The sequence below is a fragment of the Limanda limanda genome, chromosome 7 (genome assembly GCF_963576545.1).
Source record: "Limanda limanda chromosome 7, fLimLim1.1, whole genome shotgun sequence".
NCBI lineage: Eukaryota > Metazoa > Chordata > Actinopteri > Pleuronectiformes > Pleuronectidae > Limanda > Limanda limanda.
Genome location: NC_083642.1, coordinates 16,969,873 through 17,041,961, shown reverse-complemented (window position 1 = coordinate 17,041,961; position 72,089 = coordinate 16,969,873). Strand labels below are relative to the sequence as shown.

General features: G+C 40.4%; 3 protein-coding genes across 4 annotated transcripts; 2 read left to right on the top strand and 1 right to left on the bottom strand.

Moving 5' to 3' along the window:
- Nucleotides 1-9,861: 9,861 nt before the first annotated feature.
- On the top strand, nucleotides 9,862-13,647 carry masp2 (MBL associated serine protease 2). Its single transcript, XM_061074235.1, has 6 exons — nucleotides 9,862-9,945; nucleotides 10,019-10,241; nucleotides 10,318-10,495; nucleotides 11,297-11,428; nucleotides 12,470-12,666; nucleotides 12,902-13,647. Exons 1-6 carry the CDS (start codon nucleotides 9,938-9,940, stop codon nucleotides 13,058-13,060), a joined length of 897 nt encoding a protein of 298 aa, XP_060930218.1. The 5' UTR covers nucleotides 9,862-9,937; the 3' UTR covers nucleotides 13,061-13,647.
- Nucleotides 13,648-15,787: 2,140 nt separating this feature from the next.
- On the bottom strand, nucleotides 15,788-23,202 carry dffa (DNA fragmentation factor, alpha polypeptide). The gene is made up of 6 exons (XM_061074234.1): nucleotides 23,025-23,202; nucleotides 21,587-21,742; nucleotides 21,317-21,471; nucleotides 20,537-20,741; nucleotides 19,079-19,206; nucleotides 15,788-18,304 (listed from the first exon to the last, which is right to left on the bottom strand). Exons 1-6 carry the CDS (start codon nucleotides 23,116-23,118, stop codon nucleotides 18,095-18,097), a joined length of 948 nt encoding a protein of 315 aa, XP_060930217.1. The 5' UTR covers nucleotides 23,119-23,202; the 3' UTR covers nucleotides 15,788-18,094.
- A 3,063-nt stretch (nucleotides 23,203-26,265) lies between these two features.
- pex14 (peroxisomal biogenesis factor 14) lies at nucleotides 26,266-70,663 on the top strand. 2 transcript variants are annotated; one of them, XM_061074269.1, is made up of 10 exons: nucleotides 26,266-26,327; nucleotides 27,476-27,526; nucleotides 44,575-44,659; nucleotides 51,607-51,732; nucleotides 53,977-54,062; nucleotides 56,059-56,161; nucleotides 60,266-60,363; nucleotides 65,741-65,832; nucleotides 67,737-68,196; nucleotides 69,530-70,663. In XM_061074269.1, exons 1-10 carry the CDS (start codon nucleotides 26,292-26,294, stop codon nucleotides 69,551-69,553), a joined length of 1,161 nt encoding a protein of 386 aa, XP_060930252.1. In that variant the 5' UTR covers nucleotides 26,266-26,291; the 3' UTR covers nucleotides 69,554-70,663. The 2 variants fall into 2 exon arrangements, with proteins under 2 accessions (XP_060930252.1, XP_060930253.1); XM_061074270.1 differs by lacking the exon at nucleotides 69,530-70,663 and having other exon boundaries at nucleotides 67,737-69,486.
- Nucleotides 70,664-72,089: the final 1,426 nt, after the last annotated feature.

Sequence of the window (72,089 nt, the reverse complement as noted above, 5' to 3'; positions counted from 1 at the left end):
CGGTTCCCTAACCTGGCCTGGATCAGTCAAGACAGGCCAAATTAACACCCGGCGCTCGGCTGATGCTTCTAAAGAAAGGTGTTAACAGGCGGGTTGTGTGGCGATTCGCTGCTGAAGGAAAGGCTGTGTCCTCCCTTGTGTACAAAAGATGCTATAAACAAATAACATCAAATATAATTTTATATGAAATCAAAGGTCTTAAAGATTCAAGCTCCTGCAAATGAAGAGTGTTTTATAAGATGTGTAATGTACTAATTCAGCATGTACCAGAATAAATTAAAATAATCCTGTAAATTGGAAATTTACATTTTATAGACATACACATTTTTATTTGATAGGTTACGATACAGTGGGTGAACATGTTTGTTTCAGCAACAAAGATGAAGGTTGTGTTTAGTACACATGTACTTGTACTTTATTAACCCAGCGACTCTGGATGCAGCGCCTGCAGCGGCCTTATTCATCTCTGTCAGCTGGCCTCAGTTTGTTTAGTTTTAACATTTCAGATAGGTTGTACACAGAGCACTGAGCACAAGCATTATGGTCGACTAGCTGAGACATTTTGAAGAAAAATAAATATATATACAAACTAACCACCAGAGAACGGACACACCAGTAGGAGTAATAGACCTGTGTGTGTGTGTTTAGATCAAGATTCCAGCCTAAGGAAGAATTTGTAGATTTTTCCATAGAAACTGATGTTTCAGATTAAAGAGATTATGCTTTTCAAAGGCATCGTAAATAGCTTCATCATCTGTGCTGTGGAGACACTCGCTGCCATGTGATGCTGAGCTTTGACAGAGTGCAGCAATCTGGCACACCCACGACACACAGGCTTAAGTGTCTCTGATGTATCTGTCCCAAAGAGTTCCCTTGTTTGGGAGCACCGTTGGGAATGGAGAGATTTTTCTCCCCCAGCAGGACCTAATGATGTCTGATGGCTTATTCAGTCTACCGGTGGCAACGCTAAAAGCTGATCATTATAGGGCCCTTTGCTCTTTCAGCGCTAAAGCCGTGGCTCGGAAAATGAGCTGTCACCGCAGCACGAGGAGAGGATGCAACCCACTGGTCATAGTGACCCTTGTCCAGTCTGGGTGCCACTATTTTGGCAAGCTTGGCGGGTCTGCAGCGTAAAGTCAAACAAAGGTTTTCAAGGGTTTAGTTAATGGTGACATTTAAGTGCTAAAACCACAGTTTATATTCCTTGTTGCAAAACGCAACAGTCTTATCAGTTTAATTGGAGTATTTAATATGACTAAAATAAATATTCCAAAATAAAGACTTTCTCTTCATGTCCAACTGCAGCACTTTTGCTTGGAAAGCTGTTGATGCAAATCATAGAAATCTTCTGTCGGACCAGAACATTTTATTTTGGTCTGCCTTTGCTGTCTACCCGGCCCACGAAGGCCAGCATCCTCCTGAGGAAGCAGCCCATGAATTGGGACACAGCTGAAGTAAATAAGCAAATTAATATAATAAAAAATCTGATATCATGGAATATGTTCCGGCTTTATTTAAAAATTACAGCTTTATTTAAAAAAGCATATGCCACTCTTTGTTAATGTTGATGCTCTTGACACAACAATGTACTCTATCATGTATCTGACCAATATTAGCTTGACTTTAGCACAATTTGTGTTGCTGTTTTTACTCAGCAGAAGACGTAAAGTTATTATGCTTTGGTCTGTCGATATGCAAATATCCATTTTAATGGAAAGTTAATCCTAAATTGCGAAGCAGATGATATATATATTTCCCTTACGAAGCAGCAAAGCACAGAAGTCATGTGTAGGAGGAGCAGAGGCTTTGCAGATATTTGGATGTACCAACAATACAAGTATGTAAAGATGAAATGGTTTGTGCTTCGTTGACCATCTGAACAGTTCATCTGCCTTTACTCCTGTGTAAACGTATCGTCCAAGTAAATGATTGTGTCTGCCCATTGGCCTGTGAGTCTCGAGGCCAATTTCAACTGGAGTTAAGTTGTTTAAAAAACCATCAAGTTGGAAAAAGATTTTGGTTATTCAGCAGTAATACAACATTGATCGAATTGTTGAAAAACAACTCAAGCACTGATGTTATTTATACAATAATATAGTCTCTATCTATGGTTTTCAATTGCTGAGTGCTGCCGTATTATAGTCACTAAACTTCTATCAGAGTAAATGCAATCCATCACGATAAAGCGGCGTTCCCATCACAGTTCATTAGGCGGCTTTTACACTGGATGTCAAACTCATGACCAGCAGCCACTCATGTTGATGGTGTCATTAGAAGAACAGGACTGCAAGTAGGTAGGCAAGCACCACAAGACGATAGGGACTGCCTTGTATAAGCACCGCAGTGTCCTCTACGAGGTGTACAATATAGGTCTCTAATCACAGGGACACACTCCTGTGATTAGCCAGCAGTGCTGTCATTGTTTGCCTCAGCCTTTTGTACCCTGAACAGTCTTGTTGCCACAGCACCAGATGAGGATCTAGAGTAATTTGGTTTTCTCGCGGTATGTAGTGCTACTTACGCCTATTCTTAGGACAATTGGGCCCTTGTAGGATAGCAATACACCTGATTGCTGTTCCTCTAACAACACAAAATCACTTTTATGTCAAATGATCTGGTGGCAATACACACACACACACACACACACACACACACACAGCGTGGGCTACCGAGATCCTAAATGTCACCACACCATTACGTGTGACAGTGATGGTTTTCGTTTATTAATGGAATGTGAAGACCTCGCCGCCGACGACTAGAGTCGGGCCATTACTCATATTGGAAATCCATGTTTAATGTTCAGGCTGACCACCATTTTTCTCAGGCCTAACAGACCCGAAAATGTTTAATCAATTATACAAGAAATAACCCCCATTAATATCCCTACTGGAGTTATTGAGTCATGGCCCGTCAGCACTGTTATATAATTTCATATCGGTGATCTGAGTGGATGCGTTTCTGACGAGGGCCCCGATGACCGGGTCGACGTGTCTCAGAAACGGAAGGACGGGCGCTCCTGGTGGGACGAACCAAGAACGGGCGACAGGGTGACAAGGGGATGTCCCTGATCTGCAGAGGCATGGGCCCTACCACCTTCAGACTCCCTGTAGGGTCCAGGCCTTTGTTGATTGGGGCTCGTCTCGGGCACACAGAGAACCTATATATTAGGAAGAGGTTATCATGATGCGTTGGCTCCTAATTTTATTATGTCACTAAAATTATACAATTGCAAGCTTATCAAGAACTTAAAGAGGCGAGACATCCTGTGTAAGACTCAAAACACTTCACCCAACCCCTCATCTGCATAGTGGTGAGGAGATAACGAGTGCATTTTTCGGTGAACTATTCCTTTAAATCGTCACTCAGTCGTTTTGTTGCAAAAGAACGAATGAAGGGGAAAAAAGCGTGGTGACGCTGAACGCATTAATGAAGGAGAGGATTCTGGGGCGAGAGCAGCACCTGTGTGTCATTTCTCATCATTGCTTCCTTGACTGCTTTACTGCCTGATGGCAGTCCACTGAATTGCGAGAGCCGAGGCCTGTTTAAATTAGCAACGAAATGACCGTATTTGTTATCCGCAAAAAAGAGCCATGCCAGGCCAAAGTGAAAGAGTAATGGGCCTGACGTCAGGAACGAAATCTGGCACAAAAAGACTCAACATCAATTCATCAGGAGCCATTCTTGATGATTAGCATCGCGGCATATTGGGAGCCGGGGTAAACAAGTAATTACACATTGAACATCTGGGTTTAGCATTTGAGACACTTTGAGGTAAATGCACCAAGGCCCTGCTACTTTGCAGTTATTACATTGCTCCTTACATGAAACGGTACAACCCTTGTTAATGTATTCCCGGAGATGATTGAAAAATACATAAAAATTGACGTGTCTAAAAATTGCAAAGCCATAACCAGCAGCAATCATCAATCCAAATTATATTAATGCAATTCTCAGAACCACAAAAGAACATGTACAACATGTGAGAAAAAAATAACTCACCAATTGGACAAGAACAATGAATTCAGCTTATTTACCTGCCAAATATGATAATCACTCTTTGATTTTTGATTTGAAAGAAGTCGAAACTCCTCATCCAGGAAATGTATCCAGCAGAAGAAGCCGTGGTCAGTCATGTTGTGTTATTTAATAATACAAGCACAGACCAACATCTAACTAACTTAACTAACATCGAGATAATATTTGTACAATAAACATGGTATTTTTTATATTTTTAAACCCTCGTGTTTTTCGAATTCAGTACCACATTGTCATTCTGCCTGATTATTCCACTTTGACTGGTTATGTCCAACAAAGTGACAGCACCAATAACATTTAGTCTTTGCGTTCATCGTCCCATGTTTACATTCTTAAAGTGTCATTTGGCAAGAAACTAAACATTTCCAATTCCCAGGTGTATTTTTGTTCTATGCCGTGCACTGTATTCTCTGCATCCACGCATGATGAGCAAGGACAATGGTGGTGTTAATGGAAAGATTAAGCCAAACCTGCCACTCTCCTCAGAACAAAGAACAATATTAATATATTTATTTGATAGCATTCGTTTAATTCCGTTTCATTTGCTCGTGAGCATCTGGCCTCGAGGCTCCAGTCAAGGCAGCTGCTCATGGTTTTCGAAACACTGAGTGAGACCCTGGAACTGTCACGACACATGAAAGCTCTTCTCTTAATTCTGTGAAATACATGTGGAAGCTCCCTCCAGCAGAATTTAACATATACACATTGAACGTTGTTGATCTAACGGCACTTGCAGTCAGACGCACTGACAAACGATTATCTGACATGTCAAAGAGACATTTCACCTGCTCGGCTTTTAAACCACCCATTCTCTGCAGCAGGTCGTGTGCCACGGACGTCTAAATTCAATATTTTTTTGGGAGTAACTGCAGTGGAGGAGCAAATTACAGTGGATTAACTCCACATTGTTCCTCTGTGTTCAGCCAGAGTGACACATCCCCACTTATTCAAGTCCCTAATTACAGTTTTCAGCATGTGGGTGGATGAGACTGCTGTGATTACAGCCACTGGAAAGGAGAGAGAATAGAGTAAGGATGAAGATGGCGGAAGGTTTTCATAGTAAGAATAAATGCTCTCAAAAGGTATACTGGCACTACCACTGGCAGGATCATTTATTTTTCTAGTACAAGATATTCAGGGAGAAACAGAATCAGGGAAGAGTTACACCTGCAGCGTGTGGTCACCACATGGGAAATCTGTATATCTACCTACAAATTCTACAAATGTTTGCAGGTATGTAGAACACATAACATGCGGCCTGTTGATTTAATCGAATCACACTCTTTGGACACGTGATTCGTTCAATATTTATAAAATCGGAATACACAGGAGACTAGTGCTCTGTAACAGTCGGTGGGGGGGGGGGGGATTGCTTGACAGTGTGCCTTCAGTCTGTGGAGTGAGTTGAACATACGCCCTTGGATAAACTACAGCAGCAGTCAAAAACTGGGCCAAAGTTGCTGCCACATAAGTTTGATGATCTGATTATTTTTAACCATATCATACTGAGATACAGACATTCCCAGGTGTCACAGGTGCTGATCGCTGTCGTGTGATCAATATTCGTAGAATCACTTCATCTTTAGCAATTTGACTGCAAGGTAAAAGCACAATATTCTTCACACTTCTTTCTGAATTGGAGAACAGTTGTGAACTTGAAGATTTGGTTGGTCTGGTTGAAGAGACCTCTGAAATGGCCAACATGCAATGTATAAGAAATACAACAGCAGTTAATAAATCATTCAAACTTTCAAACAACACACATTTGATTAAAAAAACATTGACCATAAAATCTCCATTTCAGATAAACCAGGTAGGATGAATACGTTTTCTTACTTCACTCTAAATGTGACAGTACATTGTAGAACTGTTTGAGGAGGACTCACTAATGACAAGGAATAATTCTGAAGTAGCTCCTGAGCATGAACACGGGCCAAGAGGACAGCCCATTTCAAACAGATGGGTTTAGAATGGGCAATGCAATAGTTGTACAAAATGAAGAAGAAGAAAAACAGAACCTCTCACCTTTCATCTGATGTGGCATTGATTTGAAGCTCTCTCTCCCTGAATCTTGCTTCTTGCGTTGACCCTCCAGACATCTCAGCAGCCGGTTCTGTATCTAATGACTGCCTGACTTCATATGAGGAAGCACTTCATTACAGCATGGTACAGCAAGCAGGCGGAACAATGGTGTGAGGGCAGCGTCTGACTTGGACATTCAGGATTTGATCATACTGAAATCAAAACATTTTGAGTGCATGCCCAGCTAAGTGTTTGTATGTACGTGTGCGTGTGCGTGTGCGTGCGTGCGTGTGTGTGTGTGTGTGTGTGTGTGTGTGTGTGTGTGTGTGTGTGTGTGTGTGTGTGTTCGTGTGTGAGAGAGAGCACTCTTTGCAGTAAATGCACAAACACACAAAATGCGCTTTGCTTGTGACGCGAGTGGACAACTCTTGGCACAATATATTCAAATATATCCTGAAGTAATGAATGTGTTTTCCCTGATGTAACACGAGATGCATCTACACAAAGCTTTTCATATTCGGCTCTCGGGTTATTGCAATTGTTTTAACTGATCAAGTTAAAATTGGTAAACAAATTGTGGTTTGGGTTCTTTTAATGCATTTTACCTTTGCAAAACATGCTCGTGGGCAGCAAATTCCCTCCCTCCATCTCACATTAATCTGATGATGCATATACAAATGAAGATCTCTCCTCTATTGCTGGAAACCAGAGTATTTATCTTTGACTTAATGATGTCACCAAGTACGAGTGAATCACTGACTGAGCCTGTGGTTTCATGGAAATGTCGTTTCAGGCATTGTGTTCGTTCAAGTCGAGTTTTATTTAAATAAACAGCCTTTTGCTTCAAATACAAAATGTACTCGTATACCCGCAGATCATCACGGCTGCTATAATGATGTCAGCAGTTTCTTCGCTATTCTCCGTCCATAAAGATGCTGGGTTTTGTCCCCTCTGTCAGTCTGTCAGAGAGACTCATTTGAATACAGAGACTGCACAACATTCCAGAAATATGATCATTCTTTATAAGTTTGATTCATTGTATTTTATTCTTGATATAATGTTTGTTTCCTTAGCACCTCAAACTTTTCACATTTGCAGAGCATTCAGGAATCAGATCTAATCTTGAATGTGATAACAGGCAACATGGTAAGAGGAGAGGTTGTTGTTTTTTAACACCTGAAGGTATGAGTTACGGGTGTGAAAGATATGACCTAGGGTTGTGAAAAGGTTCTAAAGCTGTGCAGCTGCAAAGTGCACGCACCAGAGAAGATGAAAAAGCTGCCGTGCCAGCAGCTGCAGGCGACTCAGGGGGATGCTGTTGGTTTTCTGATTTCACAACACGCTGCGGAGCCGACATTTAGGCAAGCTCAAAGAAATCTTTGGTGTCCTGTCAATAAAACAAATAACAAGTACATTCAGAAGAACTGACAATCTTGTAACCTATGATTGGTACAGCTGATATGGTATTACAGTGACAGACACTGCATTGACTTTTAGAGCAGAAGCACACCTTAAAACAAACCTTGTGATCAGAAAATATAGTTTATCGGTCAGTTAACAACAGTCATTCCTTTAAAATTAAAATGTTTTACAGTACTGAACAGAAAATACTATACTTTAAAAATACAGGTGCATAGTTCATATTAAAGAAAATCTACTTTATCAAAACATTCGGTTGCAGATTGGGAGTTTAATTATTAACTGACTGAGCAAAGCTAATAGTGTGTGTGTTAGAGTCATTAATACTAATGTTTTTGCTGTGGAGCTGTTGTATAAGTTCAAACAACATTAAAAAGAAAGGTCAATAATTACATAATACGTTTACGCAACCCCCCTCTTTACTCATTTACTTAAATATGTAATAATAATAATAATGTGTATTTCTTGAATTTCTGAATCTGAATACAAAGTAATATCTACCTCATGGTTTCAAGGACCCAAGTGCGATTTATTTGACGTTTGATAATTAGATCTGCATATTATATTTATATGTAACACTTAACACTTAACACTTTAGCATAAGCAATAATCATTTTTTGTATTGGTTCTTTGTGCTTCAAATGTTTGTGCGAACAAGATAAACTAGATCGCATTTCCTCTATATTTCATGTGAGAGTACATTGTCATTATGGCTTTGAAGTAACTGTGGAGCTTTAATTGCTTTTGGATACTTTAATTTAAAAAAAATGTAACCTCCTTTTCACCTCCATAGTTTTGTAAACTGATTATTTTTTGTGCATGAACTTTGCCAGTGTTCCTTTGGATTATTACATGTGTATTGGGATAAGAGGAGTTGACAGAGCATCAGACTGGGGCTTCATAATGGGAGACTTACTGTTATGAAATTCAATTATATATCAATACAAAAAAGAGCAGAGAATATTTTACAAAACATTTTGCCCTTAAAAACAAAAGAGCAGACCCAGGAGGCTGCAGATTTTCACCCAGGATAAAAACCTTGCACACTGGGTGGGATGTCTTGGGGTGAAGAGTTCAACATGCTTTTTCCTTTTTTCTTTCTTGATTGAGCTAGGTTACTGGTTTAGTGTCAGGAGGAGTAATTTCTGTGGGCGCTTCATACTTTACGATATCTGAGAGGAGACCATCTGCTCCCAGACTCCACCGGCTCTCGGGTGGAAAGGTTGTGGCACCGTTTAAAAAGAGTGCCGTCAGAGAGGTCATTAGCAAAGGGAAATCAACGTGGCTGTTTATTTGGATAATTATTGTTATTCGCTTCAGTACTAGCCATTAGCGCTTTTGCACAAGAGAACATCAGACAACAGTTGCTGGTTGAAAGGCCCCCGTTACTTCTGAATAACATCAATATCCATGCTCCATCAACACAGAGAGCGTGGAATCTCAATTTGTTATATAAGCCTGTCAAATAATGTCTGACCTTAAAGCATTTGGCACAGAGTAGACGCAAATATGAAGATAAATGAATAGAAAATAATGGGAAACTGTTGCTGATGTGCTCTGGACTGTTTTTCATCCCCAATGCTGTAATTACGTGCAAATAAAAGGACCAGGCTGGTAAATGTCGTGGTTATAGTGTATTTATGTTGTGAGGCTTTTATTTAACAGCCTCGCTGCTCAGCAATCATGAGAGCAGGGTCTGAAGTAATTAGTGCCTGGTCTGATCAGCATCACTGTCTGCGCAGGTTTCATGGAGCGGGGAAGTGTGATACCAGCACTGATGATCTTTGCTTTTTGTGTTTTTTTCATTTTACAATTAAAAAATCCTTACATTTGATTCCAATTCAAGTATTTCTGTGGCACTTTCAAGGCTTCACTGAAAGCATGTGACAGTTCAAGTTACATTTACCCACAACCTCACACACATCTGTACAACGCACACCTATATCCAGGGCTTGAGTCTATCACACTTCTATCAGAGGGACTTAAGGGTTCAGTGTCTTGCCCCAGGATATATCATTATATAATATGGATTAGCCGGAGATCAAACCACCGGCCTTCCGGTAAGAGGACAACACGCTCTACCTCCTGAGCAGCAGCCACACACCACTGACAAAAAAATAATTGTTAAAAACTTTCCTTTTTCTTAGTCTGATGATTTTCGATAAGCCACGTCATCGGTCCGCCTTCATGTCCTCTGATGAGTGGAGGGAGTTTTGGGGAAGAGGTATTTCGAGGTGACAAAAGAGTTTAAGCGGAAGAATGAATATGAATTATTCTGACATTTCATCCGTCTCATAGATTTCTGTGTGACTGGGAGAGGTGGAGAATGATGACAAACTGATCATGTGCCTGTCTCACTTTGTTTACCTAAATGTCAGCCAGCCAGGACAGCTGGGTTCATTTACCTTCAGACCTGAGCCAGTGAGCTTGTTCCAAAATATCTGGAGCCCGTAAAGCCAACATGACCAGGTGAGTGTCACTGAGCATTTCTTTGTGTGAAATAATATTGTGAACTACTGGCAACACACCTAATTTTGCCCAGTGGGCGTTGTGTATTTGTCGTGTTCTCCCTCCTGCGTGTGTCGCTGAGTGTGGAACTGACAGGGCTGTATGGCAGCTTCACCTCCCCCAACTTCCCCCAGCCATACCCTGACAACCAGCACATAGCGTGGAACATCAGCGTCCCAGACGGTCACAGGGTCAAAGTCTACTTCACCCACTTCAGCGTGGAACCCTCCCACCGGTGTGAATACGACTACATCCAGGTACATGCTAGAGAAACCCACTCTCACTGTCTGCTCAGGAGTCTGTACTTAAAGGCCTCTGACCCTGTCACACCAGGTTTTGGCGGCGGGAAATGAAACCTTGCGGTTCTGTGGCGAGGAGGAGAAGAACTACGAAAGCGCTCCGAGGAACACCGTCATCCTGTCAGCAGGAAAGCTCATGTCAGTGGTCTTTAGGAGCGACTACTCTAACGAGGGCCGATTCACCGGCTTCCGAGCGTTTTACACTGCAGAAGGTGATACACAATAGTGACATCTGAGGCCAGAGGGCAGATACGGTTTTGTTGGCTGTAATTACACCAAGAATAATGGGCTTTGCAGATAAATAATACCAGGATTAGATAGTATACTGTGAACTTTGTGATTAAAGTTTTAAAATACTTATTTATTTATACTACCAAAATACTATAGCAGCATACACAAGTAAAATAATGACACAACAATAGCACACAGCTCCAATAAAGTGCAAAATAAGTTATTAGAAGAAGGAACTGCATTTACATTCAGCTATCTGACTAATAAGGCAATACCTTAAACATAGTTTTGCTGTTTAAAGAGTAATTTGGCGACTACTTCTCCTTCGTCCTATTATTCATTTTGCTAGCATTCTTACATAAAAAAAAAACACGTGACTCGCCTCAATATTCATGACAAAGTCTCTCTTTTATCTTCCATTACTTATAGTATTCAACCAAGAAGTGAAAAAGTGAAAATAAGCTTTTAGAGCAAGGAATACTTTTCCTATTGAAACTCCTGTTTTAATTGAATGTACTGGTCTCACCTCGGCAGCAGCTGCAGCAGCTTTATTAAATTGTTCTTTCATCATCTGGTCGTTGGTTAGTTTCAGACAATTTATGACACATTTTTATGAGAGACCAGATTTACTAGATTTGAAAGATGGTGGAAAGTTGCAAACCTCAAATCATTATTACAACAAGAGATAATTCACCCTTTCCCTGTGTAAAGTACGTTAATGAATGAAAATAAGTCCATATTTATGGTCCAGTGTTTGTCTCTTTAACCTCTCGACCTCACAGATATCAATGAATGTCTGTCCAAGATTGAAGAGGAGAAAGCTTGTGACCATTTCTGCCACAATTACATCGGTGGGTATTACTGCACCTGCAGACCAGGATACCTTCTACACGACAACAAAAGAACCTGCACGGGTAAGAGCCTGAGCTTAATCAGAGTCAGACACTTTGTCGTGAGGCTGAAGTGTCACTGTATATTGATCTGTGTAAATGGGGTTCCTCACGACCCCACAGCAGATGTCGATGCCCATTAGAGTGCATTGACGTGTTTGAGGCATCGGCTACAACATATTTCAATTCCAGAATATTTGTTGAAGCGTAACTGTATTAATGACATAGCTCGCACATTTGTAAACGTGGTGTGAAGGTGTTGATAAAAACAAGTAGCTGCTAATTTCAGACTTTACAGGGCGGCATGGAGGAAAATGACATCCCACTGCTTTGTGGTGAACTACGTAATTTGTCTTTTCTTCAATAGAATATTTTCTGACATTTCACACAGGGCCCACTGCTCATAGAGTCCTGCAGTGGGCTTTATTCGGTGCTGGCTGTTCTGTGCTGACTCATTTCAGAGTGAAAAGGCAAACTGATGCACAAAGTAGTTGATCTCTGCCAGCTGGTGCAAAGCAAGGTTAATTACTGTCGATTCCCGAGGGAAAAGCGACATCAAAATGGTGTTAAAAATTGATACCTGTGTGCGATGCTAATAGTGTACTGACACCAGGTGATCTATCACAATTACCAGCTGATGTGCTTTAAATTATTATTCTTTGCCGCAGGAACAAGGGTGACAAAACAAATCATGCAATGAATGGGCAAAAAAATGATTATCTGCCTCGAGTTTGTACTAATTATATGAATTACAGCAACTCAGCCTCTTTGCAATGCTCGTTTGTTTCTGTCTGCCACGGCATCTGCACACACTGGCCGGGGCAGTAATGCAAACCTAAATGAATTAATGGTGCCAGGAAATATCTCAATTCTCATAAAAAAAGTGTTTTCATCTAATCAAGCAAACGTTTTCATACTCTGAGGCACTTGCAAGTAGAACCCTCATTCATCAGTTTAACAAATTGCCGTGCAGGAGTTGCAAAGATGTGAAAACTGAAAACACAAATGGTTGGTTTTAAAAGTTACCACATTTAAAAGGGGTTTTAATGAGACTCCTCCTCACAGTGCCATGCCACAGCCAGGTGTTGACCTCACCATCGGGGGTCCTGACCAGTCCGGGCTACCCGAACCCTTACCCCCCCATGATTCAATGTGACCACACCATCCGCCTGCCAGAGGGCTTCAGGATAATCCTGGACTTCCTGGAACCCTTTGACGTAGAGGGACACCCAGATGTCCTCTGTCCGTATGATATGTTGAAGGTTGGTCATGTGACTATAGGACCTAACAAACACACCCACACACGCACGAGGTGATGATTAGCAATGTATTCCTACTCATGCTTGCGGAGGCAGTCTGTCATTGACTTGTCCTCCTCGGGTGATATACCGTGCGGCCATTCGTTTTGCTGCATATTTAGGTTTGGCCGGTAGTCAGTCAGGCAAACATTTAATGACTCAACATGCCCGTCTCTTCTTTGTCATTCCTCTTGTTCAGATTTCGACAGCTGGACAGGAGTACGGACCCTTCTGTGGATCAACCGCACCAGCCCGCATTGACACAGGAAGTTACCAAGTGCATGTTAGGTTCAGATCCGATACTGGTGGCAAAAACAAGGGGTGGAAGATCATGTACACGAGCAGGTCGAATGCCTGACTTTAACTTAAGACTGAAGGCTGACACACGTTATACACAACCTGCTTCGGTGGAGCAACTTCACACAAATATAATTTTGGTGATGAAGTTTGGATATTGTGTTGAGGCTAGCAGACGTATTCTCTTAAAAGAGAAATATTAGCTCATATTTCAGTTCAAAATTTTAATTTGTTCATATTTAAAAACGGTTTACATACTCGTTTTTCTTGGTGCCCTTTGTCTGAAACGCTTGGTTTTGGGCATGGTCACACATACATGAAAACAGGTGAAACATAATCACATGCTCAGCAAAGTTGATCTCAGTGGATTTGCTTCACCCCAGGAAGCCAATGTTTTATTCACCCCCCCGTTGCTCGCACAGAATGGAAGTGCATGTGACCGTGCCCTTAAGCTCCTGTCTATCTTTAAGGCTTGTGTGGGAAATGTCTGTCTCTTGCAAAGGGGCATGTCGGACTAACCTCTTGATGTAGGTATATTATGCAAAATCTCACAAGCACAATCCTTTGCAAATCGGCATAATACACAAAATAAAATATATAACACACTAGAGGAAAGAGGAGGAACTGAATAAAGAATAATAAACTGTATCTCCTTTAATGCTTCTTTAATATCACATTGTGAACTAGGCACTATAAAGACCTGCCAAATTTCAAGCTATTTCATTGTGTGAATCAAATTTAATTGTTTTGATCAACAATCATTTTTAACCCCTTTTTTTCATGTTTTTTTTTTGTAATTATTTTAAATTATTCTACTGCCAATAAACCAAGGCTAAGAACAAACGTTTGTTTTTACCTACTTTTACTTAGACATATCTTGGCATTATTGTATAAAACCTGTGGTTCTATGTGACCAAACAACAATTAGGATTCAAAAAATGATTCCACAAAATACCGTCGCTGAGTGTAAACAATTCTCCAGCTGTTTTCTCTCTTGAGACTGGGGCACATTTTAACACCCTGGCAGAAACAATAAATTAACTCCTTTTAAAATATACTGGAAGTCCGTGAGTCTCGTCTGAGGAGCTGGTCGTTTAACCTTCATACATTATGCAGCTTGTTCTCAGCAACCCCAGCTCTGCTCCTCTATCAAAACACTCATTACAGGCTTCTTTAGTCCCATGAAATTGCCTCTCATTGGACACTTTTGCATTGACTGACTAACATTTCCTCCATCTGTGGCCCACAAGTGGTGCAAAGGAGCGTGCCTGATGTGAGGAGGAATTCTAGTGTCAGATTCTTCCCTTCGTGTTTCTTGGAATATCAGCAGGTTGACTTCCTGTGATTTCTTGTATTTTTTTTAAACCATCACCATATTAACATGGATGAGTTATTATGCTGCTACACACTGAGTAAGGCAGAGTAGTGACCCATAAAGTGCATCACCTTGGCATTTGCAACCCAACAGAATTGTAAGCTCCTCGGTGGACATGTGTCGTCTGAGAGTTATCTGACCACATTGGCATAAAGTTCATTTCCAGCACGAAAGGCCCAGATAGTCCTCAGGGCAACTGGGTGCTTACAGATCAAACCTGCAGGTTTTTACCTGGGTAAAGCTAACTGACAATCATATCCACCAAGACAGTGTCACACATGACAGCACAATCGACTGATCTGGTACCACATACACTCACAGTTCTGCCTAGTTGGAGCCAATTCCACAGGAATTACGCACACCATGAAACCCATTAGCCATCTGTTGGAAAATATGTAGCAGCAGCATGCAGCCAACAGGGTTACAGCTAGTAAACACATCATATTTGTAGACAACCCGGTATATCATGCATGAACTTACTGTATCTGAGGAAAGATGTAGAGATGTAGATGACAGAATGACAGAATGACAGAAATGTTTTTTTCTTATGCCTCCACCATTGAGGTTATGTTTTTGCCTCCGTCTGCTGGTTTGTAGCTTGATTCATTTTTTTGTCAGCCGGATTACACAAAAACTTAGAAGGTTGGGACATGAGTAAAAAAAAAAGAACACACATTTTGGACAAAATTCAGACAAAGGTAGAGATCAAGGAATTTCCCAGGAAAAATTCATGGATCTTGATGAAATAAATCTGGCATATTTAGGGAACTGATATGAGTGTGTGCAATTTGGTGCAGATACAAATCAAAATCAAGATGTATTGGATTTTGACTTCGTGGACATTGAAAACAGTATAGAAAAAGCCATATTTACTGTTGTAGGTTCCTAAAGAGGCAGTAATATTAAAATAAGACTGTTTCATAACCAGTTAAAAAACTCCTTGTAGGTGCTTTAAAGCTACTAGGAGTATGATTTCTGGCATTAGTGAGCATTAATTATATAATAACCTTTCAGAAGAATGTAAATCAAGCAATCTGAGACCAAACTAGACTCCTCTAAACTCTGTTAATCTGGCCCATGATGGGAGACCTTGACCAGAGCAGTTCACTAACCCTATTGGTTGTTCCTAAGCATGTCAGGCATGCTCATCTCTTTAGTGAAAAGCGTGCAATGAATCAATGGCTAACACTATGGGTGCCATTCTAGTTGTTAATGGTTCTGATCCTTTACTATTGAGCATTTGGGATGTTTAACCAGAGCTTATAGCTTTGTGGCCAAAATCAATGTTGTGTATCACAGCTCAATGCTCAGCTTTTGAGTAAATCCTCAGAGCACAATACTGTGCACTTAAACACAGCTAATTTACATTCTTAAAAAATAAACACACATTTGAAAAAACAAAGAGGACATCAGCACTGTCAAAAGTTTGAGTTTATTTCAGAAAATCCTCCAACCACCATTCAACATGTGTATCAAAGGTACCTTATACTGTACAATCATATGCAAGGTCCCATTCTTACACCTGCCGTACGTGATTCAATTAAATACATGTGAATGTGCTGGAGAACTGACACGGGGAAGTTCTTAGAAGCTTTAAGTAGTGTGACGTGTTACTTTTGACAAAACCTCTTTACCCAATAATGCATACATAGGAGATCTTTCTAAAACACAAGCTGGTGTTGACAACTCAATGTCGCCACGACACAAAAAAGATGATCCTCCCGCAAATTCAAGTCCACCATCATTTGTGTTCTTTGTTCGAGAGACAGATGAAGAGATGACAGGCACGACAAAGGCCATCTTCTCCATGACCTATGAGTCACGCGGACCTGCACACATCGAACAAACCGATGCATATCACGTAGCCACTGGACTGATACATAACTTCCTAATATTATATAATTGATAGTGTTAAAGAGTGCTCATCCAGAAATCCAGGTTCTAATAATTCAACGATGAAGCTTTGTCATTCAAAATGTCAGCCATAATGGGCTCAGTGAGGCTTGCATGCATGTGTCATACATCTCGTCTTGTGTCACACGGTACTGATGTAATGATAAATTAGCCTGTGGGATCCATTCAAATAGATGTATTTATTGACGCAGAGTTCTCTCAGAATTATATCTACTCGATTTTAGGATTTGCATATATATCATGAAAAAGTTTTACTCTCAGAAGGAACAAGGGGTCCCCGGTTTTATCTGGACTCCATGTCATTCTAACGTAGTGCAATTTACTTTGGCATTGTGTTTTGTGTGTGTTCCCACCATACTACTGTATTTCTACTATTCAATATTCCACATACTGAATCTACTAATAGTTACAGTTCAGTAAATTATGATATTTCACACCTATCTCTTGGCTAATAATGATCCTATATGAGCCGTTTACAGACTTATTGGTATCAGCGTTTGTTTGCAAATACACACAAATCTGAAAACTTTTATCTTACAGAATAAATTATCTGGATTTATGTTTGCATTTTCAGAAAAGAAAAAAAAAAAAAAGGTGATTTTCTTAATTCAAATAATTTTTTTTTATTTATGGATATAATAAAGTTGACTAAAATATCAAGCCTATAGTTTTTTGTAATAAAGGTCTCATAACGACATCTTAGGAATCACAATTACATCAGCCAATATTGGTATCAGAAATCAATCACTCCCTAATATCTATATTGGCATTAGCCTCCAAAAATCACTATCTGTCGGACTCTAAAAAGTAGCCCACACATGAAGAGTGTGGTGAAAGGTGAAAAGGAAAAATACCAAATTCAGTTATATTTACACATCCGGGGTTTTTTCACAACAATTTATCAATTTCTTGACATTGTGAGTCTCTTTGTAAACTTTATAAGTGATTGTAATAAAAGTGAACTTTTGATACAGAGCTCTAGTGGGGTCCTAACATGTCTCTTTTTGCAGGGGCCACTGGGAAGGGAGTGTTATACGGTACAGGATCAGCCTGGTTAGCAGCTGATTGAAATAAGAGCACACTGCTACTTTCAACGTCTCCAAAGACCCCCTGAATTCCAAATGTAAATGTCCATTCTTCAATGGCACTTTTGAATTGAACCGGAGATCAACAGGGTTTCTCTGGCTAGCTGAAAGTATATTTCTTTCTTATATTCAACTTAAAAGTGTGCATAAACCAAATAAGCAGTGCATAATTTCTGTTTTAATTGGCAATTATAATGAGGAACACATTGTAAACAATAATACTGGGAAACTGATTCAACAATAACATTTTATAAAATGCTACTTTAAGTACCTCAAAATAGCAGCTCCAAAATTTGTCTGATAGTCCACTGAAATGGGAGAATGATATATTTTATATTCTCAGTCCCCAATGAAAAATCACTTACATGCTCGGACATGGATCCCAACAGAAGTGATATGTGAACTTGTGATCTGAATAGGTGCTGGCAGGCCGTACATGAACATTTTTACATCAATATGTTTATATTCATGTATGTTTATTTTTACAGCCTGGCACAAATTAAGGAGCCAATAGAAAGCTGCTACTAGTGGTTAAAACCTCTTGCGGCAAAAGCGCTCAGGTGGTTTGCAAGTTTTACAAAATGATGCAAACATCAACATTATTATCATTCATAGATTCCAGTATTATGCATATTATCAGTACCACAGGACAAATCCCATTCTACTGACCCTGAGGCAGGTAGTGTGAATTCTTATCAGTCTCTGCTCAGGTGAAGTTGGCCTAGTCGCTAGTTTGATTGCCCTCCGCATTCTTCCCACCGGCCTGCCGGCTGCTGTCCAGCTGTGTGCTGCTCCTGACGGACTGCACGGCCTGGACCAGCTGAAGACGTGTGGCCAGCTCGGCCTTGCAGGCCTGCAGCAGGTCTGCCGTCCTGGATGAGTCCCAGCCAAGCACCTGCTGCATAGCTTCAACCCCTCTGCTCGCTACCATCTGAGGACACATGGAAGAGCCTTCATTTCCAAAGTGAACATGTGAGATTTTATACTAATTTATGGTTTCTGGATTGTGATGTACAAACAAATGCAATCCAATTACACAGCCTTGTAATGAACACTATCCAAATCCTATTCTCTGTGGAGAATATAATGTTCAGCTTCTGTTGACAATTCGTCCGATAGATTTTGATTTGAGGTTTAGGTAGTTGTGTTGATATATTGGACTACAGGATAATGACAGTAGTTTCCACTCCGTGTTGTGCGTATGGAGTGTGGATACCCGGCCTTGATTCGATCACATTGGCTGAGCTATCTACTTAATTTTTTTTTACACTGCACATGAATGTAATTGTGAAAACATCGGGTTCGGGTCAGGTTACAGGACACATATAGAAGAATGGTAGAATAGTAGAATGTCTGTCCGGTTCTGGTCGGGCTCAGGTAGTGTCTCTCAGGCTTAGCTAAATTAAATACCCCCTGGATACATAAGAGAATGATGTCACTATAGTTACATGTGGATGTGTCGTGTCAGTTTTACATAATTGCATAATCATTTCTACAGATGCTACTCGAATAGGTATGTTGCAGAATAAGCCCTGAAGGAATGGTTCAGGAAGTTGTTGTTGGATGTACATGTTGGATTCTCAGGTCTGATTAAATCCACTGTAAATCCTTCACCTTTTTAAGAAACACTGGCCCTGCATTTGCAATTTCACACAGTACATTAATAAAAGTAATAATTTGGAGGCAGATTGGACTATCGGACTACCTGCAGCTCTTCAGTTGAGAGCCTGGTCTCTGGGCTGGTTTTGCCTTTCAAGACCATCAGAGTCCTGGACATGAATCCAGATGCGGAGTCCACTTCCATTCCGTCTGGCATATCCACCTCTGCAGCTCCTGAAATATCAAACAAGTTTTCTCTCAGGATAATTTGTTGTATAAAGAGTTCACAGTTACCACTTGGGAAAAAAAGCAAGCAGAGACAACGGTTCCACCTAGTGCCCAAAATGCAGAGGCACACCTTTTCCCTTATACGTAATGATAAATTCCTTTAAGCCAGCAGAGGGAATAGATTAACTACTGATTTATCAGTAAGTGTTGGTAGTGCTTCTATTTTTTACAGCTGCAAAATGATTGCTGGTTATGCATATCATGAAGATACAATGCACGACTCCGTAGAGACAGGTGGCAAGGCAAGGAGAGAGAAAGAAGAGAAAAATAAAGAGGAAGCATGAGAGAGGTCGATTTGAATAGCTAACATAAACCTAGGTAGATTTTTATTCGAGTAGCATCTGTAGAAATGATTATGCAATTATGTAATTTTTTTAATCGAAAGAATTCAAAAAGACTTCCTGTTTGATTCAGTTTGTTGTGACAATATGCTCTGCCACAAAAACTAAAATGTAGATGAACATGTATCTATTTGAATATTGACCGATTGAATACAAATAGTTTTCTTAGTTACTGAATCAAATACATGTATAGATGTTTATAAAGATAATACATAATGTTTATAGAATATCTAATGTTTATAGAGTTAATTTCACATCTCAAGACTCCTCAGAATTTCTTAGTGTGGCAGTCTAACATGCTGGTTAAGGGTTTGTCCCGATCCTTTATCAAAAGAATGACCACTTTCTGGGTCATTAACTTCCTGTGGGAGCGTTACAATCATAGACCTGTATTGATTACTTTGTTGGATGTTGTACTCATGCTTATTGATTATAATGAGGGAAGATTAATGAGCACCTCTGGCATATTAAGATTCATAGACCTATTTATTTTACGTCAAACATATATAAAATGGCTTTTATATGATTATCATAAACTAATTTGATTAGATACACAGATAAAAGCAAAGATAATATCACAAAAACAGAACTATTCTATTTAACGGAAAGTTTGACTTCTCAATGGTTGCTGTGATAGGTTTGCCGAGACAATAATGTAAATGTGATCAAATCCCTTAATATAACTGCTGGTTTTACATGAGAACTCTTTGTGACAGAATATTTCTGTGAGATACTAAATAAAGCTTCTGTGGTTGATTTGATCGAACTGAAATACAAACGCTGAAATAACTTTCTAACTTATCACATGTGTCAAAGAAGCCACAGTATAAACAATGAAACCTCTTTAGTGTGTAGGCAAGAATGAAATGTCCCAGATCTTTATTTGGGTCAAACATTTTTTAAATTGGAAAAACCACATAATGACAAAGCCGTACCTCCCTGGCTGGGCTGACTCGGCACTTCCTGCTGCTTGTCCTCTTTGTCCGCAGCTTTGAGGTAGAGCTGGAGCAACTCCTTGGACTGTCTCTCCTCCTCCCTTCTGTCCAAAACCCTCTGCAGTGTCTCCTGCAGGTCCACAGCCTTCTTCTCTCGGAAGCCCAGAGCAGAGGCTAGCTCAGGGCATGGAGCATCTACTAAAGTCTGGAACAGCAGGAGACACAAAATAATACTTATAATGGACAGCTGTTTTTTTTCTATATTGTTGACTATAGAAAAGTTTATATAATATTCCCAAACTAATCCTCGAACAGGAAAAACAATAAGGGCGTTTTCAAACCTAAAAGTTTAGATCAGGCCTGAGCCAAGGTTCATGTCTTTGTTACATTGTTTGTACTTGATCTGGTTAGATTTGGTTTCACATTGTTATTCAGGGAGTGAACTAAAGAATTCTGTGTGACGTATGTACGACCGGTTGTCATCGCTTATGTGGCCTGCATCTATCTATACTTGATATAAAGTGTCTTTGAGTTTTTTGATAGGCGCTATATAAAAAAGGTTATTACAGATTGGTTTGTCTTACATTGGCATATTGTCAATTGTCTCAACTTCTTGCAGTTGGTCCCAAAGTCTGTACCATCCAAAAAAGTGTATTCAAATAAACAAATTCAACCATGGTTTTCTGGTAGTATCATTTCGGTATGGTCTCCTTCCCAGTGCATGCTGGGATAGTCATGACAGCACCTGCTGTTTGTAAAACAGACGAATAATGTTGGTACCTGTAAGTCGTCCTCAGACATGAGGATGATGCTGGCCAGGTCCTGCTTCAGCTGCTGAGCCAGGCCCCACCAGGGGGCTACAAGGCCGAGGGCATCCACAGCATCATTGTCCAGAATCACAGACTCCCTGGCCATCCAGGCCGTGCCACCATCCACTACAATGAGAGGTTAACTGAGAACCTAATACACAAGGCTGAGCATTTCACTGTTAAAATGTTAAGAATCACTTCGGACTGTAGCCAGATCTCGGACAGAAGTAAACCTGCTTACTCTTGCGTACTGGAGACCATGATTCTTCTTCATGCAACAGCATGAACTTTGTGTTTGGGGGTAAACACAAGAAGTAGGACTGATCCTCTACTATTGTCCCATCATCCTCCAGGACCACTGTGACCTGGTCACTGGGATGCCCGAGGAACTCAGACCCTGCAGGAAGAACGAGAGATGAGAGACTGTACAGGTCTAATGTGTGAATATGCTTCATTATGAGAACCTCTTTGACACATTGATATCTTTGGCCGTGTGGCCATGATTCAGAGCCAAAATAAGTAGGACAAGCAGTCCCAAGCTTGAATATGTTAGGCAGTCAACAAACATACCAGCTGATCATCCGCTGATTCCAGCAAATACCGATGACTTCTGTACTTTAAACAAGTCCATCCAATAAAGATGTCACCTCCTCTTTCATCACAGCTGCACCTCCTTGTCATTCAGTACACTGCTGTTGGGTTCTTGAGTCCCTCTGCCTCCTTGACCTGAGGCTTGGATTTTAAAATGACGCATTCCTTATGCCAATGATAAATACATGATTTAGTTAATGTGTCTGGTGGGTTTGCTTCTCTAAGATTTGGTTTTTGGGGTTTTTAATTACCTCCACCAAGGAAGGTTTTCACTCTTGTCTGTTTGTTTGTAAACAAGATCAGGGGCCAAATAGAGTTTTTCAACAATTTAACTGATTTCCTAAGGGAATAAGTCATAGGTCTTGATGAAAAGAATTAGGCACATTTTATGCAGACAAATTACATCTACTGTAATATAGCTATACATCTATAGAAATCCGTGACACAAATTTGTAGTGAAAGTCCCAGAAGAGCATCCCTGATGTAATCGAACATATAGTTGCATCTAATGCTTTGTGATCTTCAAATTACTTTTAAATGTTTCAGTTGTTTCCTATTGTTTGCTTTACATTTTGGACTGGTTAAGCACCCTGTAACTATGTTTTGAAAGATACCACATAACAAGTTTATTATAATTATTATTATTTATTACTACATTTGTGATCCCCAGCTAGACTGAGCAGACAGCTTGAGGATTGCAGTGATGCGGGCCACGCCTGCTGACGAGCACTGAAGGAATGAGGAGGACACTGAAGCAGCTCTCTGACTTTTCATGTTACTCTCATGCAAGTTTCAACAGGACCACTGACAGATAAGTGAGTTTCACATGTGCAGCAGAATACCAGCAGACTTTAACCTGTCAGTGACCAGGATCGACATTAAAAGAGTCGTGTTACAGTTTCCCACCAGAGCCCAGCCAGAATCACAGATAAGTAAGATCCCAGTAAGACACAGATCACATCCACTCGAGGCTGTTTCACTTTGACGTCCCATGTCTCTGTGTCTTGTAGAGATGGTGTTAAATTAGAACTGTACAACTCCACTGTTATTCAGACACGTTTACAAGTCGAACCCACTCAGCAGCTCACCTTTTATCTTCAGCTCTGTCAGGGAGGGAACAACCAACCCGTAGGACTTCTGTCGTGTGAAGTTACACACCTTACACGGCCGTATGTCCGCCATTCTGGCCTTTATGTTCCCTGAATCACGTCTATTCTCCCTCTTTGGATGCTCACTGGGAATAACCAAACAGACTCCTGTCTTCGAACCAACGCGGAACTGCCGCGGTGACGCTAAGGACGCTGGGATATGTAGTTTTGTACAACCCTAAGACAGAGAGGCAAAACTGTGACAACAGAGCTGTAAATCTTCAGTGGGATAAAACATAACACAACATAATATATGTTATATTGCATTATAATATAATATTTTTTAAAGAATTGTAACAAGTAAGTAATTAAAACAGTGCACGTATGTGTTGCATGTTAAGTGTGTACTTGATGAAATTATAAAATTTGACTTAATACATTATTTATAAAATATCAATATGAACCAGAAATAATGAACTGTAATAATTATATACAACTCTGACCTTTAGCCTTTATTTTTAAATGAGCAACTTAGGAGCTTGTTTGCTGTTACAGTGTTTGGCTCAAAAGTTCAAAGGAACTAGCATTTGGGTTCCTGCCTGTAGTATAATTCATTTACAAGTGTATATTGCCCAATTGTATCGTCTCATAGACTCATAGATATTATGTATAAGGGGGAAATGACTGTTTTATGGTGAGTTGTGACTGAAGGGAGTGCCGGAAACAAAATAAACGAGGAAACCCTGTGTCATAGCTTTGCTCGTCGACGGTTCCTCATCTACATGATAAGAAAATAAAAATAAAAATAAAAAACAAAGTTTAACTCAAACTGTACATTGTCATTTGATCAGGGTTTCAATTTAAGACTTTTACATATAACATAACATAGTTTAACACCAGTTTCATACTCAAGTATGAGATGATGTGGCTGGAAACTGTTTAGTATCTTTCTGGCTGTATGTAGCCTAAAGAAGATTTCTAATGAGAATTGAAACTAGTGGTCAAAGTTACATATGTAAATAAGAAGTTGAGCATGTTAAAGCCCTCAAAAAGTAAAAATTAATTTGCCTGAATAATAATAATAATAAGAAGAATAAGAATAAAACATTTTTAGGGCTGCAAAGCAGCACTGGGTGGGCCCGAGCACATCCATTTTGAAGCTTTGCATGCTTTTTGTCTGAAAAAACAAAAATAACCAGTTCTGAGAGAGAAAGAGACGTGACCTTTGCAAGACATAAAGTTTCCTTTGATCTAGGAAGACTGAAATCAAAGGATTCATGGTTCATGTATCTCCGCGTTACAGAACATCGTGTTTTAATGGCGTGTAATCAAACTTTGACGCCACGCCAAGGTCACATTGTGTGATTAAAAAAAAATCCGTCAGTCAGTTTTTATCTCCATCTTGTTGTGATGACACTCATCTCAATTTGAAGTTGATCCGATGAAAACCCTGGTACAAGTACATCAAAGTAAAAATGTGGAATATGGCCAAAATGGCCACTAAATGCAAGATAGCAGGCTTCCTGTTGTGTTTTTCCAATTGCACCTAAAGACTTTTTTGTTTGTCTGGTCATGATACACCTGTATATCGATTTTTGTGAAAACCGGTCAATGTGAACACGTACCAGGGGTCTCGGGGGCACCGTTGAGCCATTTTGTGACGCCCATTGAAAATTCCTTCAGAATACGTAAATTTTCACCACTTATTAACTTTCTGCAAATTTTGGTAAGAAGTTGAGCATGTTAAAGCCCTCAAAGAGCCAATTCATTTGCCTGAAGAAGAAGAAAAAGAAGAAGAAGAAAAATAATAATCCTTACAATAACAATAGGGTCCTCCCTGACCTTTGATCAGTGCTCGGGCCCTAACTAGTAATGACAAAAAAATAAGTGATTAGAGCTTGACTTGTGTTTAAGTACCATTATGTTTCTATATCTGTAGTTTTAGACTTAGATTTGTCAAAAAGTTAAAGCAGATCTGTCTAATGAAGGCATTAAGAAAGAATATTAACTAGGCACATTGGCTCTGTCCCATTCAAATTTAAATTAAAACTATAAAATACAATTCCTAAAATTTCTAGGACTGCAAAGCAGCATTGGGCGGCCCGAGCACATACAAACATACATACCTCAATGTTTGCACGGTTTGAGGAAATGTCCCAATTCTGAGAGAGAAAGAGAGACGTCACCTTTGCAAGACATAAAGATTCCTTCGATCTATGACCACTGACACTGTCACTGCAGGAGTGGAGTTGTTGTTTACGGCTCAGCATCAAGGATTCATGGTCCACGTATGTCCGCGAACATCGTGTTTTAATGGCGTGTAATCAAACTTTGACGCCACGCCATGGACACACCGTGTGACAAAAAAATTGATCTTTGAGTTAGTTTGTATCTCAATCTTGTATCTGTATCTCAATTTGAAGTTGATCTGATGTAAGCCCTGGTACCTCAAAGTAAAAATGTAGTTCGCTTCTGCGCAGGAGGTGCGCAGTCCGCTTCTGCACAGGAAAAATTGAATTGAATTGAATTGAATTGAATTTTTTTTCATTTAATTTTATTTCATTTTTTTTAAGGGCCCGTGCACTGACAGGCACTCACAGATGTTTTCTATTGAAATTGTTAGGATTATTGTTATTATTATTATTATTATTATATATTATAATTTATTCTGACCGACCTTAACTAAAATCGATACACATGTTGTGTTGTGTAGTACTTTGATTGTCATCACTTTTTTGCAAAAGACTTTAGATCATCAACGTGGTTTTTAAAGTGCTGTATAAGTAAAGTTGTCTCTCTCCATATTCTTATTTTGTTCATTTTTCTCTTTTTAATGAAATGTTACCAGTTCAGTTGTGTTGTCAGTTTGTGTCCTGTGTGTACGAATGGACACTGAACTGTGTTTAGTTTGGTGCAGGGCAATTAACTAAGGTGGTTAGTGACACAGTAAACAGAGACACCAATGGTAAATATAATATATATATATATTGGTGCAGGGTAGTTAACTATGATGGTTAGTGAGAAAGTAAACAGAGACACCAGTGGTAAATATAATATATATACTGCTGCAGGGTAGTTAACTATGATGGTTAGTGAGAAAGTAAACAGAGACACCAGTGGTAAATATAATATATATACTGCTGCAGGGTAGTTAACTATGACGGTTAGTGAGAAAGTAAACAGAGACACCAGTGGTGAATATAAACCGTTGCTGTCCTCCAAGGAAAAGCAATCGAGCGTGGTTCACCACAGCGAGGAGATAGGAAGATGGCATCCACCGAGCAACCTGATCCACCAACACAGGTCCACATTCACACAACTAAAACACATCCACCGTTTGTGTCAACGCGTGACAGTGACCTCCTGCGACGTGTTTATCTTTCGCTTCTCTTATATTGCCTTCATTCCCTTAGTTACTTTTATAACGCCCCAGTTAGCTAGCTTTGGTTAGCATGCTTGCTAGTTAGCACGCTAGCTAGCCGCCGCGGCAGTGCTCCAAAAAGTTTCTCCTGAGACATGTTTGTGCACTCAGGAACACACGAAGGGCTGAGCTGGCGTCGTCGTGTTTCTGCCACATGTTGCCATATGTTGTCGTGAACAGCTCACCCAGCTTGCTAGCCCTTTACTTGGACTTAACGCTCGTCCTTCCCCCTGACTATGTAGCCTCGTCTCTGTCTCATAGTGCTGTTAATGATACGATGGTGGAAAGGAAAGGTCACAGTTAGCCCGAACTAGCCTGGTGGGGTTTGCACACCCCTCCTCGTCTCGTCCGGACACTGTTATCGGTTTAAAACGCTGACAGGCGTCGATCATTCAGAGAAAACTAATGGTAAACAAAGTTTCGACCCATGCATAACTCGTCTGGGGCAGCTGTTCTATTCTATATATTCAACCAGCTGCTGCATTTACAATGTTCATGTTCACACCACATGTTGTGCAAAGTCCTCAAGGTCAATGCCGAAGTGGGACTCCATGTTGACTAAATGACGAGCTTGTACAGGGACATGTATCCTAAAGTATCTCGACCCCTTTGTGCACATGCATCCACTTTATGTGTCACTATTTATTTTATTGCTCAGCATTATATGAGGCAGAAGAAGGGCGCACAGATGCAATGCAAATAGACGATTTTACTGGTTCCTTCCCATTTATGTTTACAACTAGATTTTATGTGCATTCAGCTCGTTATGAAGCAGCAGTCAAGTGACAGGTGTTCCTCCTGCTAGCTGCTCAGGCTAAAAGTGGTTTGAGACCATCAATTATATGTTGTGCGAAATGTACATGATTTTATAACTGGAGTTAGTTTTTAGTTTTATTTTTCTCAGCAGCATTAATTAGTGAGAAACACAGAGTGATGGATTTCATGTATTTATTCATCCGCTCCCTCACTGATACCCACTGTGCTCCAGTAGATGGCACTCTAATACCACTTGGTGTGTTTATCTTCTCAGGATGGCCTTCCACCTGGAGACAGTGGGCCAGCTCCCCCCAGAGAAGCACTGGTAAGAATTAAGTTTTTAATATAAATTACTTCATTGATGCCACATTCATAAAATAATGTAAGAATCCTGAAACCATATTTGATATAAATGTGTGTTTTCAGGATGTATCAAATGACAGGCAATTGGGATTTGGCTTTTTCTGTATGACTTTATAATTTTCTATTGTCAGTAAATATGCTCCATGCTGTTCTCATCTCATCCTTGTGCTATTAATTCACCACAATATGTAAGTTCTATATCTGTTTTTACTGATGTGCTCTCATTGTGTTCTAACCTGTGAAATCAGCCTCTTTGGTATTTGGAAAACACGCACTTGTGGAAATTGACGACACAGTGAAGGAACATTGTGCTCGTCTCTTTTCTGATCTGGTGACTTAAAGACATTTGTTTTCATCTTTTCATCAACAAACCACTTTTCCTTGGCTAATCAGATGATATTACCCACGTTCCCTAGTGAGATCGAGTATTAAAGGCGTCCAATTAGCAGCCAGTCATTTAGCACCACACTGATGTCCCCAAGCCCATAATGAGACTGTACTTTATGTTCCTCGGCTTTAGAGAGTAAAAAGCATGCAGAAAGCTCTGTTTTAACAACGACTGTGGTTCCACGGTTGCTTTAATCATGTTTCATAGAAAACTTTCACCACATGTATTTGTTTTACCTAGTTAAGCCCATTGTTTTTCTTCCTCAATACAATTTCACTCTGGATTTTTTGAATTAATTTCCTAAGAGTTTGATTGAATATTCCTTTTGTCTTCAGTGAACAGTATTTAAGAAAAATGGCAGTGAAAAAGTTGCACATACTTGTTGATATTTGCAAAGCTGGTAACATTTAACCAGAATCTCGGGTCTTTGTAAGAATAAGAACGTCAGTTGTTTTTCTATAATGTGTAATGAACAGTGTTTATAGGACAAGTGATGACAATGATTATAACCGAGAGTGTCTTATTGCAAAGTGGGCTGGAAAACATCGCAGCACTTTCCTTGTATGGACACAGCATCCAGGTTAGAGCAGTGCTGTATTGTTCAGCCTACATGTCTCAATGTCATTCACCACCATTCACTCTTCATCCCCCCCCCATCATCCCTTCATGCCAAGGCTAATTTAATCCTGGGGTTATTGATTGTGGGAGCATTCTCCCAGGCTTTCTTTCAATTTACTTCAATTTCATCATCCCAGTGCGCTTCAAGACTGCCTACTCAAAAAGGGAAGAAATTCTTGTTATGAGGGTCCTGATTCGAGGCTGGTTGACAAGCCCCCCCTCCCTGCAGACAACCACCACCAGCACCACCAGCCCCTTTTCTCCTTTCTCTTTTTGATGAGCTGCTCTTTCCCAGTTAAGTGGATTATTACAGTAGGGATAATTCTTGTCACATGGCATTATTTGGATGAGGTGAATAATTGAAATTTGTGTCCGAAAGGATTTTATCTGGTTGAGAGGAAAGGGAGTGCTGGCAGGGTTGGGAGGGCAGAAAGCGAGAGAGAGCGAGAGCATACACGTTTGTATAACATTTATGTGCACATGTGCATGTCTGACAAGCCAGCGTGTCAGGCTGGGGACACCAGTCATGTTAACAGGTTCTGACTCACCTCGCCCAGATCAGCAGGCCCTGGCACACTGCACGGCGTGGGCTCTTCTCTGTGGTGAGAGGGCCCGGCTCAGGGGCCAGTGCCACAGCCTCTGCCACTGTCCAGGCCAGAGGTGCAGGTCTAGACCTGCAGTTGCTGTAGAGAGATAGAGAGAGGGAGTGTGTGAGTATGTATTCCATGGTTGACTGGTATACCAGTCACTGCCAGCTGCTGCTGTTGCCTCTGGCGGTGTTCTCTGCTCACCCTCACCCCGGCTTGTTTCTTCTCTCTGTGTAACCCCCCCGCCTCCCTCTACCTTCCACTTATCTCTGCCAGGGCCATCCCTACCAGTCTCTAGCTGGCGTCTCCCTCGTCTGTGTTCTTTCCCTGTAGTGTTACCCTGTGCTCAGCCCTAGTCGCCTCCAATCATTCTGCACTTTGCTGTCAATTAATATATTTCCACCATAATTATATGTGAACAAAGTCACTTTGATCATATGAGAAAACAGGTGTAGATCTGCATTATAGTTTCTAGTAATTTACATTTTCTGAATTTATTTGATTTAGGAAGTTAACTTTAACTTAAAAATGAATTCCTGCTTGACTATCTTTACTGCTCTATTATAATCATTTATTTTATCTCAATTTGTAGTTAAATACATACAGTAGTGCTCAAACGAATTGTTTTTTATTATCGAATAATCTGTCAATTTTCTGCCTATTTACTGCATTAAACTGTCAAATATCCGATTTTGTTTTTCTTGTCAAACTCTAGGACCAACTCAATAGCTGAAAACCAAATCATATATGTTTGCTGATGTCAGACTAACTTGTCACTGAGTGTCCAGATTGTCCCTGATTTAGTTTGTGAATTTCCAGCACATAAGGAGACGAACCGCTGCAATTCTGTGAAATACTTTTATTTTATATTGAATCATATGGCTTTGCAGCTGATATGCAGAAGTGTTGACCCCTCACCAATAAGATTATTTTTCTTTTGGATATCCTTGGCAACATTAAGCCTCCTACTGTCCCCATATGTTGTAAAATCACAGCTCCATAAAGGGGGGAATAGAGTTTCTGTGGGGATTCAAGCAGCTGGGTTATGGGTGCAGGAGGTGCATCTGTACCATTTGCATACTTCAGCTTGTGCATGTAGGCATTGTGTAAACCGAGCGTGTGTATGTGTTTAGATTTGGGGGGGGGGGGGGGGGGGGTCAACCCAGCAAAGGGAGGATGGTAGTGGGAGGGGGAAAAATGAATTGTATGAGGAACATCCCCAGTCTCACAGCAACTTCAAAAGCTCCCCTTCCCCAGGATATTAAGCGACTGTGATGAAAAATTTAGCAAGCGTTAAATAAGCCGCTTTGAAGTGATCTGTTTTGGCTCCGCAGTCTCAGAATTTCCGTAGCCGCTCTGCTATAGCCGTCATACCACAGAAGGGGAGAGGGGTAAAAGGGAACAGTATGCTAAGTGTAGGAGTTGAGGGGGACCTGGCTGGTTGGCGGAGGACATGCCAGCAGGAATCGGTCCAGCCGGGCGACATGAAGGCACTGCCGCTGCTACTGTCACCTTTTGTCTCTCTCTGTTGCTCTTTTCCTCTGGCGTCACCTCTCCCTCCCGGATGGCTCTTCTGCTGAGCCCTGCGAGTCGCAGGCAAACAGATGTTGCTCATATGTTGTCTCTATAAAGGGATTTTTTTCTTCTTCACTTAGTGGGTGTAACACAAATGTACCACAGTGGTGATACCAGGAAGTCAGAGGTTACTCTCGGGTTTAGTTATTTTTTGTCTTTAATGACTTTCCCCATGGAACTTGTGTTTGTGAAAAGACGTGTCTTTCAAAACCAAACCTGCCCTCTGTGTGTGTGAATGTGATTTCTTTCAAAGAGCATGTCAATTCCTAAAATGTGAAAAAGAAAACCCTGAAATACCACAGATTTGAAGAGTTAAGTATATTTTTAAGTTTTCACTTCCGTAAATGATAAATATATAAAGTAATTTGATTGTATTTGATAATAAATATTTCAATTCACATTAATCACTTTAAAAACCATTACTTAAATTTTTGACTCAAGGTTTCAACACACGCTTCAAATTAATTATTGGGGCAGAATAAGAAATGGGATCCAGTAATGAGGCTGGTCGGGTAACTCCATTCTGTCAAGAAACTAGCCTTCAATTTAGTTAGTCAAGGGAACCTTCTGAGATTTTCCTTTTTTCCTCTTTGCTCATTACTTTAATTGTAATTGTAATCCTTTATTGGAGCTGTCTGCAGTAAAGGAGAGTTATGGTCCGAGTGGGGGCGCGAGCCATAGAGATATTTCATGATTATTGGAGAAGACGGTCACTAGGTGGCAGCCACTAGTTCGGCCTTGCTGTAATTACTGGGTGGGAAGTGATGGCAAGTGTGTGTATGCATGCAACGGTGTGTGAAGAGACATTTCTCAGACTCGATCACACTCCTTGAAAGAGAAAAGTGAAATAAATCTGATCGCCTTCCATCTCTCAGTCAGTAGATTCTGTATCCTGTCATGTTGACTGTAAACATGCCACATGCTCCGCAAAGGCCTATGTGGAAATCATCTTTCTCCATATTCCTGTGATTAATTCTAAATAACTTAAATTCTTCTTAAAACTTTATTTTCAATGTTACCTGAAAACAGTTTCACACAGTGGGAACCAGTACAGACTGATGTAAGATGTCAAGATGGCATTTACACTGTGTGTGTGTGTGTGTGTGTGTGTGTGTGTGTGTGTGTGTGTGTGTGTGTGTGTGTGTGTGTGTGTGTGTGTGTGTGTGTGTGTGTGTGTGTGTGTGTGTGTGTGTGTGTGTGTGTGTGTGTGTGTGTGTGTGTGTGTGTGTGTGTGTGTGTGTGTGTGTCACTGCCCACAGATTTACAAGAAAAACATTTGCACAGCAGTTTGTTTCAGTGGTCGTGGTGAGGTCGTCTCGTTTGAAAAGCATAAAAGCTCAATTCTCTGTTTCTCAGTGCAGCATTCATGGTGCATCATACGCTGTTTGTTTCAGTGGTTAATGATACAGGAAGAGCCCTCCATTTTATTGTTGCTGTGTTGCACTTTTTCCCCTCCTCGCTCAACCCGGCAGCCAGCCTCCTTAGAGGACTCTGTATGAAATCTCACTGTCATGTCCAAGGACGAGTGGCGCAGGGTCAGCTAATTGCTTTTATGATTATGATTTCACGTCAGATTTATCGTGCATGCTCGGAGCACATCTTCCAGGTCCTGCAGACGTTGCTGGCTTGGATGGGGAAAATGAGTTTACAGCTTCTGGCTGTGACTTCTTGTTTAAGTGCAGGTCACACTTTTTGACTCATTAGAGTTGAACGTGGGGGGAGGTGGGGGGGGTGAACCACACACGCTTTTCCTGTAAAAGTCTCTGTTTTCTATGTCAGTAAATGAACTTGTTTTTCTCATATTTGGCCACAGATGAGCGTCGCTTCACTTTGTCTCAAACATGTGCTAAAGTTTGGAGGTCACAAGCGAGGAATGACACAGACAAGGATTTTTGGTTTTTCTGCCGTTTGAACTTTTTACGAGCCATAAATCTCTCATCTTCATTTCTGTAAGCAGATGAAATGATTGCGCTTATTCCCCTCATAGTATGCCAGAATTATCAGTCGACTTCTTTTTGAAGTTGGTGACTTTTTTCTCTCTGATGGATCCACCCACCTCTTTGAAAATGATGAGCACAGATGAGGCCAACCCATTTTATACATTTTATTTATTTTGTGGTTTCCTCCTCATGTGCAGAGCCGGACCAGATCTGCGCTGCCAGTCGGGACAATAGCACTTTTATTTCTGTTTTTGATGAGCGTATTGAAAATCCTTTAATACGCTGTAAAGTTCATGGTAAATGAAGAAGAAGCTGTTGTCGCTGTACGTCAATAATGCACATATTTTATGCAGGGAGTTTCACGTCATGACCCGTGGCTCTTGATTTGTTGCATCAATTTGACCTCGCTGTGACCTTCCTTGCTGCGATGCTGTGTGACAGATGCAGCCTGGGAATATGGTTTTCCAATGCACGAAGGAATGTTGAAGCGAGCTTTACGCAAAGTTCATTTTGGAGACATGTAAAGTCTGTGATTAAGCTCGATTCAATCAACTTTAATGAATACTTGGGATTTTATTTGTGGGGTTTTCGTCTCAGCAAGCATATAAATGTAAACAGCATGGTAACAGAGCTGTAATTTCCTATTCTCCCGCAATTTAGTGAACTGTCATAATGTGTTTACTTAAGAAATGTTAGAAATATGACATTAGTTTAATTACAGTGCAGTCATTTTGCCTCAATATACTTGGGAAAGTGGCCTTATTGAGCTGAGCTTCCTTTATACTCTACTCTGCTTTGTAATTACTTCAGCTTGATTTATCGTCTTTTCTTTGTGTTTATGGTTGTAAACTGCTCGAGTGAGTAACTTGGTCTGAGAGTGGCTTGTCTCCTTGCAGCGAGGCTGGAAATCTCCCGATGAATCTGAGATGTCTCCGCTGTCAAGACTGCTCACATCGCTCTCAGCCTCCAATGTCACTTTCAAGGCATAATTACACAAGTTGTGTTGATTAGTATGAGAAGCAATTACGCTGGCTTTCCGCTGCAAATGGAGAATGTGATGGCTCTTGATTGACAGGAAGCATCCTGGCTTTAATAAGTAAATGACTATGGTAATTCAGGTACTGAGACCCTTTGATTTGTCAGCATCTTTCTAATTTTTGCGATGTCCTCTAATTTTAATGAACATGAATTTGATTGAATCCTCCTTCAATTCCCTCTGTCCCTGCACCCATACGTCTGCCTCTCCTCTCCGGCCAGCCGTACGGTTACACTTTCCCTGTTCCTGAACAATCCCGCTGCTGTCGTTGAATTATCTCTCTCTGAACTAGCCCAGTTTGTAGGAAAACGGAAAATAAATATATAAATGAACAACATGCAATTTTGGCTCGCGATTCCCAATGCTTTCTAGCACACCATGCTCTCACAAGTGTGGAAATCAGAGGAAAAATAATTTTTAATTGACACTTTGGGGAACATTTTTTTCCTCTTTTTATCTGGCTTCCCAGTAAGTTATTAGCTGTTAATTTGTCGGCAAGCTCCCCTACAGCGTTAGATATTTGTTCAAATGCTGGGATCCCCTCAGTGCATTTGTAACTACACTTCTGAAAACGCTGCCTTGTCTAATTATGTAATATAATACTGCCTTTTAGGCAAGTTTATTTTAATTGAATAATATTAGTTCTTGCTAAGGGTAAGCTATTGCAACCGTAATACTTGTAACAGCTCTCTTTACTCTATGCAATACCCAGACATCTACAGTAAAATTGAGCAAAGGCTCTGAGTCTGCAGAACACTCATTTAATAAAAACACAATTCTTGTAGATTTAAAGCTTTTACCCTGAGATCAATGTATTTTAGATATTTGAATCCGGGCCAAACGTTTGAGTGATGTTGAAGTCTGATTGGCCCTACCCTCAATGTCATATTTCTTTCTTTGTTAACCACAGTTGGCCTAATCAAGTAATTCCCTGTTTGTCTTAGTAACCCCCTATAGAGTCATACATGCATAAATATAATAAAATAATTTGCTCTTGCACTCCATATCCCAGCTGTAATTTATATGGATTGAATGAGTGCTGCATTGTGGAAAAGCACGAGTGGACCAAATGCTCGTTTGTCACCTCTAATAAATGTTGGAATGTAAATTATGAAGTTATGCTTCAGATGTAAATGCACTTTATTCCAGTCCTTTAATGTAAACAGCCCACTTCAATACATTAAGGGGATGGGGGGAGGGCAGAGGGGGATTTGATTTGGAATTTTGACTCTTTTCGTAATCAATAATAAACACAAAGGAGCCTGGATGGGGAGTGTTATAACATATCTGAAGTTGGTTCATAAATTATTGCATGAAAGCAGGCTTGTACACCAAAAATGTAAATACATTAATGTTATTAATAATGTAGTGACTAATAGTTCTATCAAGACGGTAATAGCAGTTTAATGGAATATGACAGCAAGAATGTATTACACTTCTAACATTAAGACGGGACCTCACATGACATTTATCAGGGATTTGTGAAACAATTTTTTTGATTATTTTGTTAAGTTAATTGCTTCTTTTCCCCCCAACGTCTTCTCCGGGAGAGGGGCAAAAAATTGGTAATGGATATTAATTAATAAGTGTCAGTTTTGTGGGTTTGATTAAAAATAATGAAAGCACAATGCTAATGGGATTTCAGAGTTTCTCTGTGTGTGGCGCCCTGAGATTGTGGCTTTATCTGGGGAATCTGAAGAGAGGAGATAGTGGGCTACTCCAGGCTAAAATGAAAGTGAAATACAGTTAAGGAGAAATTATCTTAAAACCTGGAAAAATGGAGAACTTAAGTGAGAGTATTGCAGGCTAATTAGCCTCACTATGCGTTTGATACACATGCTTATTGGCTGTAAAGTCTTCAGTGTGTCTTAATGGAAAGTTGCGATTCATCTCCTTCTCTCAGAATGACATTCACACCTGCAGCCCAAGGATTTTTTTTTTTTCTGAATGAAAGAAACACTTGAATCATTTCTGACAAGCTGCTGTCTTGGCAAGTCTTTTTTGTGGCTACTGTGATGCGTTTCTAATATATGGTTGTTTGCCAGCAACGCCACGTATCGACTTGTTTTTATAAAGGTTATAGAGATTAGATGGGGCTTTTTAAAATACGTTTCCCTCAAAATAGACGCTACTGATGCACTGTGAAAATGTAGCCGCACTTGACTTGGCACTGATTAAAGCGGGGCGTCTATGACTTCACCCGTAGTCCACGACAGTCAGCACGGAGAAACCCTTGCCAAGACTTCTTTGTGTCTATATGCAGCCTTCAGCAGAAAGAGGACTTTTAAAAGCTATCATTAAGGTGGGGCACAAGTGTAGATCAGCAGTGAAACAGAGGCTGGCACAGTAAAAAAAACAGACATAGCCACTGACACAACTGACAATTATCCAACACCTGGACTGGCTCTCCTCCCTGGCATGTGCGTCAAGACTGTCGGCTTCTTGTTAATGCAGTGATTAACAGGAAGATTGCATTTGTTTTCCTGCGCAGCGCTCCTGGCAGCACTACTTTGCTTTCTTTTTGATTAAAGTAGTAGACGGATGGCAGAATTGTAGCTCTGTCATGAACTTCAAAAGGAACGCTGAGAGGGAGACGTTAGAAATGTAGTAAACAGAGGAGAGAGTCGGAGGCCTTTTTGTTCCATCCACTTGATGTTTATTGTAGGATTTGGTATTTAAAGGGGGGTATTGGTGTCCTGCAATCCTGTAGAAAGGGTGAACAGTCTTTGGTGTTGCCCGAATATGACTATCAGATTTTTGTACGTCTCTCCTTGTATATCCCTGTTATTTACTGCCACTGTGCGACTGTCCCTCCTCACATCTACAGCACTACGTCATGGTGTTCTCCACTCCCACACTGTATGGAAAGTGATTTTAGGTATTCTGGGGATTAGAAAAAGAGGAAGTGAAGGGGCTTCGACAAACCGCCTGCGCTTTTGAAATGCAGAGAGTGGCATTGTCATGTGTTTTCCGTGTCAAGGTCGACAGAAAATGTCAGAACAGGTGCACGTCTGCTACTGAGCCGCTTGCAAACTCAGCCCCTTTGCTGTAACGCGCCACCCTGTGTGACATTACAGTGGTTCACTCTGGGTTGTCTCCTATCTTCAATCTGTTGGAGGAGCCTGGGAAAGCGTGGGTTTTCTGCTGTCGCCACACAGGTTGACGTTCAATTGAAATGGGTGTTGACGCCTTAACTTTGACCACCGCCTCAGATTGTCATTCAGTCCCAGAAAGTGTGGTGCTGCGTGACGTGCAACATTCCTGTCTGATTACTCCTCTTTCTGTTGAGTTCTGAATCTGATTAAAAGTTCTCATTTTAGGAGACTTGATGTAAAAGGAAGCCTTTGTTTTTAACGGGATCATTGCCTCTTTAGAAACACTGGCAAAGAAAAATACATTCTTTAAACTATGAGTATAATCTGAGATCTAAAGAAATACCTCAAAGTAGATTTAAGGCAGATGCATGGAGTTGTATGGGGTTAAGTGTGCTGATTTATATCTGTGTCACGTCTTTTACCGACTGCATCAGAAAAACATGTTGCAAAACCTGATATTCTGTCGGAACATCTCAGGACAGGCAGGTTATATTTAGGTGCGGCATGGAGACCAAATGTCACGCATGCTTTTGTCACTTTATGACATTTTATACACTGTGAAAACTCCGGTTTGTATCCTCCGAGAGGCTGAAATAACTATTTATTCGATCTGACGACTTGTATCCTCTCTGGCATCGGGTTAAATGAGAAGACCGAGACACTGCTGCTTCTGTGACCCCGATGACTATTGTTTTCTGACACTGTCAGCACCACATTCCTTCTGTGCTCATGCTAGTTTGGAAGTTGGATTCTTCCTGGCAGCTGGAGGCCTCCAGAAAAGGAGAATTAGCCAGCAATTTTCTCTGTCACTTAGTGTGATCAGGAACAGACTCTTGTTTGCTCTCCTTCCAAAACCAGACCAAAGGCCGACTGCTTCAAGTTTCCTTCCTCAGTTGATGACGATTTCAGACTGCCTTATCTGCCGCTGTGTATGTGTGGCCCATTGTCTTGGCAAGTGTGTCTAAATGTTTGTGACAGGTCTCAGTGAGAGACAGGCCGCAAGGGTAAACTGCCAGGTTTTCCTCCCCCCGTTTCACTCAACAGTCCCACCCCTGACCAGTAGATGGCGATGTTAATCTTCTCTGACTCCGGTCCTGCCTTGTGTGTCTCCTTTCACCATCCCTCTCCTCTCTGTCTCTCCGTGGCACTCGCTGAGCAAAGAGGGGTCTCACCCTGTGTGGAGGGTCATGCCACCAATTCCTGGCCCCCTTTGAAGACCATGAAATTACTGATCCAAGACGCACGATTAGTGCATTCAGCCTATTGACTGGAGAGGGGTTGACGTGTGATTATAATGTCACTGGAATGTCACAATCTGTCTGGTTGTCTTTGTGGACATACTCTCATTCTCTGACACAGTGTACCCAAGAAGGAAAAATTTGATCAATAAAAGGACACTACTCTCTCCGTTGTCGCTGGACTCTCTATTCTAGTTTTATTAGTTAATTTGGCAGGCTGGCAGGACTCGCACACACAACTGATGCCAACTCGTTGCATCTTCACCCCGACTCCCTGCTTTATTTGCTAATCATAATGGTTCACTTCACGTTGCTTTGCTGTGTGTATATTGTAGGATGTGTGTCTGTGGGTGGGTGCTGCCTCAGTGAGAGGAGCAGTTTGGATCAACAGAGGAGGATAGGCTTGTCACAGTAAGTTGCTTGTGACGGCGGCAGCTCTTCTCCTGACACCACAACACAACTTCTGTGGTGTGTCGCTTGGACACAAGCTTCACGTTGTTTGCTACTGGTGCCGCTCGCATTTTGCCTCAATCAACTAATTGAATGTGAAAGGCCAGCGGGCCTTGATGATATGAAGGACAACACACAGAGCGGTGGCAGTTTCAAGAAAAGCCTGTGTGCTTGTTTGTGTGACCGTGTCCGGTTGCATCTCCAGTTTAGGGTCACAAAGGACACCTCACCAAATTCATGCAGATCAGTTTATTGTGGCTAAAACGGTACATTTTACAGTTTAAATGTTTAAGCATTTTTTTTTGATCAGTGCAGTTAAAGTAAAATTGTTTGGTGTGTTTTATGTTTTTAATCAATTTGAATAAGCAACCATTAATCAGTTATATCTTTTTTTATTATTCCAACAAACTTTCGGTAACACATGCACAAAGTTGTATAACTACACATTTAGCACTTTCTACTCATTTATATTTCTACACATTTAATATACAACTTTGCAAAAACATTCACCTCTTTGTAATTTTATTGATTTTGTGTAGTAATCAGTGAAGAAACGATTGGTTCAGTATTTTGATTGTATTACAAATATATATATATATTTTTAAATTTTTCATACACGCCACATTTTTTAGAACATTCCCCTGATATGAAGTTACATTGCGAGTGCTCTTGTGTTTGTTCACGCTCGGTCTTCTCTCTGAAAAGCACATGGAGCTGCTTGTCACAGAATGTCATCATTGACTGTACCAGAAAAAAGAGAAAAGAAAAAGAAAAGCTTCAAATTACAGGAAAGAGGCACTGCATTAAAGAACAAAGGAGATCGATGGCAGTACATTAAATTTTATGCGAATGAAAAAAAAGTCAACTAATTAAAATTGATTACTCCTGCTTTGTAAATGTGTTTCTGAATTAAATTATTGTATGAAAACATTTTGACCAATCGAGGAGCTGAGGAAGTATCCATTACTGGATTGCAGCTGAGAAGGGGCTGGAATGTTTTGTGGTGGCTAAGTAGTTTGTTGTGCTCCGCTGCGACTCCCCTCTCGCACCCCCACTGCTAAAGTGCCATGGGTTAATCTCTGATGACCCTCATCTCTCAGAGCAGCTCCAGCCTCATGGTTTGGGCCTTTTACCTGAATTAAAAGGAATTTGTGGGCTATATAAGTATTTTTGTCCAAAGTAAGTGAAAGTGAGGTGTCACTGAGGGAGTCGCTGCTCTTTAGTCATCGGGGCTCTCGGGGCTCTGAGGGCCCCGCTGGGGATGTCCTTATCTAAACAGTCATCTGTCTCGCTGGTGTAGCAAGGGCAACCCCAGGCAGCACGACTGACAGTTACACATTAAGAAATGTCAGACTCTGCACTGTAGCGAATCTCTCAAGCTAGTTTTGAGTTGGCTGCTTGCCGCATGTTTTTCTTTAGTTTCAGATCTCATAAGAAAAAGGAAATGCTTCACTTTGATGCAGATCCAGCTTATTTTTCAAACACTTGGCTGTTTGCATGAGCCACTGTCAGTTCTTGCTGCACTTATGTTTTTTTTGTGTGTTTGAGTTAAACCTGAAAGAAGCTGATTTATCTTAAATTACAACCTGTAAAAACCCACACCAAATTTTTTAACCCAACATTTTTTATCACGCATACGCAGCATATTGAATCATAAAATATGTTGCTTCATTATTGCAATTTTATTTCACCCCATTGTAAAAAAAAAAGAATTCTCTGTAACTGCAGACAAGAAGAGAGGAAGGAACAGTTCAACTTTTTCTTCCGAGACAGGCATGACTCCCCAGGCTCAATTATCAGTTTTATCTGTACTCTGTTTTTACAATGTGATAGTGGCCTCGTTGGATCTAATGTACTTTAGCCCCTGTCTTACGCTGAACCGACTCAACTTTTCCATGTTTGTGATGACAGAGCTCTGAAAGGGAAATGCTACTCAATGGAAAGTTCGCTCTCTACATACAGTGGTCTTGAAAAAAAAGCTCTATTTCCGTCCACCAACCCTCCCCATTACAAAATTGCATAATGCACTTTTGATGGGATGATTGCTTTGCCCATGGCTCTAGCACTGACACCGATACAGCAGTGAATGTTATTTTTAAACCTTTGCAATGGTAATGTCAATGAAGTTTTCCATGACCCTTTTTCGTGTGTTGAATTGCCTTTTTAAATTACAAAACTTTGGATCGGTAAGACTGACCAACTCTCTATTTACTCTTATACTGACAGCTAAGTGTTATGTATGTGAAAGTTAGTCTAAAACATCTGATGCTTTGTCAGGATAAAAAAAGAAATAAGGCCACTGTTGAACAGTGTTACTTTATTAGATTTTACTAATGCTGAAAATTGGTTTTAGTTCAGGTCTGGTTATGGTTGTTTATATTTTCTGCGTCTCTGAAAATCACTGCCCAAAAGTGATCAGGGCAGTAAACAAACATCTCTTTTTGTACAGTCAGTGTCAGAATGGTTCAGCTCCAGCAGGGCCCTTTCTTCAGTGTCATGAACGATATGGAGCTCAGCTAAATGGTCCAGTCTGCACCTCACTTCCTGATGTCTCTCAGGGTCAATAATTTCCTATAGCAGCTCCCATGAGGCCTTGCTTCCTCCGCTAAAGGTCACATTAAGGCGGGAAAGATGTCACAATTAGAAGGGCTTTTAAAGCTGCTCTTTTAAAAAGATTAAAAAGCACTGTTGGCCACATCAAGCAGTCAGGCGACTAAAGGAAATACAATAATTACATTAAAACTTCATTCCTCTCTGGCAGGGCTCTGGTATCACAAAGGTATTGGGTTAAGTCATTTAAGACAGCTGCCCCTGATAGCAAATCATCCATGAAAGCACCAAATTAATATAGAGCTTCATTTTTCGCCGTCTCTCACTTTCTCTCGCTTTTGGTCCTTCAAACGTGTGTTTGGGGGGTGAAACTTGAGACTGGCCTAACACAATTTTTGTTCGTGTCTATCAGTGTGTTATTATATCAGGGGCACTTCTCCACAAATGTACAGGCCGGGGCAATTTGGAATGAATTGATTCACACTGAGACTGAATCCTATACTTGCTAATGATTTCCTTTTAGCCCCTCCATTGCACCCCAACACTCTACTTTGTGTTCCATCATGTTCTCTGACTGTCTTCATCATTGAAGACAAAATGTGGACATACACCTTCCTGTGGAACAGATGACATTGGTTTAAAAGTTGCTCAGTGCCAGGCAACGTAAAATTCTGTAGAAAAAAACAATAGATGGGAATTTATGCAGTGTTTTGTTTGAAATACACAAGGGTTTGGATAGAAATTAAGTTCAGATAAACCCTGTGTTGGTAAGACGTGTAGTATTTTTTAATTAAAGTGAACATAATTATTTTTAAAAGAGGCTCAGAGATCAACAACAATCAGCATAACTTAAAAAAAAGAAGACTTTCCATTGCAACACGGCATTTCATCATAACTGTAGAAAACCAGTAAGTTTGAGTTTGTCTGAATTAACGAAAAATCTGGAATATTTTCTTGTGAGATACATTTTTCATCTCTTGTCGTTCAAATTTTGTCCTCCAGTTTATTTCACCAGAATGCGTGGTCTGTGAAACATTCATAGGTTATAGTTAAGTGATATTACCAGTTAAGGCAAAAATATACAACTAGTTACATGGATTTCCTCAGGCGTCCAACCATGCGGTTCGAACATAATTAGATTTCATCTTCATTTCTCACAATTCAAGGTATCACGACTGTAATTTTCAGACAAGTGCAGTGCAAAGTCTTGTCCAATTCAAACTCAATAACACTGCTGTAATCTTGTCCTTTCATCAACTGCACTGTCTTTAAGTGTGTTGGTTAATGTTATCTCTTCCTATGATTGAGTTTTCGCCTCTTTTTCAGCTTTACCTGACACTTTATTGTTTATCTGGTTAGCAAAGATTATTGCTCTTAACATGGAGCACTTTGGTGCATTAGCAGTCAAAGCTTTACAAGTAGTTTTACACAAGAGCCTAATTGTTGTTTTTAAACACAATTGGTTCACCAGTTTTCAAAAAGGAAGGAAATTAACAATTATTTTGTTTTTGTTGTTTATGCCCCTAACCCAAATGGGCCTTGTACTGTTATCCATCTTACCCCCCTAAAAGCCCAGTCATAGTGTGCTACCCAACACTATAACTGGGGTGATCCATAAGTCAATAACAAGACAAGACTGAAATCTGTGCAATGTGGTTATAATTGATTGAGATGTCTGGGTGGAACTTGTGCAAAGCATCTATGTCATCTGCTAAGAAGTGCACTTTTCCTTTCCCTGAAGATCTACCACTACAGTTTTAACCAAATGGACATTTACCTCATTAGTTTGCCGCTGAGCTAGCTGCGGTCCTTACTAAGATGTCATACTTACACCTATTAACATTGACACAATTTTCTTGTCAATATTGTGCTCCTGAAATTTTAAGGGAATGTAAACAAGGTTTGCTCAATCAGCATATTCTCCCTCTATTAGGTCATTTCCCACTCACAGGGCCTACATCACAATGTTATTTACGGGAATAAATATTGGAATATTAGATTTTATTGTGTTCATTATTTCTGACTCCTGTCTTTTACCACAAGTAGTCTTGTAGGCTCACTTAGTTTAACAGCAAGGGCTTTGCCAAGAGCAGGGTTATTTTTGTCTTGTTATCAAAGGGATATTTTCTCTGTGTTTTGACTGTATCTTTTGGCCCAGAACATCAGTTGGTGGTTCACCATGCAAATGGTTTAATCTGCTTGTCACAATGAAGGTTCCGGGTGACTGACTTTAATAAGCCCTCAGCATATAGAGATCCAGGAAATTCCATACCCCTTGCATAACCCCTACGTACATCAAGCTCACGGTGGTGTCACAGTGAACTGGTAGATGAGTGTCTAAATGAATTGTGGCAGGATCTCTCGGGATGAATCTGTCCCATTTTGATAAAATTCACAATTGAAGTTTCATCACTGAGTATACTACACTACAGGAAGTCTGCCTGTGTGTACCTTATTAGAATAAAAGTGCTATTGTGTTTCTTTTAAGCATATTCATCGACTACTGTACTGTTTGTTTGTCACTGAAATCTAGCTCTTCACACATCCTCCCTGCCACCCCATAGACAAGTTTAAACTGCAATTCTTTTGGATTGAAACGGGTTCATAGTGTATGCAATGCATTACCCAAAACGAATTACCACTGGCAGGGCGCTCAATCATTTTGTATCTTTCAACACTAAGAGAAAAGAAGAGTAATCAAAACCTTTCAACCTATTAGAGGGATGACTTTTACAATTGAATCACGGGGACCACAGGTGCGATAATAAGTCATCTAAACCTCCCCTCCAGTGTGTTTCCCCTTTCTCTGTGTTCTTACATATTTATCTATTTTAGGAGGCGCCACTTCACGGCGCCCACTTCAAATTTATGTTTTAATGCCATTTGAAGAAGATTTTTTTCTCCCTCCAATTCTTGGAAATGCATACTGGGGTGGAAAATTAAGGTGCATCTCGAAGGAAAACATAATAGAATCGATGAACGCACTGCACTTAAAACTTCTGATGTTCTGATGCTATTTAACGTTCTAGTGCATTAACGTTTCAAGTCATTACAACATCCAGGCTGGGTGATTTGATCATGGCAGGTTTTTAACTGGAAGAATTACAGAAGTTTTCAGCCTAGGATTCTCAAGTTATTAGATACAAATGATCACCTCTGCATTAAGTATAGATTTTCTTCCACTGCGCACTTAAGAATGGAAGTTTGTCTTTAAGAGGGTAATAGCAAATTAAGCTCCATACTCCATTTGTCCGGCACTCGTGATGGGCTAATTTTATAACTGCTGATTTGGTCATTCCCCACATTTAGCTGGAAAGTGGTCAGGTGGTCTTTCTCCTCACTGCTGGGTGTGGGGGTTTTAGAAGCAACCCATCAAATGGAATCCATTTATGTTTTTTTTATAATGAACCTTTTTCTTAAAGAAGATCTGGACTCTAGTTCGTGCTTTTAAAAGCATCACTTCCCTGTGCACCTCGTCTCCTTCCTCTCACATTATCTTACTGAGAATTTAACTCACATTTGTCTCTTTCCAGATTATCACCGCTGTAAAATTTCTCCAGAACCCCAAAGTACGTCAGAGTCCCTTGGCCACCAGAAAAGCTTTCTTGGAAAAAAAAGGTGAGAGACATTTGAGTCACTCTTCATTTGTGTTGAATGCAGTTCTGTAAACCTTGAAAAACATAACATATACACTATATATATATATATATATATATATATGTATATATATTAACATTATAATCAATATGTCTTTGTTTACAAAATGTGATTGACCAGAGATGGACACGCAGCGTTTTTTTTATTTTTTATAAGATTAGACTGTTGGGGTCAAAGGTTGTGGTCATAGCTCTTTGCCCTGGAGGCTTTAACAGGAGTCGATTTGGCTTCAGAGTGCATGATTCAGGCCCTGTGAATAAATGACACACCAGTAGGGATGCTCCTTTGGGTTCAGGAAAATTAATATTGACAAACCCTCTCTGCATTTTCAATGGAATTATCAATATTGCCTTCCAGCATTTTAACCCTTTTACTTAATTTAACTGTTATCGTAAATTTGAGGCATGACACAGGGAGGGTTTTCTAAGCAGGGATGCTGGAAATGTTTGCTGGCTCTTCAGTTTCTTTGCAATTCATTGAAATTATTTCTGACACACGGTGGAATATTGTTTGTGCAATAAAACTTGCAAATAGCTTTATTACTCTGAACTCATTTAAGTCGGTTCAATATAAAGCGGCGGTGGGATTGTGCAGTGTTATGCCATGTTTTTCTTCCAGTCGGCCCATAGCTGTGCAATGAGAGTACGTGGCTTTACTTTAGATAAACTCTTTATGGCGAGTATTTTAACTATATATATTTACAATATGAAATCAGTTCAGTACTTTGGGGACTGTAGCTCTGCAGTGCTTGGTGACTTTGCCTCCAGCATTATTGTAGCCAAACAGTGAAAAGTGAGCCTAAAAGCTCCATGACTGGCAAAGGTAACCTGAAACTAAATCCATGGTTGTCGGCTGTTACTACACACATCTCATCTGGCTCTAATGACTCTTTGTATCTTTTGAAATAGTCTCCATCTTGATTTCTCATTATTGACAACTAAGCCATGTTCACTATCCACTGTTTGTGCAGAATCAGAATGTCTTTATTGTCCTGTAAGCTATGCAAACAACACAATGAGAAGTATTACTTCTCTTGGTGCATAAAGACACAATCACACAACATCAAACAAACAACAACCGACTTAGAATAAATATGCGTTATCTCAAATGTAATGAGGTCATCAATACAAAATGATGTTATGCTACACCTCATGTTCCTCTTACTTTCTGCTTTGTTATAAACTCCACAGAGCTCCGCTATCCAAAATGGTATGCTCTTACTGCACTTTAAGTCCATGAAATATGTATGACGCTTTGATGCAGATTTATTTTGGAAAGTCGGATCCACTGTAGATCTAAACAAGAACTCTTGATTTGCATAAGGACATTGATCTCAGGAAGAGAGAGGGTAAAGATGATAGAAAATGGAGTAATGTAACACTAAGCACAAAGTATGTTTGACTATCCCTCTGCAGAGAACTCTTTGACTTGAGTGGTATAGTCATGCATTAAGTGAACTTGAAGATCTTATACAGTCCTACCTCAGTTTGCCTGAGTTGTTTCAGGAAAGTGCTTTACTATAGCATCATACATCTTTAAATTCGTTTTTTTGTGATCTTGTAGTGTGTACTTCAACACACTAATTTAGATCTTAGAGAAATGTTTGTATGTGTGTATTCTACAGGAAACTGTCAGAAAAAACATTCTAAAACCTTGACAACTGTATAGTAAATATATATATATCCAAGTTAATAGATAGAAGTAGGTCTGGGATATATGGCCAGGTAGTTAAATCAAGATGGGTTTTATTCATAGTTGTGGACAATTGCAATTTAAATAGATTTTGTTTGTTTTTTTATGTTTTAATGAAATCAAGACAAAGAAATGTCTCAAATAGGTTTCTTAAAAAAGATACTGTTTATTTGTTATATCAGCAAACAATATCAGCAATAACCCTTTTACGTGGTGTCACTCTAATGGTATATCTGTAAAATGTACTGCTTCCTAGCTATGGTTTTGGGAGTTGGGACGGGAGCTAAAACATGACTACTTCTCTGTAGTATTATTTTTTCATCTTCATTGGCTGTGGCTACCTTTCTTCAAGCTGGTTGTTGACAAGGCTGAGACCTTTGGGTGTCTCCAAGGAAATGGCTGTAACTACAGAGAAGTGGTGTTGGAGTTTTAGTGACGGCACAGATCAATTTCAATTTCCTTTAGTAGGAGTAAAAACCTGACTCAAATTAGGAGAAATATGTGCTTATATAATTGAGCCTTTTCTTTGTCATAATGATAAATCGTTTCCTCTGTCCTTAACTATGGTGTTGCAACACAAGCTAAAATGAATTGTACTTCTTGTAATCAAAATATAAAAAGTAATAACATTTGTAATAGAATAGGATCATGATATTTGGAGATTGTTTAGATTATTTTCTAATTTCTGCCTTACCTTGGCCGTAGCAATATAGTAAACATGGTAAACTTAAGCACAGAGATAACAGTACGTCAATACTAACATTTCCCGTTTCTGTGTTGTCCTCTCTGCCTTGTGACAAAGAAACTCAATCAGCCTCCTCCTCCCGCAGTCCTCACAGCAAATGTGTCAGTCTTAATTTCTAATACAGTTTAATGCCATATTTATGTAAATACTTCTGGATTTTACTCTATATTAACAGCCAGAAATGTCAAAGCACACATAAAATGAAACAATACCATCTCCTGGTAGAGTGGAATTTAAATTGGATTCCTCTTGCAGCCAGTACTTATGCTGGACAGCTGATGAAGGGGAAAATAGGGCCCACTTTGATTACATGTTGCAGAATCTTTACACAATAATCTCGATCGTGCATATTATTTCTCCGCACATTTGTGCCCTAATCTGCGTTGAAGGATGCCTCTCTGGTAACCTTTTTTTTTCCCAAAGAGATCCTAATGGTGTGGTTTATTTCAATATTCATTGAAAAATATAATTTTCCGTTTGGCTGTCAATTTCCGAATATGAATTGGCAATTATGCAGTCCAATACTTCTAGCTGCCCTTCTTGAGTCCTTGTTGAATAAAGTGGCTGAAATATTGAAACTTTGTCACTTAGATATAATATAAATCAAGATTTAAGCCCGGAGATGTTTTCTCTTTCTTTTGCTGAGGAGCCGGGAAATGAATTGCATTTAAACGCTCTTGCAGCCATCTTGAAGCAATTTTGCTTTACTTGTTCCTTGCCAAGATCAAGTGAATTTCATTGTGTTTGAGTGAAATATAATGTGGCACTGTCTCTTCCACTGAATTGTGCCGTCTATGTCCTCTACAATTAACAGATGTAGCAACTAAGGAGTGTTGGGACCCATTTAACCAAGACAATTAGCAGTAACACACATAATTACTAAAAACTTCAGATTCTCAGGATGAAGTCAAGAACACTTTCCAGCTTTCAGCATGTCACTTTGACCGTGGCCCCAAAGTGAAATCACTCAGCCGCTCCCAGATTACCAAACTGAGAGTACACATACATTGTTGCATTACAGGTAAATTCTGCATGTGGAACAGGCACAGTACACTTTCTGTCAGTGAGACATAAATGATGGCTTGACTTATTTATTTTTTATGCCGTCCCAGTTGTTATTGACTTGAATAAATAATGCTAATAGATTTCACCCTCAGAGGGCCACTGATCCAGGGTCATGGGGAACACAGGTAGACTATTGGTCTATTACCATACCTGGTATGAAGGTAAGGGTAAGGTTCATCATTCCAGATATTAATAGGATCCTGTTTGTAAGTGGGGTTATGTGACTCACCTCTCGGACAAAAATGACAATGACCAAGGCCTGCATAGAAGGTAAAGGGATTGATGTGGTTATAAATTACTCCACGGCGCCACCTAGCCTAGGCCTTGCCTACTTTGTCATCAGTACAAGGCGATAAAGCAGGGAAATGAGAGCAGAGTCCGCTTTTTTAATACATAAATGAATACTCTATGAGAGTGGTCATTATTTAGGGCATGCCATTTTCAAGCAGTTGTAGTGAACCAAATGACATGTAGAATCTCCGTCGCCAGCACACCATGAGAAACAGGTTGAAGTTGCACTCGACTTCTTAATAACCCATTGACCTCCATCTATTTATGACCCCTGCCGTGCATTTCGTTTTTTTCTAAATACGATATTCAAAATGTAAGTAATTTCCAGTCAAGGGCAACTTCATAATTCATGCCTTGGAGGACGGCGAAAAAGGCATTCACCTTTTACCACCCAAAATATTTTAGTAAGCAATTTTTATAATTGGCTGTCCGGCCTAGGTCTTGACCCATAAAATCCAGAAGTGCCAGAATCGGAGAAGTGGATTTAATGCGGAGCCTTGCTGCCTCTTTGCCCTTAAAAAACACCCAGAGAATACGAGGCACTGAAAATAGAGCTGTAAATAACCCGACGAGCAATGGGTTTTCCTTTAAATAAATACCGATCAGGTTTATGTTGAAAGACAATAGAAAACGTTGCCCAGATATGCAGTTTACAGTATTTATAGCTGTAATATCGAGGTGCCAGCACCGTAATTTCATGCCCCAATGAGAATGGCAAGGTCAAAGCAAATGCTTTGGCTGAGCATCTGCTAATACGGTGACTCATAAACAGGCACTGCGTGTATCAGGTGCACCAAATAATACAGTATAATGAAATACAGAATAGCTTTCCATTATTGTTCTTTTTTTATGGTGTCGTCATTAGTTGTAATTTATGTCTTAAAAATTCATCTCCACACAGGTCGATCTGAAATAGAGGTCCAGGGGTCATTCCACAGGTTTTGGAACCTATAATAAATTTCACAATCCCTTTTTGGTCTTTTCCTTTTATATGTAAAACTCACTTTCACCTTGTTCCGCTTTCTTTTGGATCTAAGGGCCCTTTCATTTTGGTGCTGTCTTCCCCTCAAAAAATAAATAAAAATAGATCAGAGCCTGCGACACACAACTTAGCTAGCTGTAATTTGACTAGAATACAGCTTAAGGATTGTCCATGGATTTTATTTTAATACATGATAAAAAAAACACCTTTCAGTTGATGAATATACAACATCAAAGATGTCAACCCCCATTAAAATGTACATACATTTGCATCCTAAATGTAGATAAAAAAAACATCAACTTTACATTTCAAGGTGAAATGAAAAACTAAAAGCATGTTTTTATTTCTTCTCTTTCGGTGAAACTGAGATCCTCACAAGTTTCACTCAATAGTCTGCCACCATGTAGTCTGCTGTGGTCAGATGAATCAGGAGTCCAGGGACACATTATTGCTTATTTGACAGTGCAGTCTGACTGCACAAACTCAGCACATGGTGACACCACTTCCTGGCACTCAGGACCTGCTGTAGACTACAGGCTGGCCAATATTTGCCTTCAATTATTCAACAATTTTCATGGCCATTTGAAGTCCTTGGAGCATTTAAATAAGTGACGGCAGGGACCTCCCCTTGGCATAAGCTGCGTGGTAGAGTATCAAAAAATTCCTTTATGCTTTTAGTTCTGCTGATACAGGATTAGGTTAAAGTGGGATTTCACATTAATGTTGAACCTGCTATTGAGACCTGACCCACTGCTTAAACAGAAATTCCCACGTGAGGAAAATATTTTGATCATAATATCTCATTCATCTGAAGGAATACAATATAATACACTTTATATAGCACATTTCTTAACAATGTAACAAAGTCCTTAATAACACGACTTTAAACCAAACATTAAAAAAATAGAAAAGGCAGTTGACTAAAATGTCCACATAAGAGTTTTCAGAATTAAATGCCCTATATGTTTACACAGTACAAATCATTGGCACTCTTCACTAGAGTACGTTTCTCTCCTGTAGTCCATTCAGGAGGTCAGTATCAGATCTGGCTTTCTGCGGTTACTTTTAATGAAACTAAGAGCCTTCTCTTGAAACACTAGAAGTGAACCCTTTCCAATTTCTCTGGATGTCTCTCAAAACACAGAGGAAGCTTATTCTGAGCTTGTGTAAATTCTCTAAATCCTGAGGGAGTAGCTCAAGTAAAAGGCTCTGGTACAAAGGGGATTTTCTGTCAATAAGCACAGGAAATGGCTTTCAGAAATAATGGCAAAAGAGACAACCTGCTTAGCCACTATGAGCAATGTGCTATAACATGATGTAAACTGCTGATTTAGTTAACACTGCTTATCAATATCTAAGAAATGCAGCAGGTACTAATCAATTTTGATTTCATCAACATTTAATTGGTTAAGGTTGTATTCTATTGTATTTCATCAAAAGTTTTAATTATTTTCCTTTTGTTTAGACCAAGATGCTCATTAAATGATACCCAGAGCAATGGCAGCATATGGCGTCTGGAATAAAATCCTTTCTTGCCACAAAAGGAGATGTTCATATTAGATTTTTTTTTCCGCCGCCCCTCTGATTCTCCATCAGGGAGCCCTTTGCAATTTAATCATCACTAAAATCATTAAAAAGATCTGAAGATTAAATTATATTGGCATTTGCAAAATTATGTAATACATTTACATTACAATGAAGAAATTAAAATAATGCATTTTCACTGTCTGGGGTGTATGAAATCTCCACATGGGAAATATAACTGGAGAAGTGGACAGACTCTTATTTTCCTTGCCTTTGGTGGCAGTTAATAGGCTAGCAGAGTTTCCGATTTCATTGTGTGAACCTTTCCACACTATCTGTCTCTGATAGATGTCCCTGAAACAGAGACTCTTAATGGAGAATCCCATTGAGAATCATGAAATGAAAATATAGTTTTCAGAATAGGGTAGGTAAAATTCAATAAAAGATTTGACATACTTTTTCTAAGTTGTACTTGAAAGATTTGTGGGGAACCTGGGAAGTATTTAAGTTCATATTATGATAGGCAAGGAGCCATTTGGTTTTTCCCATTAACACACAGTTGGTGCAGTTCCTCTGAAATGTCTTTAAAGGTTTGCGTCTTGATTTCAGGGCTGACGGATGAAGAGGTGGAGTTGGCCATCCAGCGTTCCGGTAGCACAGAAGAAATCCTGGCCCTGATACCCGCGGGACCCCCACATCCACTCCACGCAACTCAGCTGGTTCCTGTAGTTCACAGTGAGTGCACAAAACCTTATTCTACCCTTTAGTATATACTGCATATACATTAATTTAATATGTATGTTCACAATCTCACCTGGGGAGAAAAGCATTTGCGGTTGAGTCAATTTAAAACTCAGACCCTTGTCCAGAGCAGGTTTGCTGTTGGAGGTCTTCCTTTTTGTTTTTATTAATTGAAACCCACTAAACAGGATTATTCCGTGCTCAATCTATTACAAGGATTACAGACTTGCAACATTTGACTTGAAATAAAACACAGGGAATACAATGTTGCACAGCACAAGCTCATGAAGTCTCCCTTGCCATTCTTTTTCAAGGGGTTCTACCCTGGCAGGACCCCACACCGCAACCTGTATCTTTATTACCTCAGGAGGTTATGAGTGCTGTCCACTGATTTACCAATGCAGAAGGAAGTCCGCGTAATGCTTAACCCATATGACAATGATTCCAGATGTATTCCACCCTCATTTATTACTACACTGTCCTTGACTCCCCGGCATCTCATGTTTTGTAATGAAAGTGATGTTGATGGGATGGCCATGTAGTTAGGGAGACTAGCGGCTCTCCGTCCATAGTGGGGGGTTTTATATCAAAACGGCTATAAGGCAGCTGCATAATGAGGTGAGAGCGGGGAGTCTTGTATGGGGGGGTCATGCCGAAAAGAGGGGGCTACTTCTCTTTGATGTCCTTGTTATGGGGACGGTGCACGGGGACCCGCATCCATCTCTGTCCAAGTAATGGATACTCTGATCTCTATTTCCACACGGTAGAAGGACAGGAAGGCCTCCACTGAACCCAATAAATTTGAGAGGAGATTGGAAAAACGGGGGATGGAGACCACAGTTCCACAGCTTAAGTGACCAAATAAAAAAAGGAAGATGGCAGAGTGGAAGTGGCAGAGGAAAAGGGAGCGACGGGAAGAATGAAAGGTCCTAAAGGGGGGGGAAAGAGCATGTGAAGACCCCTGGTGATGCAGTGAGGCTTGTTCAGGGTCAACCACCTATCCCAAGGACTCCAAGGCCTTTTAGAAGCAAGGTATTCTGGGATAGGTGACAGTATATCGCAGCTATAATGTTGATGAAGACCCAAATTTATGTGGTTACCATATGGATGTTGGAGAATAATTCAAATTTTAGATAGGAAAGGTTACGGTTTCAGCCCTGAATGCTGCCGCCATGAAACGTGCCCTTGAGTAAGTTGACTGAGGAGTAAAATAGCATTAACCTTGAAAATGTACCGTATAGTCCAATGTGACGTCGCTCATTTTATTTGCATGTCAAATCCCAGTGTTAAGGCACATGATCAATCTGGTTTACCTTTATCCTGTCAATAGGGACCACATAACCCAATAAGATATGTCAGACCTGCTGCAGAATATCATGTGTGCATTCAAGTAGCTCAGCCTCTGATCATTTCCTATTCATTTGGGCCCCACCAGAGTGAATCAAAGAAAACCTCATATATTTCCTCCAAACCTGTTTGTTGTTTAGTGACATTTTCAGTTGAATGCATCTCTTATGTGGGGAATTTCCACTTTGACAGACAGTTAGCCTACCCAGATGACAGCTTGCACAATGACACACTTTCACATTATCTGTCACTCAGCAAGACAATCAACTTCTAAACACACACACACACACACAAAACTCGCTCACTCACCTTTTTGTTCATGGCAGTTATTTAAATGCTATACACTGCATTTGGCCCAATCCCAAAATAAGTGCAGGACAATGAAGTCCTTTCTGCTCGATCAGAGAATTTCCACTGCGATTTGTAACTTTGCAAACTTATGCTTTAATTGTTATGTTTAATGTCTCTGCAATGATAATGCAGTATTTATTAAGGGTAGAATATAAAAACTATAGCCATGCACAATGTTTTTTATCTTGAGGGACCATACAAGTTGTTTTGCATGTTTTAGCCTATTTACTTCAAATTTTGCGTGTGTATGTACATACTCTGCCAACCATTGTGCAAACCATGTTGCTGGGTGAAAGAATGGAGAATGTATTTTTGATTGCTGCAAGGAAATACATCAATATGAATTAAAAACATCATCTGAAAAAATGTGTATGTGGTTTGTAGTTATGAAATTAAATTCCAAAGTAGGTATGACATGCTTTAAGTTTCATGCCAGAGTGTGTTCACAGATTAATGCACGCATTAAAACCACCATGATGTTAAAGCAAATCATTTTCCAAATCCGTATTTTACCACATGTTTTATCCTTCTCTTCTCCAGGTCCAGCAGGCTACCGATGGAGAGACTACGGTGCCCTCACCATCATTATGGTGGGCATCGCCTTTGGCTTTCATCAACTTTACAAGGCAAGTCACACCCTGCCTCTCCTGCCCTTCAGACCATGCGCCCACCGACTTTGTTTTTACAGTTAATGTTTCGCTAAAATTTGTTATACATATTATGCTTTGCATCCTAAGATTTGTCAGTACTGCCTCTCTGATATTACATTTAAATTGGTGGGCTTAGCAAGTCCATCAGTTTATGATGAATTATGGTGCTAGAAGAGAAGGCGGCTCTGCAGTACGTAACATCACTCTGGTCTTGTTATTAAAGCTACCCTGCTTTACGTCAAAGCATGATCTCATTTGAACCCCTTCTTTTTAACTTCACCTTCCCTCCTCCTCTTGGATATATATATATATTTTTTTTTCTTCTAAAAAATAAAGTTGCTAACACAGCACAAAGCCATTTTTTTGCTGTCCTACTGTCTAAAAATAATCACCTTGGTTTTTATCGGGCTTAGCAGCCCTTGAACATGAGCTCATGAGGCCCCTTGTCCCCGGTGACATTAATCCCATAGTGGTTGTTAGTAGTAGTCTGAGTGGCATGTGGAAGCCATTACTCTCGTTTTAGAGGAGGACAGGAGCTCTAGCAGTAGCTCTTGGCCTGGATGACAGGCCATTCTCCTCAGTGTCTGTAAGAGCGAGAAGAGAGCACGTATCGTGTACATGCATATGCCTACCTGACCCTGTCAGACATATTGGCTTCTCTTTAGATCCTGTTATGTCCTATTATTTCATTCTTCTATACAGACACTTTCATAAAGCTGCACATTCAGGGTCTCCTGTCTCTTCTTCCTCTATCCGTGTAGTCTTTCACTGACAAAAACACGCACTGTACCAGTCCACTGTTGATCCCACATGCAGCAGGCTTTGCCAGCCTCTGGTCGCCTGGGAGGTGGGATTCCCTGGCGGGACGGCACAGGTTGCTGTCATGTCACTGGAGCGTAGCGCCAGTCGCACCATATGTCCAGGCTTCTGCCCATACTTTATTTATGTTATAGTGCACCTTGTAAACATCACACTCACAGCAACCCACTTATTAATTACTACGTGTTGACACTCATTTAATCTATTTTTCGAAAAAGTGTTTATTACTTGCGCTGGTGTGTCTGCTTGCCACCTGAGCTGGAGAGAAAACCTGGCTTGGCTGTGAGGGATTATGAGATCCTTATTCAGCCTTAAAAACCAATGATTTTCAATGCAGTTCAGTGGGGACCATGAACTGTGGGGACACGGTTACTTGGACATTCTTATTTTGGCGAACTCGGCTCTGCACACACGCAAACACAATCATACACACGCATACTTACAAGCTGCTCATCTGGGCATCACTCACACTGGATAACAAACACCCTCATTTGGCTGTCACACGTACATATGATTTGGTAGAGCTCTGTTTATTCAGTGGAAGAGAGATGATAAACAATGTGTTTTTGGTTTTGCACTATTTTCACTGTTCACCACCATGTTTTTCTCTGTAGGCTTGTTTCTTGCTTTCACTTTGCTTTTCTGGGTGTCATTAATTTACATTGCTGATGATGTGTTTTTAGTGTCTGTTACTTTAATTATAGAGCGGTGTGATTTTTTTTTTTTCAATGATAAAAAAAGAGACAAATCAGAATCCAAAGTTGTATGTTCAAAGGACTGTTATTTCCAACCAAGAGTCTAAAACCCAAAGATATTTCATCTCCAATGGTATGCAATAGAGAAAAGCAACAAATATTTATCATTTATTATTCTTAGTAAATAACTTCAATAGCTAATGAGTTTTTAAAAGTGTTGATTCATTTTCTAGTTGACTGATGGTTTCATCACAGATGTGTACACATACCTGTTTCAGTTGTTTGGACACAATTTAAATATGTAGTTAATCATGCAGCTTAGACAATTAGGCATTAGTCTAATAAAACAATGCCTTTGACCCTCCAAGGCCAAGTATAGGTGGCCTTGTCTTTTTCTCATTTCTCTGCGCCTTCCCACTGAAGAGAAGTGTAATTTTGTGCCACGCTTTTAATTGCAGAAATACATCCTTCCCCTCATTATGGGCAGCCGAGAGGACAAGAAGCATCTGCAGAGGATGGAGAGCAACATTGCGGCAATGAGTGGCACGCTGACACAGACAGGTGAAGATTAATATCTTCATCACTTTCTCCCTCCTTAACATTTTCCCTCATTTATCTGTCGCCAAAATCGGGGGGCCCCGCACGTTTTTAACAAATGACGCTGCTGTCATTTCGCTTTAATTTGAAATTGCTTGTTTACTGTCAGGCTCGGGCTCAATTAATTACGTTTCGCTGAAAAGCTCTTAACCTCGGAATATTAATGAGGAGTTGGGAAATGACAACTTTTCTCTCCTCAACCCATCCTCCCTCACCCCCCCACCCCCACCCCTTTCTATCCGTCTCCCCCTGCACCAACTTACCCCCCCCACCCCACCCCATCCAAACCTCCACCACCATCATCATCATCATCCACCCTCCTCCCCATAGGTGGTGAGAAAGTTCAATTTAATTTTGTGTATGTGTGTTTGCGTGGGTGGGTGTGTGTGTGGCGTGCGTGCAGCATGGCACTGTGTGGCGTCTGGGCTCACCACTGGCCCTAGTGTGATTAAATGTACGGTGACAGGTGCGGCTCCCATGTTGGACAGGTGAGGAATCTCAACCTGGCTGTCAGACATGGAGAGTGGGAGAGAGAGGTAGGGAGAAAGATGCTTTCCCAGCTCTTTGTCAGTATAATTAAAAATCCAGGGAGGCGTAAATGACGGAGGCACTCCGAGAAAGTTTGCTCTTGTTAGCTGTACTGTTGAACCGGAGAGTGTTTTCACCAATCCAGCTTTGAGATGGACGGCCTGGCAGAAAAGAGAAAACGTAATGAAATAAAATTGACACATTTATTATTAAAATAATTTTAATCAAAGAACTCAGAGGCCTAAAATACATCAAGAATAACAGGTAACAAGACATTTACTTTAAAATTTTAAAGCATTTGAATCTGAGTTTAATGTAGCTTTGGTGAGATTGGAGATTTGCTAGGTATTTACCAAGTGCTCCACAACAAGATAAAAACAGCAATAAAATAAACAAAAATTAAAACAAAGATTAATTTAGATGCAGTGACTGACATCACAACATTTTTTTATTTCAGTCTCTGGAATCAAAGGCCACCACCAGATGATCTATGATGGCAGACAGGCTCATTTGGAGCTTTAGTGGCTGTATATATGTCTGTGTTTGACTTTTTCTTCTTTTAAATATGAATAGTTAAATATAAACTAAGATTTTAAGTCAATGGATTGCCTTTTAGATTTCATGAGATTACATTCATTGGTGAATCTATTGTGTCCATCAGTTTGTTTGAGATGTCAAGCAAGGTAAAAACTTTACCTCAGAAGTTTTTCCTGCCATAAATGAGTGTTAGTTATACAAATCCTCTCATTTTTCAAATTAATACATTTTTTATAATATATTTGTTCTTTTTATTGTAGACAGTAACAACTAGTATTACACCTGTGTTTATGGGAGTTTTAAACGGGAGAGAGGAAATAATGAGCCATACATGAATCATAAATGCACGCCTTTGAGTTTTAAATACAGTCTTGTTTGACTTTCAATCATCTCCTTATTAAAACAAATAGTTAGAGTTTACATCCTCTGTCACGAACCAACGTAGTGTAGATGAAAATGGGGCTGTTATCATTTTATCCAGCCACGCCCATGCTATTGTTTTCTGGCTGGCAGACGCAGGTGGAGGGTTAGAATTTGTGTGAGATTGCGTGCGAGGTGTGTCACCCTGAATCTGATTAACAAATATATGCTCCTTTATGGTCATTTTCTGCCAACTATGCAAACACATTTCCTCTGTTGTGTTTCACTACCAGTTCTTACTCTACTTATACATATTTGGAGATTTGCCAATGTACAAACCCTGTTTTGTTTGCACGTAACGACAGGATTTCACAATAAGAGTCCTCCTGTGTTCGCAGCGAGTAGGTGAGCCTCCAGTGGGGAAAAAAATAAATAAAAAATCATGGGTCTTTTCTTCAGCCAGTGTGGGGAACTAATTTGCTATGACTGCAGTAGCCAAGCTGCTATTGTAGTTAATGACTGTTGTAGTTAACAGTTTGGGAGAGGGGTTGCAATTACATCGAGTTTTCTCCCCCTGCTTTCCCTTTGTCTTCCTCTCCCTCTCACTCCCTCTCTCCTCGCTGCACTGAGTAATAGCGGCCGACTGCCTTGCTGCTGCCAATTGCTTGAACCCCCTTTTGTTAAAGTTCATGTATTTCTCTAGTGCCGGGCGCAATGAGGTGATGTATTCTTTTGAATGGGGACTACATTAGTCTCTCTCACCAGCCCCAGCTCGAGAGTAAGGGCCTTGACTCCCATTATGATTTGCCTACAACTTCACACAGACAATTAATGAATGGATCTTGGAACTCCTTCAGCGGAGCCAGGCTGTAATGGAATTGTGCGGCTGTTTGGGCACTCTTTGTCGGTGGGAGCCATATTGGTGACCAGCTGGCCATTAAAGACAGAGACAGGCCTGGACATATGTAGTGTACATTATATTGAGGTATTTACTGAATAATTTACTGAATACACAATGTGCACCCTCCTCACAGCAGCTGCAAGCCTCACACATCATCTTGTCTCTGATTCTTTCTCACCCCGTCTCTCCTCTTTCTCTCTCTCACACACACACACACACACACACACACACGCTCTCACACACACGCACACATCACAGCAACAGCCGCCTCTTGATTCATGCCGGGCCAAAGTCACTGACTTCATTATTTTTGGCTCCATATCTGTGACAACTATGGATAAGAAGTTGTGCATTTTTGTCAAGTGTCTCAGCAGTACAAAAGAGTCAACTTTATGGAGAGACATGAAAAGAGTTAGTCTGTGAACTGCTTGGCTGAAGTGGCTGAAAAAGCCGTGCCAATGGTAATTCAGGAGGTACAGCATTACAGGCTGGCAGACTGACCCACGCATCTGGATAAGCTGTTTTGTGGTGGGGTGGAATCGGAGGGTAATAGGGCAGCTCCTGGCTTGGCGTGCACACCCTGTCACCGTAACACCTTTTTAAGCAGGGATGGCCGCGGTATTTTAGTTTTACTGCCGTCCTCAGAAAGCTTGGTCACACTCTGCATCACAAACCGAGCAGCAAACTGTTTGCACATTGGGTTTTTTTTTTCAGCCCTAACCAACGATCCTGCTCAAACCCGTATTCTGCAGGATTCTGCGAGTATGAAAAGATCAAACGTTTCAGCACCCCACCTATATTGATACAACTCCACCCATTTAAACACAGGTGTCACTACAAGATATTAGTGTCTTTGAAAGATCAAATATTTTGTCTGTGTTGGTTTTTCAAAAGAAACACAGCCTGTCTCTGTCTTTTGTACTGGTTAACGTGAGGGGGGGGTGGGGGCTCTTTACATCCCGTCCAGCCGGCTGCAGCTCAGGCTTTTAACCATTGGCCTGACAACCTCAGTAGTGGACCGCCACAATATCTGTTGATGTTAATCCTATTAGGCTTGATTTAACACTTTACACGCCCATGATTTATATGAATGTTTATTGGTTTTCTGTAATATAATCAGCTCGGGGAAACTTAATGCATTGTTTGGTAATACACGCGTGACTGGAAGCAGGGGGCAACAAACTGTGCCTGGTGTTATTTGAAATCATACACCCACATCCAACACCAACACTTGAACTAATTCAATCTTCAAAGTCAATGGAAAAAGAACAATATTTATTAGGATTAGGGGGGACATTTTGTCTGGCAGCCTCCTCCCAAATAGGAGCCTTGTTTTTTCCTTTGTTGATCGTTTGAGGATTTAAGATGCATTAGAAGGCAGTGTCTGGGTGGATAATGGAAGGTTAGAGACTGTTATTTGATTTAAGTTCAGACACTAGAGATTAATATCTCCATCCTATGTGCCCCCCCGCCCCCCGCCCCTTCCCATCCTCCACCCTCATTGCCTTGGACCAAAAAGCTGCGACTAAAGTTACGGGGTATTAGCTTTGATTACAATTCTTAGAGGACAGCTTTGATCAGTAACATGAGTTGAATCCTATCAGTTCTGTCATCTCTGGAAAGAAGATGTATTCAGTTGTGCGCCACCAAAACAACCTAATCACACGATCTCACTTCCTATTTAATTTTTTTTTTTTTAAATTTGCTGAATTTCCCATCTGTTCTTTTGCTTGTTTCCACAGTGAGCCAGCTGCAGCAGACCCTGCTCACTGTCCAGGAACTCCTGATACAGCAGCAGCAGAAAATCCAAGAGCTCTCGAAGGAACAGAATTCAGCAGAGGTAGAGCAGCCACCCATCACATCAGCAACTGGGCAGCCTTCACTGTTCAATTTTAACTACAACATCATTGGTTTTACTTAAAACTCTGACACTCTGCCACTTTTTCTTTCTTTGTTCTAATTTCTCCTTCAACATGTACAGTGGATTCAAAAGACATTTTGAGCAGTGGTTCATTAATCAATGCAGATACTGGACAAAGTGCAGAGCCCATTGGTGCCGACATTTTCCTTTTTTAGTGTTTTTCTGAAAAAGGCTTATGAAATTCTCTTCATATTCAACCATATACGTTCTGGCAGTTTATGTCTGTATTATAACAACATTACCCTCTCACTGTATAATTTTGTTAAAACTATTAACAAATAATATATCTTACTGCAGACAAACCGAAATTAGATTTAGAACAACTTGACTAGTTTCACTTTCCTCTTCCTCAGTCGTGAAGAGTTTGCAGACTGTACCTTTTTAGAGTCTGTTACATTGCGATTGATGATTTGAGGGAAGCTCGACAGGCAGTAACTCTGAAATTACAGAAGAGCTCCGTAAACGTAAAGTCTCAGGTTCAAATCTCCAGATTGATGAGGAGAGAGAAAAGGTTTCCTGACGACTCTGTGTACTAAAATCTCTTTCGCTACCCCGAGTCATAACGACCTGAGACAGACAGCCTTATTATACTGTATATCATCAGAACACAAGCTGCAAAATAGTATGGTGCATCTCATCATGGGACCATAATCTTTTACCGTATGGTCATTCCTCTTCGCCTTGATTTTTATAGACAGTGTTCATAATCTACTCAGAATTGTAAGTGTTTAGGTGAATCGAACTGAGCGATTGTTCTAAAAACTTATGTGCGAGGATGAAATGTTTCTTGCTTTTACGACGCCGCTCATAAATCATTTTATGATCTCTGAGCTCTTAAAAAGTGCCTTGGAAGAGACAATCTAAGACAATATTTTATGTCCACAGCTGTTAAGCACACGGGTGTTTCACTGTAGCATCTGGATACTGCAGGAAAACATATGCAGCCACATCTGCTTCGGCACAAACGAGGAAGAAAAATATGAATCTTTTCCCCTGGACAAGATTCATAAAAAACTGACAACTCATAGCTAATTTTGTGCTGTTTCAAGTTCTCAGCCACACGGTCTCTCTGGTGTTAAAAGCAGTGGAAGCCCATATCCGCCCGCGTGGATACATGGAAGAGATGATCCGATTTGATCTCATACTGCCGTGAAACAGACCAAGCTGTGGTGTTGTCTCAGGGAGAATGAAAAGGGATGTTTTTTCTTTTCATTCGTCATCTCCCAATCACAGATTGGATTAAAAAGTGTCTACTTCATTTGCCATGAGTGCCTAGTTGGACAGCAGTAGTGTATAAAAAGTATATTTCACATCAAAACACCCATTAAACAAATCATAAACTCTGCTTTATAGCTACGGCGTTGATCTTAAATTTTCCCTGCGAGCCGGCACAAGGCCCTCTGTTGTCTCGGGCCATGGGGGAAATTGGGAAATTGTTTTCAGGTCCGTGATATTTGATGAGAAACACATGTTGAAGCTGGCGAGCTACTTATCATTCACCGTTTGTGGCTTTCGGGGTTTGCCTCACCACGCTGCTCAAAGTGCACCATGCTTAGCAATTATACCTCTCAACACGGAAATGTGCCTTTAACCCGAAACACATGGAGACTTCTGTTTCCTCAGCTGCTAAGTAAACATTTCTCGTAGTTTGGAAACCGCTCAATTGCGGAGTGTGTTTACTGTCCCTAAACTGGGGACCTCATCATGGAAGTGAGTTCAGACAAACTGACTCATGTCCACACACACACGCACACACACACAGGCAGCACACGCGGATACTGCACATTTCCAGACTCTAGAGCCCGGGACAGTTTCTCTTTTTCATCATTTTCTCAGCTATGACGACTCTGTCATTAAAAATGCTCCTGTTTTCTACCGCAGGTGTTAAAGAGAGATTTGCCACAGGATGATTCATCCCTGATGTTAAACAGTGAGGTCTATTTCTGCGCCATTATCATCACAAATCTGACTGTTAACAGTGTTTGCCCCGCTGTCTAAACTCACTGATTGTTCTTTTTATTAGTGGATACTACAGAGAAGATTAGAAACCGCCTCCTTGCTTGCGCGAGACACTGCCAGTGGGAAAGCGCATAAATAGAGTGAAATCAATTGCATTGTACCAGTGTTTCGACTCAAAACCTCTCCTCTGGGGACTTCCTTTTGAAACTAATTCCATCATAAATATACATGTGTTACACGAAAACACACTGTCTGCCGGCGGAGTAACTGTGAATTAATTTGCCTTCAGACTCTCTTAAACAAGGCTTGTTAAAGATCCTATCTTGTTGCTAATGGTCCACAGGCATTTATCTTCATTTATCCAGATGCGTTGCCGTCCTTGGGTGCTGCTGCAGTTGATAATCTTTTTTTCTTTGCTTGTATGTGTCTGTGTATATCTTTTTCCCCTTTTTTTTCCCTGAAGCACTTAGTTAACCGTTAGAAAGAGGCTGACCCCAATCACACCCAGGCACCCACCCGAGACGTATTAGTTACAAGGCTTTTAAACCATTTAGAGGAAATCTTTACCAGCTTAACCACCTTTAACAGTATTTACTGAGTAAAAAAAACATACCCTGTCAGTACAATGGTGGATTCAAATGTAAGGTTTTGGGTTTGGCTTTGGTTGGTTGGTTAATTTGTTCTACATTCATCCCAATGACAGGTGTATTTGGAGGCGTTTTTTTGGGGGAGTTGTCCATCTGTCTGGCCCAGTTGTCACAAGCGATATCTCTGGATCACTTTGAGGGAATTTCTTCAAATTTGGTACACACCTTCAGTTGGACTCAAGGATTATCCGATTCGATTTCTGTGGTCAAAGATAAAGATCCACTTCCATCCCAGTCTTCTGAGCATTAATTCAAGGGATTTCATCACATTGGACGCAACCATTCACTTCAACTCAGGAATAAAGAGATTAACATTGGGGTCAATGTCACGGTGACCTCATATGACCAACATATTTCACGAACTTTTTCAGGTCGTGGTTTTTAAGCTCTTCTTTATAACAAACACTCGATAAACAGAAAAACATTTTACAAATTTGAGATGTTTTATACCTCATCACTGCAAAATGTGAAAGTAATGTGTCTATAAATATTTTACTTTTGTTATATTGCTATTGATCAAAGTAACATTGCGATAAGTATTGATCTTGATTTATCACCCATCCCCATTCTCCTGCTTATTACTGAGACAATTGTTGTGAGAATAGTAATACAAAGGTTAAGGTCTGCATTCTAATATGATCATCGCTGTAAATAACCCTTAAATTATTCTATTTGTAATCAAAGCTGCAAATTTTTTTCAGACGTTCATATTTTTGATCACTGTGTGCAGTCCACTGGATAAGCGTTGCCTCCTCTTGTTAAGTCGGCATGTGTTCCTTCAATCTCTTCCCTGTCACTGATAGCCCACCACTCAGCCTCCGCCTAAGCACCTACTGCACTTAACACAAGATTCTTACACAATGTGTGTGTGTATAAACACTGACATAATGTATCTGAAAGCTGAAATTCAGTCCTGGCCCAACATTTAATTAGGTTTCCTCAGACTTAATTAGACATATGTCAGAGGTAGTGTTGTGTGACAAGCCTTGATGTGAGATATTATATGGTGCTGCTCTGTAGATAATGCACATTATAGATGTAGCTAGCGGTTAACAATTCTACTCTAGGGCCTGTTTTCTTGCATGAAGTGGTAGAAGAACATAGAAATCCTCACATTTCTGTCATTTGGAGCTTTTTTTCCTCAGCTGATTTGTGCTTTGGAAGTGTTTTAGCTCGGCAATTAATTTTTTTTCCGATGTAAAACTAGAGAGAAGCAGAATCCAGCGTTATTATAGCGCTGCCTTGGGGAGGCAAGGGATTAAGATGGTTCTAATGAGGTGACGACTGTAATAAGAGTGTCTTCAGCTGGCCTCGAATGCACTCCCTCTAAAACACGGCTCCTTATCAGCGAGGTTTAGGAACCGATAAGAGCCACAAAAAAAACCCTTCCCCTCCTCATCTCCTTTTCTGTCTCCCCCTCACTTCTCCTCCTCTTGCCTCCCTCCTTCCACTGTAAATGAGCCTGATCCCTTTCAGATGTGATTCAATTAATTTCTCTTAGATTTAATTACAAGCAAAAGAGTCCAAGTTATCCCTCTACCCTCGATAGGGGGTCCAGGCTTTCTAACAAGCTTCCTCTGGTGAGTCAGGAGAGTCTTAATTACAGTTTTTACTTTTCTTTTATCCCACTTTTCCCCTGTCTTCTCCCGTTTTCTCCCACTGGTCTCATCATTCTATCCTCCTGCTCTTGCACATGTGTATCCTCTTAATTCAGGGATGGACTCAGAAATGGGAGCAATGAAGTACATCACTGGCTCCCAACCATTTTGACTCTATAGCCAAACATGCAGAGTCATGACACCTTGTTACAGGTTGCATTTTCTATGAGTAGTTCAATCAACGTCGTTTGAACAGCTTTAAGATTTCTTAAGAGGTAAAACCACTGGAAAATGCAAAAGATTTCAAAGAAGTCACATGTTCATTTTGGGCCACTAAGGTCTACATTTCTACATAATTATCTTGTGATCCATTAGTCAACATGTCGTTGCAGCAGTTATAGCTCAGTTTTATTGTTGCATTTATTGTCGTTGCCACGTGATCTCTTTTTTTTTTTCTTTAGGCCTTTATCAAAAGTCATCATTTTATAGCTCCCCCTGTCAAAGTCCTGCCTATCCCTAAAAAAGTGCTGCAGAGACAGATTTTCACAAGCACTTTGCTATTCAAATACATTGCTATTATACCCTGTAGCATTTCAAGCTGTGCGTGTGTGTGCGTGTGTGTGATAACACATGCCTTTTGATAAAAGACAAAAAGAACAAAACAAACTGCGAACCTATGGTCTGCCTTCATGAATGTGGCCATTGTTCAAGTTAAAGTCATTATCCAAAACATTGGACACTGGCTTAATCTTTTCTAGATAGTATGGAAAATTATGTAAAAACAGAATGATTCCCACACGCGGGACTTTCGGAGCAGTTGAGGCCAAAGAGGTGACTGACATGTGAATGCTTGTCTTCCTTTCTGCCATCACCATCATTTGTGAGGTCATGGTGTTGACTACAGAAAAACATGTTGCTTTTAGCGTTAGCATTCACCATATTTGTTTACCTTGCAGTCTATGACCTTACATTTATTACATATTGTTGAGAATAGAGGAACATAGAGTTGTTAAAAGACATATATTGACTTTGTGTTGTGACCTGAACTGTGCTTGTGTGTGTGTGTGTGTGTCGCTTGTGTTTTTCCTATAGACATCATCTTCAACCAACCGCATCCTGGACAACCAAACAATTGGAGAGCTGAAGCAAGAGATAGTCTCTTTGAAGGGCTTACTTCTCAGCAGGTAACAGAGTTATCCATGCCCTGTCACATGAAAGTGTGTGTTCCTGTACTTATCTCTCTCTGAAGTGTGTGTGCGTGCGTGCGTGCGTGCGTGCGTGCGTGCGTGCGTGCGTGCGTGCGTGCGTGCGTGCGTGCGTGCGTGCGTGCGTGCGTGCGTGCGTGCGCGCGCGCGTGCGTGTGTGCGCACTTTAGAGTTCCTGAATGCATTTGACAGTGTTATACAGGATTAAAGTGAATGTGTTATAAAACTACTCTTTACAGAAACTGTCCACATAACAGCTCTTTTACATGCCTCTTGCCTATTGTATTTCTATTGGTTTGCATATATTAATAACATAAAATTATAAACTTATAATAATCATTATATTACTAGTAGCCTAGTAGCAACACGAGTAGCCTTTTGTGTTGTTTCTCTTGATTACTGCTTATGTTAGATATATAAGTCAACTGCGACTGTAAATCTTTCCTCAAAGAACACTTACTTATTTTTACGGTGCTTTCAGTTGTTATCACACTACTGAAGTACTGAGGGTTCATATAAGGTGAGGGAAGCCTATCTCTTTGAGGGATAGTCTTCAGTTTAATTAAATGCTCTGGAAAAAGCCTGCAAATTCAGCTAAGATTTTCTTTGTCATACTGTGTAAATTCTTCTCAAGCTCTGACTCTATATCTCACAAACACACTGTTCAAATAGTAACTACACAACAGCCATTGTGGTTGCGTAGTCACTTCTACATTGCAGAATTGTTGTAGATGGCCATGAAAGTTTGTGTTTGCGTATGAATGAATAAAATAAAAGAACACGTAATGTCACATTGCTCTTCCAAATTGCACACTTAAAGCATAATCATTAATCTCGAAGAAGTTTAATCTCACTGGCACTAGAGGTTATGATACTGATTGCAGCGTTTCTTCTACTTGGAAACCTGGCTCGGCCTATTAGCATACTGCAGGCATCAGCTGCTCTTCTGTGTTTTACTGCTTTTATTGGTTAGCAAGATAACCACACGCGCACGTGCATAATTGTTCCTGTGAAACTTTCACTCATTTTATGAGACAAATATAAAACCGCAACAAGAGAAATTATGTATGTGCACTGACAAATCAGCCGTTTCCCGATCAAACACAAATACTTTAGTTGATCATTTCATTCACTTACACGTTGAAACAAGATGTAAGACATGTTTTGTCGCTAAGATCTTATTGTATAGATCTCATTCAGCTTTGTTCCTCAATCTAGTCAGGTGCAGCATGGCTCAGTCAGGCCCATTAGCATGCATGACTAGGTATCAGTGTCTGTAATGAAGTCTGAAGGAAGAGTGTACATCAGAAAACCGGCAAGGATGAAAATTGCCTCAGAACTGTCTAGTTGAGGATGTTTTGCCCCCCCCCCCCCCCTACATTCTAATCAGTAATAATCCCTTTGTCATTTGCTTTCTTGACTTCATCTGGATTCTCACAGTGGCGATGGCTCCAATCACAAAATAAAGTGTCGGTATCACCATCTGTCTCCAAACTCGTTCCCTTCCTGTTCAAATGATCCAAATCAGCTCCAAACATTTTTTTTTCCCCAACCACTAAGAAGCGCTGATCCCGTCACGACTCAACGCTGTCCTTTTCATCTTAAAAGCTGCAGTGAATGTAATTAAAACAATCTTGGAGCATCTTTAGCAGGTGTGATGAACATCTGGCTGTTTATGGGGAGGGGGGGGGGGCATTCTTTGCTGTAATTATGAGAATTACATGGGATTGTTTTGTGTGCGTCGGTGCATTTTAAACGTTATATATGTGGTTGTGTTGTTGCATTCTGTCGAATCATTGGAAATGTCTTTTCACAAATTTGTATCACTGAGGGTTTTTTTCCGACGAGGTGATGATCAGCTCTCTTTTCCCTCCTCCCCACAGGAAACAATTCCCCTCCTCTCCCTCTATTCCTAAGATCCCCTCATGGCAGATTCCCCTGAAGCCACCTTCAACATCCAGCTCGGCGTCCGTTAACCACAGCAGCAGCGACATCTCCCCTGTCAGTAATGAGTCTGCCAGCTCCTCCCCTGTCAAAGATGTGCATCTCAACCCTCAGGATGAACTGGGAGGCCCCGATGGAGCCCATGTTGTGAATGGGGACGCCTGCACCGTCGGCCACGGCACGGCGCTGCCTGTGGACCTGAAAGACCAGGTCCGCATGGAGGTGCAGGGTGAGGAGGAGCGGAAGGAGGAAGAGGAGGAGGATGTCAGCCATGTAGAGGAGGAAGAGGAGGAGGAGGGTCTGAGCATGCAGACAGAAGATCGGCGAGGTGGGGATGGACAGATTAATGAACAGGTGGACAAACTGAGGCGACCAGAGGGGGCCAGCAATGAGAGCGAGGTGGATTAGACAACAGCACAAAAACACTCTCCAAACACCACTTCCTATCTCTGCCGATGGCTTTGTTTCAATCTGCTGCGCTCTGCTCACACTGTTTGTTTTTATTTTTTAAATCTATCTCCACTGTCTCTTTCCACTTGTTTCTCTAACATCTTAATCTCGAGCAAAATGAGGAGTAGGCACGAACGTGAGAAGACGCAAAACGGGCAAATATTGTCTGGTTGACTCATGGCTTATCTCAATTTGCTTTTCATCATGCAAACGAAATGACTGCATGCTGAGCCGAGTACCATTTTGTGATGTTACCGGGAAATGACGGGCAATAGGCAAATCAGAGGGAGTTTAGAGGGTTCATGCAGAACTAACCATGTAACCGACCGCCTTTAATTTTCATGATTTGATCAGATAACTCACAGCTGTGCGTTGGTGTCCTTGTAATTGTACTAAGGCTTTATACAGACCAAAGAGGCGACGCTGCACAGAATGTCTCTGCTGTGTAGTGCAGCTGTGGGTCAGGAGTCATATGTTGGTACTTCAGTCACAGAGTTACTGTGAGCTTCCAGAGAAGCATTAACACAGTTTGTCTCCCTGGTGATGGCAATAGGAGAGGACACGTTCTTCCAGGGCCGGAGCTTTTAGCCTCTTTTATGTGTCCTTTCGCATTGGTGTCAGTCTGTCAATAATTCACAAGGCCAGCAGGGTGGCATTTGGGTGAAATAAAAGCCCTGAAATTCGAGATTAGAATGTGATGACGGGCTTTGTTCCATGCCGGTGTCAGGGTGTTCATAGGCTCAAAGGAGGGGAAGATAAATGTTTTTTTCCCCTGCTTTCCTTTTTCACTGAGGATTGAATTGTACATCTTTCGTGAGTGTGTTTGTGCGTGGCAGACGCTGTCTGCTGAGCTGTATCTGTGTCTCCAGCAGGGCAGCTGATTTGGTTTGTGAAGTATGTTAATAATCAAATGATCAACAAATAACAGATGTATTAGTTCATGCAGCTTGAAATGTCAAGGAGGCTAAAACTGGAAATCTAATACAGAAAGCCCAGTTGCATTGTATTATTTTCTGTGACAAACCCTCCGGTCCAAATTATGTAGAGCCTCCTACAGTGAGTAATCTTTACAGAAAACGGCGCCGATATTTTGTAATTAAGCTGCAGTAAGACAACGAGGGCTGCCACAGATGGAAGTTGCACAACTTGTATCACTTTTTTTCTATCTTGGTGTGGAGGTGGATGGGGGAAGTAAAACAAACAAAAAAAAAAATGCCCCATGATTGAAAAGGAAAGCAATAAATGAATTCTTGACTTATTGAATTACTCACTCTGTCTCCAGCTAACAAGAAGAGTCCCTGAGTGAGAAGGAGGGATATCAGCTCTCGTGCCACTTCCACCTCCAACACACGGCCTCCATAGGAACACAGAGAAGGTAGAGGGACACAGAACATTTTTCTCTGACAATGGTCCTAATCTACACATCGTTTTTAGTTATGTTGATGTACTTTGTGTTCAAAGTTTCAAATGATGAGACGACAACATCAGCCGTGTCCTATACATGTTTCCTTTAGTAGAAACACATTTGTGTGGATGAATAACTTTGGTTAAAAGAAGTCGAGGTTCGAGTGGTGTAACGCTTTTTAGCAAAGTGGTTTCAGTCATTGTTCCTTTCTATAAGCTGAGTGTTAGCCAGGAGTGTACATTACTGTCACACGTTTGGTTTATAAATATTCTAAACCAACTGAACACACATGCTACTGATTAACATAGTATTTTTGCAATTATCCTGTTTATGAAATCCTTTTTTCTTTTTTTCTTTCAGTTACTCTTTTTCATGTGTTTATTTCGAAGTATACAAAAATAACAAAGTGCTCATTTTAAATCCTAATACATGAACATGTACCAACTTTGAATTTCCATCCATTCAATTAACGTTTAATGAAAGAATAAATTACAAACATAAACCTCACGCTGAAAGTTGTTGAGTTGTCACTTTTAAGTGGGTTGTGTTGTTTTTTTGTCTTTGCTTTTAATCTGAGTTGTTTGTGTAACCCTAAAACTAACCCTTTTCCTGCAATATTCATATCAAGTAAATTTGTACAATTTCTTGTTTTCGTTTGGCAATAATAAAATCAGACCATGTAAAACGCTGTCATATTTGTTAATAAACTTGAGCCTTTTACATCTGAGCCTTTTGGAATAAAGAAAACTTGAATAATCCAGTGACGCACATCGAAAGGCCTGAGAGTTCTGAAACCATTTAGAGGCCAAATCTTCAGATAAATCTTTTAGGTTCCTGAGCTACAGATCAGAGTGCTGCAATTCTTCTGTGTACAATCCTAAACCACCCGGTAGTGAATCTTCAGGGAACATGACGAGGCAGGGACTTTCAGCCTTTTTTCAGTGTTCTCTCTGGAAATGAGTAAGTGACACAGTTATACATCGAAACAAGTTAAGATTTGTTTATGTCTGTGGGTGCATTTTCAGTGTCTGTCTTTCGGTTTCTGTTGTGGGAGTAGAATTTCCCATTCCATTTCAAATACATTAAAGAAGTTAAAGATAACACATTATTGGCTTATTTCTTATAGTTTTTTTTAATTGCTTGGTTTTAAAACTAATTATTATTGCCTTATCCAACAGTGCAGAATAATAAAAACAAGGTGCATACGTAGTTTTAAAATGTCTATGTCGCCGGTCTTGCGTTTCCACCAGTGAAACCGTGTTGCCTGTATCAGAGAGGTTCGTCCTATTCATTCAGTCTCATCTTCACTTTGTCAGACTTCCATCAGTCTATGCTGTTCTGCATTACCAGCTACAGCTAACATGCTAACTAAGCTTCAGAGCAATAACTCAAAACTGCAGGTGAGTTTTTTTAATACTACTAATACTACATAGATTCATAGTTTAATGGATTTTTTACTTGAAACGAAACTGACATGCGGTCTTGCTGTATTTTTTTATTCCACATGTAACTGTGAAAACACGATCAGCCCTTTACAATTCAGTTGGAGAGTTGTGTTATGCTAATAGTGGGATAATGTAACCTCAAGCCACCCATAATGTTTTTGTGTTGCTCCCCCTTTAAAGCCACAACAGGTTTCATACAATTTTCTTCACAATTATATTGCTGAGAAAATTGGTGGAATTTCCCTTGAGCTCAGCCAATAGTCTTTGAGATAATTTGTTGGACTGACAGATGGCTTATCTCTCAACCTCAAACTTGGATTAATTTTAATTTATAGCAAAGTTTATGAATGTGTCTGAGCTGGTGCCTCATTCATGTTGAGAAATGATCCTCAGAATCTCAGCCTCAGTCATTTATTGTAATTTTCTTGCAACGGTTGGGTTACTGATGATTTCTTGAGACTCCCAGCATTGATAGAGCAGCTAATCACAAACTGTGACGCTTGTTTTCCTATTACGCACTTTTCTGTGCTCTTGCCGACAATGTCCCACTGAACATCCTCGTCCTAACTAAGCTGGGCTGAAAAATATGGTTCTTCCTTATACACATCATTATGAATATTACCATATATTATCAGTTGTATGCATTTAATTTATCAAGCTCCTAATGATCAATAGTGTTTCACATATTGATGAGGTGTATAAACTTCTCAGAGGTTCGATAGCACATCCGTTTGTAATCCATTAACCTCTCCCTGGAGTTCAGGCCAACCTTAGATTTATAGGGACCTACTGTAATAAATCCACTTGTACATCATTTAGTGTCTTATGGGATTTGCAGTGCATTCCTGTTCAGAAAGCTGCATCTATCCACTTCCACATTTTAAGAATCTTAACAGCCTCCACAGCAGTTTGCATACCTTCTGAGAAACCTTGTGTCTGTGTGAATCCACTTCCTGGGTGGAGTTGGTAGGTTAGACACTAGCCAGCGCCTC

Coding starts and splice junctions, on each gene's coding strand:
- masp2 (XM_061074235.1), top strand. Junction 10,242..10,317: donor GTGAATACGACTACATCCAG/GTACATGCTAGA, acceptor CTGTCACACCAG/GTTTTGGCGGCGGGAAATGA. Junction 12,667..12,901: donor GTCCGTATGATATGTTGAAG/GTTGGTCATGTG, acceptor CCTCTTGTTCAG/ATTTCGACAGCTGGACAGGA.
- dffa (XM_061074234.1), bottom strand. CDS start 23,118: ATGGCGGACATACGGCCGTGTAAGGTGTGTAACTTCACACGACAGAAG. Junction 21,472..21,586: donor ATGGTCTCCAGTACGCAAGA/GTAAGCAGGTTT, acceptor CTCTCATTGTAG/TGGATGGTGGCACGGCCTGG. Junction 18,305..19,078: donor TCTCAACTGAAGAGCTGCAG/GTAGTCCGATAG, acceptor ATGTGTCCTCAG/ATGGTAGCGAGCAGAGGGGT.
- pex14 (XM_061074269.1), top strand. CDS start 26,292: ATGGCATCCACCGAGCAACCTGATCCACCAACACAG. Junction 60,364..65,740: donor AGGAACAGAATTCAGCAGAG/GTAGAGCAGCCA, acceptor TTTTTCCTATAG/ACATCATCTTCAACCAACCG. Junction 68,197..69,529: donor GGGCCAGCAATGAGAGCGAG/GTGGATTAGACA, acceptor CTCTGTCTCCAG/CTAACAAGAAGAGTCCCTGA.